Source organism: Gorilla gorilla, chromosome 13 (assembly GCF_029281585.2).
Source record: "Gorilla gorilla gorilla isolate KB3781 chromosome 13, NHGRI_mGorGor1-v2.1_pri, whole genome shotgun sequence".
Classification (NCBI taxonomy): domain Eukaryota; kingdom Metazoa; phylum Chordata; class Mammalia; order Primates; family Hominidae; genus Gorilla; species Gorilla gorilla.
In genome coordinates this window covers 24,493,144-24,564,909 of record NC_073237.2, presented here as the reverse complement: position 1 = coordinate 24,564,909, position 71,766 = coordinate 24,493,144, and the positions used below count along the sequence as shown (strand labels likewise).

At 43.4% G+C, this 71,766-nt stretch overlaps 2 protein-coding genes and 1 long non-coding RNA gene across 5 annotated transcripts in view; 2 read left to right on the top strand and 1 right to left on the bottom strand.

Moving 5' to 3' along the window:
• ALDH1B1 (aldehyde dehydrogenase 1 family member B1) overlaps positions 1–2,161 on the top strand; it is a 5,571-nt gene extending 3,410 nt beyond the window's left edge. Inside the window, exon 2 of the mRNA XM_004048053.5 lies at positions 1–2,161. This exon is cut by the window's left edge and continues 380 nt beyond it. Coding sequence (XP_004048101.4) covers positions 1–1,183 — 1,183 coding nt within the window. The 3' untranslated portion in view covers positions 1,184–2,161.
• A 9,991-nt stretch (positions 2,162–12,152) lies between these two features.
• Positions 12,153–28,452, bottom strand: IGFBPL1 (insulin like growth factor binding protein like 1). Of its 2 annotated transcripts, XM_004048054.5 has the most exons (5): positions 27,961–28,452; positions 17,980–18,089; positions 17,131–17,247; positions 15,275–15,433; positions 13,016–13,111 (listed from the first exon to the last, which is right to left on the bottom strand). In XM_004048054.5, the coding sequence occupies exons 1-4, from the start codon at positions 28,418–28,420 to the stop codon at positions 15,284–15,286; spliced, it is 837 nt and encodes a 278-aa protein (XP_004048102.4). In that variant the 5' UTR covers positions 28,421–28,452; the 3' UTR covers positions 13,016–13,111; positions 15,275–15,283. The 2 variants fall into 2 exon arrangements, with proteins under 2 accessions (XP_063552296.1, XP_004048102.4); XM_063696226.1 differs by lacking the exon at positions 15,275–15,433 and having other exon boundaries at positions 12,153–13,111.
• Positions 28,453–30,641: 2,189 nt separating this feature from the next.
• On the top strand, positions 30,642–68,588 carry LOC115935821 (uncharacterized). 2 transcript variants are annotated; one of them, XR_008668617.2, is made up of 4 exons: positions 30,642–30,751; positions 36,320–39,935; positions 41,677–41,840; positions 66,742–68,588. It is a non-coding gene; the product is annotated as an uncharacterized lncRNA (long non-coding RNA). The 2 variants fall into 2 exon arrangements; XR_010130149.1 differs by lacking the exon at positions 66,742–68,588 and adding an exon at positions 46,897–50,586.
• The last annotated feature ends 3,178 nt before the right edge of the window (positions 68,589–71,766 follow it).

The window sequence follows — 71,766 nt, the reverse complement described above, 5'->3', positions numbered from 1 at the left end:
CTTGGACAATGGGAAGCCTTTCCAAGAGTCTTACGCCTTGGACTTGGATGAGGTCATCAAGGTGTATCGGTACTTTGCTGGATGGGCTGACAAGTGGCATGGCAAGACCATCCCCATGGATGGCCAGCATTTCTGCTTCACCCGGCATGAGCCCATTGGTGTCTGTGGCCAGATCATCCCGTGGAACTTCCCCTTGGTCATGCAGGGTTGGAAACTTGCCCCGGCACTCGCCACAGGCAACACTGTGGTTATGAAGGTGGCAGAGCAGACCCCCCTCTCTGCCCTGTATTTGGCCTCCCTCATCAAGGAGGCAGGCTTTCCCCCTGGGGTGGTGAACATCATCACGGGCTATGGCCCAACAGCAGGTGCGGCCATCGCCCAGCACATGGATGTTGACAAAGTTGCCTTCACCGGTTCCACCGAGGTGGGCCACCTGATCCAGAAAGCAGCTGGCGATTCCAACCTCAAGAGAGTCACCCTGGAGCTGGGTGGTAAGAGCCCCAGCATCGTGCTGGCCGATGCTGACATGGAGCATGCCGTGGAGCAGTGCCACGAAGCCCTTTTCTTCAACATGGGCCAGTGCTGCTGTGCTGGCTCCCGGACCTTCGTGGAAGAATCCATCTACAATGAGTTTCTCGAGAGAACCGTGGAGAAAGCAAAGCAGAGGAAAGTAGGGAACCCCTTTGAGCTGGACACCCAGCAGGGGCCTCAGGTGGACAAGGAGCAGTTTGAACGAGTCCTAGGCTACATCCAGCTGGGCCAGAAGGAGGGCGCAAAACTCCTCTGTGGCGGAGAGCGTTTTGGGGAGCGTGGTTTCTTCATCAAGCCTACTGTCTTTGGTGGCGTGCAGGATGACATGAGAATTGCCAAAGAGGAGATCTTTGGGCCTGTGCAGCCCCTGTTCAAGTTCAAGAAGATTGAGGAGGTGATTGAGAGGGCCAACAACACCAGGTATGGCCTGGCTGCAGCTGTGTTCACCCGGGATCTGGACAAGGCCATGTACTTCACCCAGGCACTCCAGGCCGGGACCGTGTGGGTAAACACCTACAACATCGTCACCTGCCACACGCCATTTGGAGGGTTTAAGGAATCTGGAAATGGGAGGGAGCTGGGTGAGGATGGGCTTAAGGCCTACACAGAGGTGAAGACAGTCACCATCAAGGTTCCTCAGAAGAACTCGTAAGAGCAGCTGTCAGGGAGGCCCAGTCACAGTCCAGCAATTCCACAACCACCTTGACCAATGCTTGCCAAACTGTTTTAAAGCCAAGAACACCCTTTCTTTGTTCCAAATTAACTCTTAGAAGAAACCCCACAAATAAAGCAATTCAATCAAGGCTGTTCTATTTAAATCAGAGATGGGGACCAGGCTCAGAGTTCTACCTATCTAACCCTCAACCACAGCCCCCTTGGTGGCCCATGAGTTGCTTCCATGAAATCTTAGGAGTCTCTGGAAGACAGATTAAAAACCAGTGATCTGTAATTTGTAGCTCTTCCTGCTGATCCAAGGACTTCCCCATGGGTGCGCTTGATGGTTTAGTGGATCAACTCAACTCAGAACATAAGCTTGGAAAGTGTTAGGGGTTTTGAACTAGGTGGATACTAAATCTCGGCCCCACTCTTCATTGGCTTAACCTAAAAACCAGAGGTGCTCTTCCTTGTCTGTGTGCCAGTTGCTGGCTGTTTTAGTTGCTTGCCCTTCATTTTGCTACTGATTTTCCTTAATTTGTGGGAAGGAGTAGGCAAAGAATATGCTTACATGATTACACCTGTAAAGTAAGCCCAAACATCCCAAATGTCCATCAACTGATGAGTGGATTAATAAAATGTTTCCATGGAATATTCCTTGGATTACTCAGCCATAAAAAGGATTGAAGTACTGATACACGCTGTGACATTAGTGAACCCTGAAAACATCCTTCTCAGTGAAACAAGCCAGAGAGATGTACAAGGCTACAGACTGTATGATTCCATTTATATGAAATATATATACTAGGCAAATCCATGGAGATGGAACATAGATAAGTGGTTGCCAGGGGATAGAGGAGTAACTGTTAGTGGGCATGGGATTTGTTTTTGGGAGGTTTTGAAAATGTTCTGGAGTTGAACAATAGTAATGGTTGCACGATTTGGTAAAAATACTAAAAACTATGGAATTGTTTAATTATGGTATATGAATTAATTTCTTTTTTTCTGTTTTTTTTTTTTTTTTTTTTTTTTGACATGGAGTCTCACTCTGTCACCCAGGCTGGAGTGCAGTGGTGTGATCTCGTCTCACTGCAACCTCCGCCTCCCAGATTCAAGCGATTCTCCTGTCTCAGCCTCCTGAGTAGCTGGGATTATAGGTGCACGCCATCACACCTGGCTAATTTTTGTATTTTTGGTAGAGATGAGGTTTCACCATTTTGGCCAGGCTGATCTTGAACTCCTGACCTCAGGTGATCCACCTGCCTCGGCCTCCCAAAGTGCTGGGATTACAGGTATGAGCCACAACACCCAGCCATGAATTAACTCCATTAAAAGATAAACGTATACATTCTGTGAGCAAATCCATTTTGTCTCCATATTGTCCTGCTACTGAACATTTTATAGAGTGTGGGGGATGGAAGGGACCCAGGTGGTCTAGTCAACCCCCAGTCAGGTGCAAAAGTCCCCTCCCCAATGTTTCTGTTTTTGTTTTCTCTTGGATGGGTGACAAAGTGCAACTGTAAGACCCATAGAGAAAAACTCTGGTTCCTGCTCAGAATGGGCCCATCTTGTTGGACTCATTTCCACAGCCCCCCACCCCTTCCAAACCATACCCACCCTTCAATCCAAGCCTAGCATGGGGGCCACCTTGACATGCTGGGGATTTCCAGAGTTTCAAACCTCAGAGCTCATAATGTTTATTGTTAGTCTTGCTACATTCATTCCCCAACTGATGGGAGTGAAGGCAAATCCAAGCCAGCCAGGCCACAATACAGAAGCAGAATGCTGAGCCTCCCTCTCTTGGTCCATCTTTCTAGACCATGCTGCTTACAAGCCACCTTACGTTCAAGTCCCCCCATTCCTGTAAATGCACACCCCACTCATCTCTGCTTCCCAGGCTCAAGCAATCCTCCCACCTGAGCCTCCCAAGTAGCTGGGACTACAGGCACTCACCACCATGCCTGGCTAATTTTATTTTTTTTTTTGGTATTTTTTGTAGAGATGAGGTTTCACCATGTTTCCCAGGCTGGCCTCAAACTGCTGGTCTCAAGCAACTCTCCTGCCACGGCCTCCCAAAGTGCTGGAATTACAGGCATGAGCCACCATGCCTGGCCCCAGTCAACTCTTAAACATCCTATTGTCTTACCTAGGCAACATGATGATTTTGTTTATTATCATAACTTGGGTTTGGCTGGAAACTGCTGCTTGAGGGTTCGGAGTCTGTTTGGTTCCCTCACCTCCCTTCCTAGGATCTCCTTTCTACACCATTTGTCTACAGCTAAGGTGGCCCTGACACTCCCCCATAGTGCACCTTCTACGGACTTCTCTGGGAGGCTGTTGGCACCTCTGTTGCACAGCAGTGAAAGTTTCTCATAAACACACTGGGACGTGGAAGTGGGCGGGTGGGTGTCTCTAATGATTAATGTGCAACATCACAATATTTTAACAAATCCATTCCTTATTTAAGTTTCAATACTCCTTAACCAAAGAGGAGCTCTGTAGACAGTGTTCCAGTATGGAATGGGATTGGAAAAGACAATCTTCATGGTCCCTTGTTTTGAGCCCTGAAATTCTGAGAGTGAGGAGCCCGTAGGTTGGATTGTTAATAAGCTCAGCCATCACGGCTCCTCAACCCATTTTTAAATTCTTTTAAAATTTTATTTATTTATTTATTCATTGAGATAGGGTCTCATTCTGTTGTCCAGGGTGGGTGCAGTGACACGATCATGGTGCACTGCAGCCTCCACCTCTTGGGCTCAAGCAATCCTCACACCTCAGCCTCCTGAGTAGCTGGGACTACAGGCATATGTCGTGACGCCTAGCTGATTTGTGTATTTTTTGGAGAGACAGGGTTTTGCCTCATAGCCCAGGCTGGTCTTGAAGTCCTGAGTTCAAACGATCTGCCCACCTTGGCCTCCCAAAGTGCTGGGATTACAGGCGTGAGCCACCAAGCCCAGTCCCCTCCACTCATTTTACCACTGTGCTGAATGCACAGACTTGTGAGCAGGGAGGTTTAACTGGGTGTCCTCATTCAGGCCAGACACTGCCCACCAGACTCACACTTGGGAGATATTGCAATTGGGGGCTTCCATCCACTTAGCAAACTCTCACCAAGATCTTACTCCATAAACACTATGCCAGGCACCTTGCCATGCTATGGAAGCCTCACAACCATCCTATAAAGCAGGTAGTGGAGTAGTGGAGTTACCGCCCCACTTTTTTCAGGTGAGGGAAAGGAAGTGGAGAGGTTTAATAGGGAACTCTTCTGGAATCAGTTCCCCATGAGCATGCATGAGGGACCAGAGAGCAGGGCATACTGGCAAGCACATGGAACCAACCCTCCAAGCCTGGAGAACCCACGGCAAAGCCCAGCAAGCCCTACACACCCAAGCCAGCCACTGTGCTGGATGTATTAGAGCTGCTGCTCAGTCCCACCGGTTCTCCTCAGACCCGGGGCCATTTGGGAACTTTGATTTGGGTTGGCTCCATTCTGGGTGTGAGGCTGACCTCTGGTGGCCACCTGATTCATTAATTCACACAAGTAACTGGTTTAAGAAAAAACAAAGGGGTTAGTGGGGGCGATGGTCCTGCTCTAGGCCTATTGTTGGGGGAAAGAGAATTGAGTAAGACAGTCCCTTCCCTGCAGGAGCTCACAGCTGGGCAGGGGAGACAATTAGAGAGCCGGGTGGACAGTGCAGTGAGAAGCACAGAGGCCATGAGATCATGAGCGGAAAGCAAGCCTCTGTATCAAGCACACACGGTGGGCCACCTCCCTTCATGCTTCTTTCTTTTTTTTAATTTCGAGATGGAGTCTCGCTCTGTCTACCAGGCTGGAGTGCAGTGGCGCAATCTTGGCTCACTGTAACCTCTGCCTCCTGGGTGCCTCCTGAGTGCCTCCTGAGTAGCTGGGATTACAAGCACACACCACCACGTCCGGCTAATTTTTGTAGTTTTAGTAGAGACAGGGTTTCACTTTCTAACTGCCATCAGGGCCCTCAGTATTATTCTTCTGCACTTGATAGACATCGAGCCCGGGAGGTGTTCAGCAGTGAGTGGAGCCAGGCTCAAGCTCAGGTCCTCTGACTCTGCCAGACACCGCTGCCTCCCAGGGCTCCCAGCTCAGTTCAGGCACAGGCCCAGTGGGAGTGGGCATGGGGTCCTGCTAAATGACTAGCAGGGGACCAGAGGGATAAGGGAAGGATGCTCCTGGAGTCTGAGAAATATGGAGGGTTGGAGGAAGGGCAAGTTTTTCCATGAGGAGGAAAGAGGCAGGGAGGAAAAGCATGGGGGCAGGGGGCAGGCAGGGGCTGGACTGTGAAAGGGCTCGTGCATCCTTTCAGAAAGCTCACACTTGGTCTAGCAATGGGAGGGTGCTTTTTGGTTTTGCTTTTGTTTTTTAAACAGGGTCTCCCTCTGCCACACAGGCTGGAGCACAGTTGCTTGATCATAGCTCACTACAGCTTCAAACTCCTGGGCTCAAGCGATCCTCCCACCTGAGCCTCCCAAGTAACTGGGACTACAGGTGTGTGCCACCATGCTGGGTTAATTTTTTAACATTTTGTAGAGATGGGGGACATCTCGCTGTGTAGCCCAGGCTGGTCTTGAACTCCTGGCCTCAAGCAATCCTCCTGCCTCAGCCACCCAAAGTGCTGAGATTACAGGTGTGAGCCACCATGTCTGGCTGCCCCCGAGGGCTTTTAAAGGAAAGTGATAGGATCACATTCGGTTTCTGAAGCTGGCTCTGCTTCAATGTGGAGGATAGATTGAAGGAGTTGACCTGGAGTCAGCACCTCTCAGGACATTGTTGCTTGCGCCCAAAGTGATGCTGGCCTACCTGGGTGTGGGGTGGGGGCAGAGTCTGGACAGCCAGAAGGCAGGCTTCAGGGCATGATGACAGATGGACAACTTGGCACAAGAGAGGAGAGAAAGTTGGGTAACCTCATGTTTCTGGCTGCAGTAACCATGTGGGGGGTAGTGCCAGCCACTGTAACCACCCTGGAGGTTGCACATTTAGGGACACGGTGGGACTCTTACTTATGTATTCCTTTGTTTAACACATTTTATGGAATGTTGTCTATGTGCTAGGAACTATTCTAGGGGCAGAGGATACAGCAGGAAACTAAAAAAAAAATAAAATCCTGAACATCCTTTCTGATAGAAGAGGCAGACCATATGCAAAATAGGTGAAATCGTTAGTCTGTCAGGAGGTGAAGGGTATTATAGAGAACAATAGTGCTGGGAAGGGAATAGGGAAGTGGGTGGGATGGAGTAGACATTGTAATTTTCAGTAAGGTGCTCAGAGGTCGTCTCGCCAAAGAGATGACAAAGGAACTGAAAGAGACTGGAGCATGCCTGGAGGCTCCAGGAACACAGGAGAAGGCCAGGTGGTTGGCATGGAGCAAGCCAGGTGGGGAAATAGGACAGAGAAGTCCCAGCCTGAGGGGGGCAGAGGGCTGGTGTTTGGAGGTCACCGTGTGGATGGACTGACGGGGGCCTTTACTCTGAGGAAGGAGCCACCAGAGGCTTTTGAGCACAGCGGCAACATGATATGACTTGTTTTAAAAGGATCACTGGGGCTGCTATGTTGAGAACAGTTTGTAAGGGGAGCAAAATCATTTGACCTTAAGAATGCCAACAAGGAGTGAACAGAGAATGAGGAGGAGCAGGAGGAAGACCCAGGAGAGATGAGGCAAGAAGCCAAGGAAGGCAGGGTACTTTCCGGGGGAGGGAGCCCCCAGCAAAGCCTGAGGCTCCCAAGAGGTCAAGTAGGTGGAGCACTGAGCAATGTCCCTGGCTGCAGCCACCAGGACTCCCTGTAGACCTTGGTAAGAGCAGGTGGTGGAGTTGGGCACAGAAGCCAGAAAACCTGGGTTGAGAGTGTCACTTAATCCTCCCAAGCACCAATGATCTGTACATTAGTCCTGGAGTTAGGAAGACCCTCAAGGGAAAGCAAGAAGTCCTGGTATGAGGCCCTTTGAGAGCCTCTGGTGCATCCCACCTCACTTAGCCAGAAATGTGGACAGAGCAACTTGGACAAGTTGCTCCCAGCCAAGTGTTCTTCCCATGTGTACTGGCATAATGTTAGCCACCACAACGAATAACCCCCCAAATTTGAGGGTTCAATACGACGACTATTTAGTTTTGCTTATGTAACAGTCTAATGCAGGTACCTGGCAAATTGGTATTTTCCTTCCACATGGAGATTCAGGGACACAGGTTCCTTTTGTCTTGTGGTTCCACCATGTACTATGGTTCTTAACCTTTTTTTTTTTTTTCTTTTTTTGAGATGGAGCCTTTGTTCTGTTGCCCAGGCTGGAGTACAGTGGCGTGATCTCGGTTCACTGCAACCTCTGCTTCCTGGGTTCAAGCAATTCTCCCTGCCTCAGCCTCCCGAGGAGCTGGGATTACAGGTGCGCACCACCATGCCCGACTAATTTTTGTATTTTTAGTAGAGACACGGTTTCACCATGTGGGCCAGACTGGTCTCGAACTCCTGACCTCAGGTGATCTGCCCGCCTCGGCCTCCCAAAGTGCTGGGATTACAGGTGTAAGCCACCACACCTGGCCTGTTCTTAACCATTTTTATGTTTTGCATTCCTTTGAAAAGCTAATCAAAGCAATAGACCTTTTCACCGTGAAAAGGATGTACACACGCACATGTACACAGTTTGCACACTTTCAAGGAGTTCACAGAATCTGTGAATCTACCTATAGAATCCCAAGGGGTCCAGGGATCCAAGTGAAAACCCCTGTCTGGGGCCTCAGAGATCTCCGTTTCAGCTGGTAAATGGGGAAGAAAGTGCAGAAAAGGCACAGCGACTTTTTGAAAGCCCTGGGCTCTGCATGGAACACATCACCTCTACTCACATTTCACTAGCTGCATGACCCAGCCTAGGTGCAAGAGGAGACGGGAAGTATAGTCTGTGACAGGACAGTTCAACACAGTGGAAGACCCTCGGTTTTGCTGGCAGTTCGCCCCAGCTCTGCCGCCCATGGCACGTCCATGGAGATATGCCAACAGGAGACTGCTTCTCACAAGGATGTTTTTTGAGTTTAATGCTCTCGTGGGTCATTTGCTGCCTCCCATCCAGCCGTGCTCACACTGTTCCTTTTTCTTGGAGCCCTACTTAAGGGCCACCCCCTCCAGGACAGTTCCTCCGAACTTCTCATTTAAGCAATCTCACCCTTTGAGCTAACCTTTTGCGCTAACAGCTGTGGCAGCACATGCTCTCTTAGCCTCTGAAGAGGTCCCTGGGCACCCTTCATTTAGTCTTGTACTGAGGCAGCTCTCATTAGCTGAAACGGGTCTGATGCTTTTGTCCTGCTAGACTATGTCTCACATACTCTGAGCATGTTTGATTTCTCTCCCAGCCCTCTCCCACCGGCACACAGCCCTCCAAGGTCTGTGCAGAACAGACAGTGCATGGCCATTCACACATGGGGCTCTCAGAGCAACAGGCCAGGGCAGGGATGCCACCCTTCCTGGATTGAAGAGGAAATGGAAACTCTAAGAGTTGATGGAAGTGGCCCAGCCTTGCAGTCTCTGACAAGGCTTGACCTTAGTTCTGGGTCTTCCAACTCTAAAGCTAGTGCCCTTTCCACCCAAGCAAGAGCTGCATACACCTTCAACAGCAGAGAGACAGGGGCATGCCACCTGGCACCACAAACAGCCTTCTGTGCCGGAGCTGAGACTCCGAGGTCTGTGGGCAATTGTAGACCCTTTGCTACCTGGCGATGCCTGGTGCACTGGAAGAGCTCTGCAAATGTGTGTGATGGGTGGGTTTATGCATGGAGAAAAGAAGGGAGACTGTTCCCCCACTGCCTAGTACTCAGGATTTTTACTCTTCCCTTGAGAATCAACTGTTCCCTAATATAGGAGGGGAGATGTAGGCATGAGGAAGAGACAGCCACAGTGAAAGTCAACACAGGGAAGTCTGCCTCCTTGGACCCATGCACTTCTCACTGCTGGATGAAATCGAGGCTGAACTCGAAAGGAGCCCTGGCCGTAAAGGAGTTCAAATTCCAGGAGAGAGGTCAGCCCCAGAGAGCCAGAGCGTGGGCAAGTGTTGGTGTCCAACTCAGCCCTGGGCACTGGGCTTCCACGTTCTGAATTCATTAAACTGAGACACCAGAGCACTTGGCTTTCCCTTAATTAATTAAAATATCATGGAATAATCATTGTCTGATTTAATGTTCAAGAAGCCCTGGTAAAGGCTGGGAAGGAGGAAATTCATTAGCAGAGACTTTTACTGTCACTGGATCTGCCGTTCTTATTCATTTCTCCTGCACCATCCACCCCTGGAGGAGAGGGCAGGACAGTGTTTTTAAAGATGTTGGAATTAATTTCACCATAAAACCTGAAAGAAAAAAAAAATCCACCTTAACTAAAAACTAGCCTTATTTGTGTTTAAGGGGGAAAGCAGATACATTTGGGATTGAACATGGGCTGTGGAATTGTCTTCCTCAAGCCCAGCTGACAACAGAGACAGAGATTCAGGCTGTCCACTACTTACGGCAACAAGTTCAACCTCCTCTGTCTGCATTGAGGGGTGTTGCCCCAAACTACTACCCGCCCACCACCACAGCTCTGAGCAGCAGCAACTGGCCATTCCTCCCTGTTCACAAACTACACTGCATTTCTCTACCCTGACTCCTTTTTGCATGCTGTTTCCTTAGCCTGGAATCCCCCACACCCACTCCTGCCAGTTCAAATGCCTGCCTCCTCTTCTGGGAAGTCTTCCTTGATCTCCCTCTGCTCTAACCACAAAGCAGACACCATATGCTGCCAGGGATAGTGACCTCATCCCACCCGGGTCTCCACTGGAGTCTGAGTTCAGGACCTGATTTTACCTACTTTCATATGGGAGGAATCCAGATGATTCCAAACATATGATTTTCAGCATCTTGTACCTGTCGGGCACCTGGAGAATGCTACTCTGTGTGTGGGAGGGGACAGAACACTATCTCAGCAAGTGAATTAAGTACTAGAATGCTTACACGGCAGGACACACATAGTCAAGGGCAGTAGTGTAAGATGATTAGGGCTGGTTAAAAATTTCGGGCAAGGTGAATGGTGGGGCTGTGATCGTAGCCCAGGCGTGAGAGCTAAGGAGGGTCTAGACTAAGTAGCTGAAGTGGGCATGCAGAAGAAAGGACAGGATGCATGAAGGATGATAAAGGAATACCAGTGGGACCTGCACCCACCTATACAGCATTCCTACAACAAAGACACCACAAAGACTGTCCTTAAAAACATTTATTTTCAGGGTGCAGAGGTTGTGACATCATGACATCTACAAAAACAGTAGAAAAACCCAGGTTTGGTGCGGGGAGTGGTGGCATTGTAAGTATGTCTCCAAATGCTAACAGCTGTGGCAACGCATGCTCTCTTAGCCTCTGAAGAGGTCTCTGGGTGCTCACACTTGAAAAACCATGAGGTTGGAACAATCATGTTAATGCGCCTTTTTGGTTTTGGTGAAAATTTCAGACAGTGTGACATTAATTATTTATTTGTCTTTGCACAGAATGATGATGCTAAAGCCAGCCCCATACAGTCTTGATGCTCAGTACTTCCAGCACGGGCTCTGTCCACCCTGCTCTCTGGGTCTACATCCAGCCCTTCAGTTTTCACTAGGCAAATCTGAGGTGAGTCAACTGAGTTTGCAAAATGTGCTTATTAGCAGGTGTGGGATGTTCTACTACCTTCTTCAGAGCCACAGCATCCCTGTTCCTTCCCACATCATTTCACTAAGGGTCTGACCAAATCATCTCCCAACCATTCAAGACACAGGAGAATTAACTGCAGGCCCTCACACATGGAAGTCAGTCACAGTGCGTGGAGAAGGGAGGGGCGGGAGGTGCTGAGTGAGGAGTGGATGTGAGCAGGTCCCCTGGCAGCTCCAAACCCCAGTAGACAAGAACAGCTTCCAGTGCCATCCATTTCAATTCTCATCTTTTGTTTTCAAAGAGAGCTTCCAGTGTTTTAAAGTTTGAAAACCACTCATCTAGTTTTATTCCCTTTTTACTCAAATAAGGACACTGAGGCACAGAAAGTGAAGGAGACCTGCTCAGGGTCACACAGCGAGCCGGGGATTAATATGCAAATGGATCTCATGTTTCCAGAATCCCAGGCCAGTCTCCTTCTGCTGCATAGTACAGAAGGTGATGCCATCCCAATATTTTAGATATGGAATGGCAGGCTTACAGGCGGAAAGTTCACTTCCAACAAGGACTCCAAAATGTAATGCACAATGTGAGCGGTATGAAAGTATGCCTTAAAAGTTGGGATGAGTCTTGATAAGAGTCCCTGAAGCCTGTGGATTGGCAACATCTGCCTTTACATAGTTTTGAGATGACCCTGAGTAGCAGCACCGTGGAGTAGAGAGGGGACCAAGGAGGGCCAGGTGCCCTGAGCTCTGCTCCTCTTTCAGAGGCCTTCAGGCCTTGGGCAAGTAGCTTCTCCTCTCAGAGCCTGGTTTCTTCATCTGCTAAAGGCAGGGACATTAACACCTGTCCTGCCCCATCTCCTAGAGTTGGGATCAAGCTTTATGAACTTAAAGGACTGTGCATAGTAAGGGATCTCAATTCTTATTTTAACATTGTAATCACCTAAGGATCTATTTTTTTAAGATAAGATAGCAAATATTCTCCTTTCTTTTTTCATTAAAAAAGAAAAAAAGAGAGCCTTACTCTTGGGTGAGGTCAAAATGTTTATAGGTAAAATATATTCTACTACAATCTAATTCCACAGTCTGGAGATAACACCTGACCCCTTTTTGTACAATTTGATCGTCAGAAGCCTGGTCTCCACTGCTTCTAACCACCTGTTTAGAGAATGCTAGGCTAGGCGAAGCACAGTGGCTGATGCCTATAATCCCAGCACTTTGGGAGGCCAAGGCAGGAGGATCACTTGAGCACAGGAGTTTGAGACCAGCCTGGGTGGCAACATAGGGAGACCCTGTCTCTACAAAAAAAAAAAAAAAAAAAAAAAAATAGCTGGATGTGGTGGGGCATGCCTGTGGTCCCAGCTACTCAGGAGGCTGAGGTGGAAGGATCACTTGAGCCCAGAAAGTGGAGGTTGCAGTGAGCCGTGATCACGCCACTGCACTCCAGCCTGGGTGATAGAGCGAGACCCTGTCTCAAAATAAAATTTTAAAAAAGAGAATGCTAGGCTAACAAATGGATGCTCTGGTCTCCAAAGACCCAGCCAAGGCGCTCCTGAGTCTGGTAAAGCATCCCACCTAAAACTAAATCTCCTTAAAAGGGAAAAAGTTAGGAACAGAAGAGCTACAGCCAGCTGTCCACATGCTGGGGCAAAGCAATGGAATTTGTTTCTGAGGGAATACCATTTTAGAAAGAACACTAAGACCACACCTCCTGTAATTTTCCCAAAAGGCCATCTTACTCTAGGATGGCAGGGCTAAAAGGGACATTGATAACATGCAGTTAAAATGCCATACTCACAGATGAAGGGACCAGGGCCCAGAGAGGGGAAGGGACTTGTTCAGGTCACACAGCAAGTTACAGTCAGGCAGAGGACAGCTGGGACCCTCATCCCTCCTTCTACAACACAAAGTCACAGAGCACCACTAATAGGTCATAGACAAATGAGGTAAACACTCACAGCTGACACGAGCCCTTTAGAAATTGCAAACATGCCATTCTGTGATCTCCCTGGAAGAGAGTAATTACAAAAAGACTTCTCATGGAACAATTCATTTCAAAAGTATAAAAAAGCCACATGCAAATCCGTTTCTCACTGTTTGCCCTGCTAAAAACTACATCTGCATACAAATCTAGTTTGCATCTAATTTTTAAAAACACACAAAAGGGGTCATCTACACACACAGGTTTTCCAACTCTTCATGAAGCACAAAGATCCATTATTTGACTTTTCCATCATCCCATGATCAATGTTTCTAAGACCCTAGGAAGAAAAGGAGAAAAAGAATTAGAGAACGTAAGCCTGCTCCGTTACAATCAACTATGTGTTACATGGAAGGTGGGGGAAATGATCCTTCACTTCGAATCTCTCCGCAGCAGGAAATGGTGCCAGTGGAGAGTGAAGGGCCCTGTGGAGTCCCAAGAAGTACTTTTAAGACCAAAAGGTGGACGTTTCAGAGCAGCAGACTCCAGCTTAATAAGATCTTTTCAACCATTGGAAAATCCACAGATGGCTCTCAGTGGTAGTGAGCTCTGTATCCCTGGAGGTATGCAAGCCAGAGCTGGCAATACTCTGTGTCACAGAAGGAAATCAAGACCTGGGCAGCAGTGATGGTCTTGAAATTCCACAATTTTTCATGGTATCCTTTTGATGTATTCACAACCCAGAATCATTTCTGCCTCAAAATATACGTGTATTTGAAAATTATAGATATATATATTTAAAACTGGAAACATATCTATATAAAACAAGTCACATATCATCAGGAAGACAATTTTAAGACCCAATCTCCTAACTCTTTGTTGAATTCCTATTTCACAGTTTTACATTTTCATATTTTTCTCCCCATTTCTAGGGCCTCTAACTACTCACGTACACCCATCCTTCAACCCTCATGCCACCTCCTCGATGATTCTTCCTTCATTTTCCCCAGTTCTAAGCTGTTTTTCATGCCTTAATATCTCCTCCCATTCCCTTACATCGCACTCCTTGTATTATAATTATGTCCACTTTTTGTTTTTCTGTGATCCCCTACAGACCAGAAGTAAGGCCTTGGTGTGCAACAGTAGTGGCTAAAAGAATAATATAACTAAAACCATGGCAAAATCCCCCTGCTTCTGAGAAACTCTATCAGACTTGTTTCTAATTTTTCCTGTTCTATTAAGCACCTGTTGATCAGCCTTGGTAATGGTGCCTGTTCACCACTGCTCCCCCATTCCTGTAAGAGGATCATGCAGGCCAGGCATGGTGGCTCACGCCTGTAATCCCAGCACTTTGGGAGGCCAAGGCAGGTGGATCATGAGGTTGGGAGATCAAGACCATCCTGGCTAACACGGTGAAACCCCATCTGTACTAAAAATACAAAAAAATTAGCCAGGTGTGGTGGCGGGTGCCTGTAGTCCCAGCTACTCGGGAGGCTGAGGCAGGAGAGTGGCGTGAACCCAGGAGGCAGAGCTTGCAGTGAGCCAAGATCGCACCACTGCACTCCAGCCTGGGTGACAGAGTGAGACTCTGTCTCAAAAAAAAAAAAAAAAAAAGATTTGTCTGTAAGTGGGCGGGGCACACATCACATCCGAGCAGAAACTTTAAATGCAATGGTGTGTGCAGCTTGGCCACAGAACGGACATGTTCCACACTGGAGCTGTTCCTCCAGCTGGGTCCTGAATGAGGGGACACATGGGGTAGGGCCACAGCCAGCTTACAGCTATAACATGGAACATAAGCAAGTGATCAACGTCTGTGGCTGTGAACCAGCAAGATTTTGGGATTTTTATGAGCAAAAGCTGGTTTATAAAGTGATCGCTTTCCCAAATTCCCAGTTCACCTGTAGGCAAGGAACAGATGCAACCCCAGCTGTCACCTGTGTGACTACAGACTAGGAGGCCCTGGCCAGAGGGGATGCAGAGATTCTCTCTGCCCCTACCCACAAGGAGATGTGTTGCAAAGCAGCACACAGTGCTGAGGACAGGAAGGCAAGGCCTGAGCCCCAGGAAGGAAGCTCAGGTGTCTTGAACAAGGAAGAGCTCCAGGAACACACAAAGGAAGCTCAGGCATCTTCTTTGTGGGAATATTTTCACATGGACGCTGTCACAATGACACTGTCTGCTACCTCTCTCAGTGTTCTTTCTAGAAGAATACAGAGGAAATATTCCCTCCAGCCCCAAAACACAACTGGTCTTTTCATCTCATGGACACACATCATGTTCACAGCTCTTGTCTTTGCATGCTAAGAAGCTCAGAGGGAGATGTGTGCAGAATATACCAGGGATTCTACTGCTCATCTAAGTATGTCCCTACTCTTCTTTTGCTCTTTCCCTGGTTTCCTCCATTTACGTATTTTTCTTCTTTTTTTTACAGGTCTTATAAGCCACCTCAAATATCTCATAACATGGGTGTAAAATACTGAAAATGACTTAGAACATGTACATTTCTCCATCACATGCGGTCATCGGGAGCTGGGAAGTGGAAGCTCCTGTATTTACTCAGATCTAGAACCGTCACTGTGCTGTGGGACTCAGCCTCTCCCACCATGTTGGCTGCATGGCACTGGTACACACCCTCATCCTCCTTTCGCAGGGGGTTGATCTAGAAATACAACAGGCAAGTTTATACAGTTATATAAGGTACAGCAAAATGACTTCCTTAGTTAGTTCTTAATGATAAGTCTGCATACTTCCTCCTTTTCAGAATAAGGTAAAACTTGCTCTATTTCTCTCCTTGCCTTGGCTGCCAAGGAGCACGCAGGTAAATTTCCTTCCCAGGGACCCTCTTGAAAGGCACACTCCCTATTGTGGCTCTCATCTGAATGATTCCTCCGCATACCTGCCTTTTACTGTGAGCTACCTGGTCTTTTGTATTAAAGGTGCAAGGTATAGGTTATTTGGAAAATACCTCAAGTTAAAAGAAGAACAACAATCTACTGACCAAAGAATGATCCACAAAGTGTTCCCTATAGAGGCAGCCTCTACAAAATACCACCAGAGATAACCTCTTTTCCCTGTCTTTTCTCCTAAGAAAATAGAGGAATGTGCTTGATTTGAAAAAACCACACAGCCAATTGCATTCCCAATCTCTCAGCTGGGTGGAGAAGAGTCACCAAGCCTCCCACAGCTGTGGGTGGAATGAGGAGGTTGTCCTTAGGGAGCACCCCAAGGATGTTCACAGCCAAGTCCATAACCAGCTCGCGTCTTTTTTGCTTTCTCTTGTTACAACCAACCGCTTCCATCAATTACAAATCATCCTACGGACCACGCGCTGGTGTACGCACATCAGCTCATTTTAAACTCATGCCAGTCGTGGGGGAAGGGTGAGCATTATGGTCTTCTTTTTACAGGAGACTCACAGGTAAATCACAGACTGCCAGGGCCACAAAGGCACTCAGAGGTCTTTCAGTTTGAAGCCCTCTTTCAACAACAGTGGAAATGGAGGCTCAGAAAGGTACAGTGACGACCCAACATGGACCCCTATCTCCTCATTCCATCACTCTTACAAACATGTGGCATTCTTCATCTTGGTAAAAGTGCTGCGAGTGGCAGGAAAGAGCTCTGAAGGAGGACTCGAATGTGCCACCTTCTACCTTTACCAGTGGGTGACCTTAGGCAGGTGTACTAGTTCCTTGGGCTGCTGTAACAAATTGCCACAAGCTGAGTGCCTTACAACAAACACATTTATTATCTACAGTTTTGGAGGTCAGAAGCCCAAAGGGGGCTAAAATCAGTGGGCTAAAATCAAGGTGCCAGCAGGGCTGCATTCTTTCTGAAGGCTCTCAGGAGACTCATTTTCTTGCCTTCTCCAGTTCCTAGTGGATGCTGGCACTCCTTGGCTGTGGCCCTTTCCAACATCATCAAAGCCAGAAATGGTGAGTCAAGTCCTCCTCACATCGAATCACTTCAGTCTGCCTCTGACTCTTCTGTTTCCCTCTTCCACACTTAAAGACCCACCTTCAAACTGGCCCACCCGGATAATCCAGGATAATCTCCTTATGTTAAATCTCCTTATCTCAGCTGTTTAGCAACCACAACCTCCCTCCCACCACCTTGCCACGTAACATCACACGGTTCTGGGGGTGAGGACATGGACATCACTGTGGGGCCATCACTTTGCCCCTGGCAGAACACGTATGTTCCCAGCAGATCTGAAACCTGCCCTGCCTGCCTCAGAGTTACTGGAGGGGCCAGTGAGAAATGGGTAAGAACAGCTTTGAAACATGTAATGTGTTGTAGAAATATAAAGGATGGTTTATAATGGTCAGTCAATAATATCCAATAATCCTAAACACTCACCAAAATCCAGGCCGTGGCCTCATGGTCAGAAGGGCCCCCTCGCACTTGGACAGCTATATTGACATGGTCCCCAGGCAGCTCCTCCAGTGCTTGGGTGCCCTCAGGGGACTTCGTGACCTACAGGGAACAGGAATGCCAGGAGGGGGCTTAGAAAAAGCAATTCTGGATAAAGACCATCCCATAGGCTTCCTTGCCCTCCTCCTTCCTCCTCCTCCCACTGACTCAAAAACGGAAACCCTAGCACTGCTCATGCCTATGCAAATGACATCAGTCATTTTTTAAACCTACTTGTACATATAGACAGCACGCTCTGCCGGACAGCAAAGACCCGAATATCACCACTATGCCACAGAAAGATTCAGAATTTCAACACCTGTCTCAGGGCTGTTGACATTAAGGGGACAACATTCACTGTGATCTTTGCCGGTCTCTCAAAAACTGGTCTTTAGAAGATTTGGTTTTGGAATAGGACTGAGTCTTCTGCCACCAGCCAGGTCTGTCTGAAACACAGCCCTGAAGTGAAGCAGGATACACACACACATGGCCACCGCAGCTGAAGCAGACTGGGTAAAAGTACAGCTTTCTGGGTCCCTAAGTGGCCAAGGGTGTAAGTGGCACAGGAAGGGTTGCAATGTCCCCTTCCAAGGGGAGAGGTTTGGGGTAGAAGTTTCAAGGCAGAGGAGTGGTACAGATGATATCTTTTCTTCATCCTCTGGCCCACCTATAAAGGCATATATATATAAACACACTTAAAAGAAAAACATTTTTACCACTCACGTCTGTTTCTCCCTGTCTCTTTCACACACACACACACACACATGAGATGCATGAGTTCTTGGACAGAAATACCTTTCTCCACGTGATGACTGGGGTAGGCACAGCCCTCACTTCACAGGACAGGCCCACCTGCGCCCCGGTGACGTTGTGAACACTTCGGGGAGGAACGACAACCACAGGAGCTAGGAGGAGGAGACAAGGAGACGCAGCCTTTACCGTGCCGGGTTCCAAGCAACCCACCTCTAAATTCCCCTGCCACTGAGAGCCCGCTGTGATGTCCTGACATGAGGGGAGTGGCACGTCACGCTTGGGCAGGAATCCTAAAAGAGAGATTTCCTCAGACCTGGAAAGCTGCCGACCGATCTCCTGATCCAATGATTGTTTTACCAATGGGGAAGCAGGGGTCCAGAGGGGAAGGGCGACTTCCCAAATTCCCCCAGCACCATCTGTGGCAGGGCTTGGGCCTCAGTGCTCCCTCCCAGGGTCCGTTCCAGGCTCCGGCTGCCATCTGCTATAGCTCAACCAGGAAACACGGCAGCCGACTCCTAGAGGGGCTGGTATCACGCCACCAACGGCAGAGTATTCTAACAGATGGGCTTTTCTCCTTCCATGTGGAGGGTGTTAGGAAGAAGAATGCCAGGAAGAACAGCTGCACACACCCTGGAGCTCAACCCCTGCGGTCCATTCAAGATGCCCATTTGCATGCACAGAGTAAAGACTCTCCAGGGCTCCCCCACTCCCTCTGCCTCCCCATCCCCAGAAGCCGACCCAAGCCTGGGCAAATCAGGGAATCAGGGAAATGTGGTTCTAGACTGCCAGAACATGACGGAGAGGAGAGGGAGGGTATGGGCTCCCTGGACAGGACCCAGTGTTAGATGTTTCAAACTCCTACTCCATACTCTGCCTTCCTCCCCGTGCCTGGCATCTGCTCTGCTCACACTGGGCTGGAATAATCAAGGCCAGGCGTTTCTACCTGCTCTCACCTGCATTGGACAGCAACTCAGCCACCCTGGCATCCAGCACCACAGTGTGTTGGGCAACGTGCAGTGTAGAGGCCTGGCCAGGGAACGCTCCCACCCAGCTGTCATCTATAAGGTGGGGATCACACCCCTGCTTCCTAGGGCGGTCAAGCTGATCTAACCATGGAATGAGTGAAAAGTATAAGTTAATGTGATATGCAAGTGAGGGCCAGGAGCAAAAGGAAGACTGGATGAACAAACACATAAGAAATCAAGGAACAAACATGTTCATTTCCAGGCCATCAAACTGCAGAGTCTAGAACTCCTAGGGCTTTGCCTGGTGACTCAAAGACAGCCCTGTTGTTCTCCACAAGACTGCACCTGGATAAGGCTGCAATACAAAAGGAGAGCAAAGGGAGGAGACAGAAGGCAGGAGGAAGGAGGTGACGGACAGCGTCGCATCACACCCCAATGCACAGGAGGATCAGGGTGCAGAAAGGAGACTAGTTTGGCCCCTCCAGACAGACTGCGAAGCAGACCCTGTCAAGCCAGTGCCAAAAAAACCTCTGGAAAATCGCCTTAGAGCCACAGTCTCAAACTAGAGAGGCTCTTTAGCATCCTGATTCTCTGTGATTCTGTGCCTGACCATGTATGACATGCTCGCACAGCCTCCATTTGCATGCCTTCAGGGATGGAGAACTCACCACCTACGGAGCCAGGCCATTCTGTCTTTGGAGGGCTCCACTGGTAAGAAAGTGCATCCTCACCTAGAGCTAAAGCCTGTAACTCCCACCTGTTGATCCTGGGGCTGCCCTCTGGAGCCCCATAGCCCCTGGGTATCCCAGCAGCCCACCAGTGAGTTGAATACAGACTGCCCTCCCCATCCCAGGCTGTTTTCCTCCCCCTCTATCTGATCCGCCCACTCATTCAGCTGTACCCATCTGAGGGCCCTCTGAAGGGTGGTGCCCAACCCATGTGCCTGAATGTAGCCAAAGCCCCTGGAACCAAGATCCTAGATGTCTAACGTTGCCTGACAGTCACAGAGAGCCACAACACTGAGCTCTCTGGCAGGAGCCCCATCTGTGATGACAAAGACAGTCTAATTTATTCACATTGTCCCGCCAGCGCCTCCCCAACCACACAAGCGCTGGGATGCCGCCTCCAGGGGAGCCCAAACCAGTGCTCCAGTGGCTCGCTGTGGTGACAGTCAGAAAGACCTGGATACCAAGGGGACTCTCAATCAGCCTGGTTTACTTTTGTTCATGTAAAGTCATACATTTTAAATGTGATTTCATCAATCCCTTTCAGGCCTAAATGAGTAAACCAGTAAATCACAATTCATCTCTCTCTCCTCATGTTTCAGTCTCTCTCTCTCTTTCAACGACTACAATTAAGAAAGACTGTCTTGGAAATACTGACTTTGTAACTGATTTTGTGGCAAAAAATACAAATTCCTTTACAAAAGAAGCCCAGCTTTTAAAGGTACATCAAAGCACATTAAAGGGACATTTAAATTTGTATTTATTTATTTATTTATTTATTTATTTATTTTTAAATTTACACAAAGCACAATTCGTTCCTTCTGGTGTGCAGTTCTAGGTTTTGACAAATGGATACAGTCATGTAATTACCACTATAGCCAAGATACAGAACAGTTGTTCTGTGATCTCAAAAAATTTCATGTTGCTCATGCCATAATAATCCGGTTCTAATTTTTTTTTTTTTTTTGAGGTAGAGTCTCATGTTATCACTCAGACTGGAATGAAGTGGCACAATCATAGCTCACTGTAGTCTCGAACTCTAGGGCTCAAGCAATCCTCCTGCCTCAGCCTCTTGAGTAGCTGGGACTACAGGCATGCACTACCATGCCCAGATAATTAAAAAAAATTTTTTTTTTTGTAGAGATGGGTCTTGCTATGTTGCTCAGGCTGGTCTTAAACTCCTGGCCTCTAACAATCCTCCCATCTTGGCCTTCCAAAGCTCTGGGAATACAGGCATGAGTCACTGTATTCCCAGCCCTGTTTTTAATTTTAACATATTTTAACATATCTGATTTTAAATTTAAAATACTTTTATCCATAGTAGCTCTTTATAATCAATAATAATAAGACTGTTATTATGCTATCAGCTAGCACAGCGCTCGCTGTGTGCTAAGCACTCCTCTGCCTACAGGTATTAACTTGTTTATCTCTCCAGCAGTCTCACCAGCTGCCAGATGGTGGCGCTGCCCTGGGTTACCGAGCATTAAAGGGTGTAGTGAGGAGGCTGAGCCCAGTGATCTGTCTCCAGATCCCAAGCTCTTCTGAACCACTGTGCTAACACCATCCTGCCTTTTCCCTAGAGGACCCTTCCAGGTACACCCTTTAATCCTCACGGCAGCCCTGTGAGGTAGCTGCTTCCATCCCCATTTTACAGATGAGAAAACCAAGACTCAGAAAGGTAAAGTGCCCAGAGGAACAGGGACTCAAACCCAGGCACCATGATTCCATTCACTCCCACACTGGTTTCTAAAGTGGAACATTTGTTATCTGTGTGGTCTCCGATCCAGAATAAGAGATGAGTTGCTTAGGGATTGTGTTGGGGGATCCCCAAGACAACTCTCCGGTTCATTGATTTCCTAGGAGGACTAGGAGGACTCACAGGACTCAGCATATAGTGGTACTCAGGCTGTGATTTATTACAGTGAAAGGATTTTCCCATCTGGCAAAATCAGCCAAGGGAAAAAGTCAGGGTTGGGGAAGCAGGCCCAAGATTCCAAGAGCCCTCCCCATGGAGTCACAAGCATGTGAAATGCTGTCTACCAGAGAAGCTCAAGAGGGACTTGGCGCCCAGGGTTTTTACTGGGAGCTGGCCACAGAGGCACTCTCTGCCTAACTGAATACCCAAATTCCACACTCCGAGAAGGAAAGCAGGGGTTCAGCATAAACCACATTGTTTGTACAGTTCAGGCACAGTGAGCCAGTCTCATCAATTCTGAGAAGAGTGGAACCCCCCTGAAATCTAAGTCCCCAGATACCAGCCCAGGGCCAACCTTGCCAGCAGGCCTTTCTGAGGATACGGTCGCAGGCCTGCCGTGTTAGCTCTTTTCTATACAACAATGAAACACCCCAAACATCACCCCCAGGGAACAGCTCTTGTGAAGATAACCCATAACATGAGCAATGTGTCCTTGACACCAGCAGGACATTTCTAGTCCCTACTATCCCCAAGGGCTCATTCCAGCATGGCACTGGAGTGCTCAACGTCATGGCTGCCACCACAGGCAGGAAGGACAGCGTGGCAGGCAGGGGTGGAAGAGTCCAGGTTCAAATCCTTTCTCTGCCACGTCCCAGTCTTGGCCTCAGTGTCTTCTTCTTTAAAATGGGCACAGGAATCTATTCCCTTCCCAGCCCACTTCCCAAAGGCTGTTGTGAGGAACAATTGCAAGACCCCTTACAAACTGTAAAAGACCTCTGCAGAGGGACTTGGGGACTCAGCAGGGTGTGCTGTCCCCAGGCGTCTCCTCTAAAGCTCCTTGCATGCATGAGAGCCTCCTCTGGCCTTGGGTGAGAGGCACCAGGGACCATGACTACAGCCCGCACTCTGGGGAGCCAAGCACATACTCTTACTGTTGCCAGAGCCGCCACACTGCCAGAGGAACCAGGGCTTTCCTTTCTGCCTGCCTTTCACAAGAATGATGTGGCTTGCAGGAGGGAGGACGGCTTCTAGCTAGCCCAGTCTGTGAATGTGGAAGCTTCATCCCCCTATAGCTCTTCCTTGCTGATACTTGTTTCCTTCTGCTTGTGCCAGCAATAGCCCTAGAATTGCACAAATCCAACTATCCAAGGGCTAACCAGCAGGTAAGACAGTCACCCAGATGCACATGGTCACAGGAGGCAGTACTGTGGGGTGAGCAAAAACAGTACCAGAGGGAGACTCAAATGCCCAGGGGTCTGGCTGCCAACCACTTGAGCTTGGGCAAGTTGCTAATCATTTCCTTTTTATCTGCAAATGAAGATAATGACCGCAGCCTCGCATCCTTGGGGTGAAGGGAGAAAATGGATGTGACTGTGTTATTAACTGTGTGGATCTGTACAAGTGAAAGGGATCAATATTATTATAGTGTGTGGTGATTTGTCCCCCTACCTCGTCAATCATATCGATCATTGATGGCTGGAATGAAAAAATCTTCCCAAATCCCTCTGAGATTTCTTTAAAGTTAATGGTGCTAGGGAAAGAAAGGATATCAAGTCATCCCCCAGGACCCCATCTGCTTGTATTAAAAAGCACACAACCGAAGATTTTAATAATCAACACACTGAACAGCCCTGATAATTGATGCTAACAGTCACGTTATGATGTGGAACAAGAAACAGCTTAATCCTGCTCCCTGCAGCCTCTGCCTCAGATCTCCTCCCTCAGCATGAAAGGGTTTTGAGCACAAACCCCCTTCTTTGTCCCTCTCACGAAGTGGCATGCGCTGCCTCTCCTGGTTACCTGGTAACACACACTAGCACAGACCTAGGTTTCTAAGTGGAGCTGGAATTTCAACCAAGGTGAATTTTCTAAGATTCAGGGTCTCAGGAGCTCACCGAAGCTGCCAGGGCTCAATGCCCTGGCGGGTGCTGGCCGGGACCCTGTTCCTATCTAATTTATCATTTGAAACATGACATTAACTTGCTGTGCGTAGGACCCCAACCCTCTCCCAATGCTAACAAATAGGGTGCACACACTGAACTATCCAGGCTTTAGAGTAATGAGAGCAATAATAATCATCATAATACTAAGGCCATACCACCTTACCAGTGAGAAGCTGAACCAATAATTCAGAATGCATCGAAGACCCACGTATGAATAATTCTTACTGTTGGAAACTGCTTTTGCATCCTTCTTCTTCCTCCTCCTCCTCCCCCTCCTCCTCCTCCTCCTCCTCCCCCTCCTCCTCCTCCTCCTCCTCCCCCTCCTCCTCCTCCTCCCCCTCCCCCTCCTCCTTCTCCCCCTCCTCCTCCTCCTCCCCCTCCTCCTCCTCTTCCTCCTCCTCCTCCCACTCCTCCTCCTCCTCTTCCTCCTCCTTCTTCTTCTTCTTTTTTTTTAGACAGGGCCTCACTCTGTCTCCTAGGCGGAGTACAGTGGCATGATCATAGCTCACTGTAGCCTCGAACTCCTGGGCTCAAGAAATCCTCCTGCCTCAGCCTCCCAAGTAGCTGGGACTACAGGCACATGCCATCATGTCCAGCTAGTTTTTAGAATTTTTTGTAGAGATGGGATCTTGCTGTGTTGCCCAGGCTATCCTTGAACTCCTCGCCTCGAGCAATCCTTCTACCTCAGCCTCCCAAAGTGCAGAATGAAGCTTCCCCCTTCGGCCTTGCACCCAAGGCTTGCAATGGCCTACCCCAAACTACTCTGGGGTGTCATCTCCTTTCCCAACCATCCTACCAGGCCTTGGCCCTATGGGCCCACTTGCACACCCACCAAAGGGCTCCCACCTCTGAGCCTCAGTTCATGCTGTGCCTCCCCCTTGCTAGCATTGGGATTCTCTCCCCATCCTTCAAGGCTTCTCTCAGGAGCTATAGCCCAGTGCTAAATAGAGGGACAAGTGACAAACCTTGGGAAAAACAGGAAGGTGGACCCAGATTGAGAAACCCCCAAGATTCAAGGCTGGCGGGTGCACAGCACCTTACTGATCAGGTTGCTAGTGGCTAGCTGTGCAGCGCCCATCTGAAAATAGCGAGGCAGGTCAGGCATGGTGGCGCACGCCTGTAATCCCGGCACTTTGGGAGGCCGAGGCAGGCAGATCATGAGGTAGGAGATCGAGACTATCCTGACTAACACAGTGAAACCCCGTCTCTACTAAAAATACAAAAAACAAAATTAGCCGGGCGTGGTGGCGGGCGCCTGTAGTCCCAGCTACTCAGGAGGCTGAGGCAGGAGAATGGCGTGAACCCAGGAGGTGGAGCTTGCAGTGAACCGAGATCGTGCCACTGCACTCCAGCCTGGGTGACAGAGCGAGACTCTGTCTCAAAACAAAACAAAACAAAACAGCCAGGCAAACCTACACTGGAGCCCTTTCACAGCTGGGACCAGCCAGGTGGCTCCAGGGAATTTCTTTCCATGTGCCTCAGCTTTCCCTTCTATCAAATGGGAAGGAGACCTCCCCAGGACACTTGTAAAAATCATGTAAAAAGATGGGTGCAGCCCAGGGATGGTATCTCATGTCTGTAATTTCAGCACTTTGGGAGGCTGAGGTGGGAGGAGTGTTTGAGGCCAGGAGTTCAAGAACAGCCTGGGAAACACAGTAAGATCCTGTCTCTACAAAAAATTCTAAAAATTAGCTGGGCATGATGGCATGTGCCTATAGTCCCAGCTACTTGGGAGGCTGAGGCAGGAGGATTCCTTGAGCCCAGGATCACAGTGGGCTGTGATCAAGCCATTGTATTCCACCTGGGAGATACAGTGAGACCCTGTCTCAAAAAAAAAAAAAAGGATACAAAAGCAATTTCCAACAGTAAGAATTATTCATATGTGAGTCTTCCATACATGTGTGCGGATCAAAGGATCACTCTCATTATGTGGCAGTTTGGGGCGTTTCAGGGCATAGGAGGAAAGGGCAGAATTTAAGCCTGAAAACTGCTTCCCCAGGCTCCTCAGAGGCATGTAAAAGGGCCCTTCACACACGGTGAACAACATAATAAATACTTCCCGAGGCCTCATTCCATGAAATCTAGGTGCTTGGGTACCCAAGGAGTCAGGAGGGGTGATTTTATCATGAATATTGAAGCAGAACAGCCCTGCTCTGACTCACAGTCTGTTTTCCTTCAACCGGGATCCCCAGAGGCATTGTTAAAAAACGCTCCCGCTGTGTCTTGTGAATAAAAGATGGCTTTAGGGCAGCACAGAATGAGCTGCTGCCTGGGCTAGGAAACATCCCCCGTCCAAACCTTCATGCTTTATCTGGACACAAGGGCAGAGGCCACACTAGCACTTCAGGACAGAGAGTGACAGGCAAACAGTGCCCGGTTCTGTGGTGGATGACACAAAGGCTGGTGCGGAAGAAGGGCTGAACCCCGGGGAGGCCTGACGCCTGTCAGTAATGAGATCATGAAAACCAGTTCTGAGTTGCTTCCGTGTGGCCCCACGAACATCTTTATTCCCTGGGTCTGTGCCTGGGGTGGGCCTCAGATCCCATAGATCAGAGTGAAGGGGCTGTCACATTTACTTGTCATTTGGTAATTTTCAGTGAATTAGGGGTATGGAGTTTCCATCTGCCATCTGGCCTCACTCTGGTAACCATGGTAACCACCATCTGCCTGACTTAATACTATCAAGTCCTGTGCCGAAAGAGCACTGGACAGGGTGTTGGGACCAGGGAGCTGGTCATCCTTTACTGGTCACCCTGGACAAGGGCTCTGACCTTGCTGGGTCTCAGTCTCTTTCTCTGTATAACAGCAGATTTGGTCTGAATGTCTTTAAGGTGCCTTTCTCTTAGGAAGAGAATGCCACTCTGGGGAGAAATTATCTGAGATCATCAGCACCATTTATAGTCTGAGGACCTGGTCAGCATTTCTTATGTCTCCTGCATGTGGAGTTAAAAGTGTTACCTGTCTGGAGACAAAGAGAATTGCCTGTGAATTAACTGCTGAGGAAAGCAGTTATAAAAACGAGTGATAGGAACTAGCAAAAGGAAAGAGACAGGACTGTTTAAGTGCCACAGGGCGGAAACTAACTGTTCCGAGTGAAAGGGACCTCAACAATGACTCCACTGGGGCTGATATGGCCAGAGATGGGAAGGGGCCCGTCCAGGGCCACTCAGGGAGCCAGCGGCAGCACAGATGCACCCCCAGCCAGCTCTGTCCTCCATGGGGAGCTTCAGCTAGGAACAGCCAATGGTGACTTTCCTGTGCTCAACTGGCCACACACTGGTTTTACATTTCCCAGGACAGGAGGCTTCCTGCCCCATCTCCAACAACCCACTGCGTCTCCTGGACTTGGGTACATCTACCTGAACTACTTGAGAGGAAAGACTACTAGATACTTCTTAAGGCTTGGAAAGGTCTCACCCCACCCCAAGCTTCTTTCTTGAAGCTAAGTCATTACACTGACTTAGGCACTAAAGTCTGGACTTGGTCTCTGGGCTCAGGCCAGAATTATTTCCCAGAAGCCTGAACCCCAGGCCGAAACCCAGGCTCCTTGGGACTCACTGGCCACCTTCTCACTCACCCTAAACTCAGCACTGCCCACTCCAGGCAGAGTATACAGCGGCACTTCAAAACCTAGTGGGTGGGATACACTCATGCTTAGGAAGCCAGTAAAGCAGTGCTAACGTTTTGGTTTCTTTTTGTTTGGTTTTCAAAAGGTACATAAAAAGGGTGGGCAACTATAGCACTCAGAGATTATTTTACTGTGATGTTAATGAAGCTTAAGTTTCTAAGTCCCTAGCATTTCATAATAAGTTTCTAAGTCCCCAGCAGTTCTATTCCTTTACTTAAGGCAGGACTCTCCAAATTATATATGTTTTAGAAGCACGAAACCTGGGTCTGCCCCTAATAGCACCACAATCTTTTCAGACCTTACGTCTCCAAAGGTCTTACTTTTCCTGGATGGAGCTCCCTCAGCATCCCAGCTCAGCCCCTTCCCACACCGGGGACCCTGGTGCTCTGGTGCTATGGCCTGGTGACTACTGATTCCCCAGTCTGGAACTCATCCTCCTCCCGTATCCTCAACTTCCCTTCCTCCCCTATCCTCTACTTCCCTTCCTCCCCATTCAAACAATCCACCTAGCGCTGGATACCTGGGAACTCGGATCCCCCTCCTTAACTCCCAGTCTCCTGCTGGGCAAACATACCATGCCTACAAATAAGTGACCGCATCAGCAGGTACTTAAGTACCAAAAGGGGTAGCAGGCTCACCAAAAATTCGACTAGCACAGAGTGGCGTCTCCAAGGATTCTCGCCCCAGTCTCTCTGAGCACGAGGAGAGATAAGAAATACTGCTTCCTAAGGGGAAACTGAGTGCCAGGCAGCGCCGTCCACCACTGGGCAGGGGGATCCTTCGCTCCACACCCCAGAGGGTTGGAATCCCTCCTTCTCTACCCACCCAATCCCCGACCCGGACTCACCGAACTCACAAGGGCCGTCGCGCGCCTTGTGCAGGTGACCGGGGTGCGCGTGGGGCGTGTGCCGAGCGCGCAGGCGCAGCGCGCAGACGCTGGGGTACGAGCGACCGTCGGAGCCGCAGACGGTGCCGCGCTGCGCGCACACGCAGAGCCCGGTGCCCTCGGGCGCTGCCCCAGCGGCCTGGCTCGCGCATACCAGGCCGGGGCCACAGCGCCCGCCGGCGCGGCCCCCGCAGCTCGCGCGCTCGGCTCCCAGGCAGCGAGCGCAGCAGCCGCACTCGTCGAGCGCCGAGATCCCGGGCGCCGGGCAGGGCGCAGGCGCCGGGCAGCCCTCTGGCCGGCACGGACCACACTCGGGGCGCCGGCCGCCCACGTCGCGGATCCCGAGGCTCGCGGACAGCGGCGGCAGCAGCGGCAGCAGCAGCAGAAGCAGCAGCGGCAAGAGCAGAGACAAGCGCGGCATGGCTTGCCCCGGGACAGCGGCGGCGCCTCTGCTTCGCGCTCCGCTCCGCGCCCGCCGAGCAGTCACCGCTCCCGCCCCGCGGCCGCTGATTGGCCGGGCCTGCACCGCGGGGCGCCCGCAGACCGCTGCTCCAGCCCGGGACCCGCGCGGAGCCCGCGGCCCGGGGCTCCGAGCTGGAGGGACGCCCCGAGAGCAGCTCTCCGACCTCCGATTGGACTCTTGAGGGAACCGAGACCCAGTCGGGGCGACAACTTGCCCGAGGTCGCTATGGCAGAGTCAGGATTGGATAACCGTACGGTCTCCGGATCCAAGGCTGGCTCCAGATAGTATGCCCGTAAATCCTCCCAGAACGATGCGCTATTTTATTTAATTTTATTTTGCAGTCAGTAGTTTTCAAAGTTTTATAAAGAGAATATATGGTTTAAAATGTAGATTTTACATATACATCTAAGGATGAAAAGAGGGTTACCCTACCACCTTGTATCCCCATCCTCCAACTCGGCTTCCAGAGGCCACTCTTGCTATCGGGTTTTTGTATATCTTTTCAGAAATTTTCTCTATGCCTATAAAAGTACATGTGCCTAAAAAAGCCCCTTCCTTTAAAACACACTCTGTTTCTCTCTCACACACACAGAGTAGCGTGCCATACACAATAGTCTGCACTTGGTTTTTGCACTTACAGTGTTTCACAGTTTCCCCACCTCTTGTCATCTGTGAAACTGGGTTTCTTATACAATCAATGGGAGCATAGTTCATTGGCTCTGTGAGTGTGTTTCTTAATGCTGCATAAAGTCATGGTGCATCTCCGTCCACAGTGACTTTGTTGTGATGAGATATGGTGATATATTTTGGAGTTCATACAGAGTGGCCTTTCCACAGGGTTTAGTTGCAGTTATTTAACCACTTGTTTTCCATCCTTTGGTTAATACGAATAATGCTTTGATGAAGTCTTGGTGCACAAGGGTCAGTGTACCTGTGGCTTACTGGGGAATGCATGTTGGAAAGATGCAGTTTCTTGTAGTCAGTTATTCATGCCGCCGTTGTGCCTTCTCTGGGCCAGGCTCTGTGCACACCATCCTGCCTGAGTTCTGGCAGGGCACCCAGACGAGAAACCTAAGAGAGTCTTGGCTGCTGGGATTTGATGTGTTGCTGGGTAAATGCACTGGATGGAGGGAGGGACTCGCTGAGCAGGTTTTATAGGAGACTTTTCCTGCCTTTACTGGCCACCCCTCATTTGTCTTGTGCTCTATTGTTTTTTCTTTGCTGAACTCCTGGAGATGGAGAAAACCTCTTGCAGCCTGGGAAGACCAGCAACACCATTCTTGGGTGGGGTTCATTTTGCTTTTCAAGCCCAGTTCCTTCCCAGTTTGCAGTCTTCTTATCCCCAGAAAGGAGCCTCTTCTGAGGCCACTTTATGTGATAGTCAGAGGAGGGCCATCTGCCTGGTCCACGCCGGGCCTTACCTTACATTCAGCCACACAGAGCAGGGGCGGCTAGGCACCATGAAGGGGTGGTGGTAAGGAATAAATATAACAATGTTGGTAATGCACTCAGCGCAGCTCTCAGAACGTATCAACAGTGACTTTCAACCTGGTGGCTGCTGTCTTTACCAGGAGTGGCCTCTTAAAGTGCTCTCACCCCTTGACCACTCTGTGGTCTTCTAGGAATCTCTCCTAAAAAAATGATCACTATGTGTGAAGATTTCATCCTGGAGTTGGTTACTATAGCAAAAAATAAATAAATAAATAAAATAAAAATAAAAAAAGTTAACGACCTAAATGCCCACTGAGAGGCAATCATTAAATAAATTATGGTACATCTAACAATAGAGGATTATGCAGGCATTAACAATTAGAAAGAAAATATGGGTTAATAGAAATGAAAACATGTTTATAATACATTGTTTAGTAAAATAGCAGTTAAAAAGTGCACATCTAATGTAATGGCATATTTGTAAATATGTGAATGTGTAAACATGCAAAAATTTAAGATTTTTTTAATGATGTGAAGGAAACCCTTTTAAAAAAAAAAAAAAAAAAAAGAGATGGTACCTTATTCTGCTGCCCAGGTTGGAGTGCAATGTCATGATCATAGCTCACTGCAGCCTCAAACTCCTGAGCCTCAAGCCATCCTCCCCCGCTCAGCCTCCTGAGTAGCTAGGACTACAGGTGAGCACCACCACGCCTGGCTAATTTAAACATTTTTTTTTTTTTTCAGAGATGGGGTCTCACTATGAGAAGGAAACACTTATAATGTTAAATGAACAAAGCAGGATTTGCCAACAAAAGAGATAAGCGAACTCCATGCTGCTTTTCAGGGACAACTTTGCTGGTAAGTTCAAACTTTCTAATGGTTCATAGTTGTCCAAAGAGAGATCAGGCTGCTCCAGAGATAGTGAGGTCCTTGTCAAAGAAGGAGTTTAAGAATGAGTCTTGGCAAGGAGCATGGAGGGGGTCAGAAGTAGGGGTCAGGGGAGTTCACGTTTGGTTACCTCAAACTGAGCCACCATTCCTGTAGTACAGTGCCCGACCCTGAGACCTGTACTGGACAAAACATGGTCATGATTGAGAAATAAATGTGTACAGAAATGATTTTCCTGCTTTTTATGCAGACATTAAAGGAGGAGTAAGTGAACGGTGTCATAATGAAATTAATGTGTGCTTAATGCAGGTTAGGATACACAATCTCACAGAGGCACATTTACATATGATCTACATTCCTTTTAAATGGTAGGGAGAGTATTATGTATACATAATGACTCCTTGAGAATTAAATCAGAAGACTCATTTTCCAACACTGAGCCTGTGGCATCAAAGCCCCTGTATCTGGGTGGAGAAAACATTCTCAAGCTTTGAAGGTGATCAGCTATGTCTATTTCCTTTTAAAATTGCCCGCAAGCCCATAGCCCAGCAGAGGCATTTGTGTTCTTTCATGTCTCTGGTTCCCAGAGTACCAGTTAACACTGTGGGCCACACCTGTGGGCCCCCTAAGATGATAGGAAAAAGTAGGGACAAATTCTCCCAGTCGGGAAGGGGGGTTGAGGTGCCTCTGTTGTCTGGCAGGTGGAGAGATCCCATGCACCCGGGTACGTAATTAGGCAACAAGAATGGGTGTGATTTTCTTCCTCTTCAGCTTCCAGCCTGAACACAAACACAACACAGGGGAGACTAGCCAATCCCCCATTCAGAGCAGATGTGTGCCCACCCGGCAGCTGCTGAAGTGGGTATGAATGTCCCATCCATTAATTCCTCCCTTGAACGTAGAGATAAATGGCAGATGTTCTCTGTCCTTGGGGAGCTTCCAGCACAGAGGAAGAGAACAGAAGCTCAGTTGAGCAAAGGCCACTCCATAAATAGGCCATGGATTTGAACCTCAAGCTTTAACAGTCAGGGCAATCATAGATAGTCTTCTCCAAGCTAAAGGAAGGTGAAAGCCCTTTCTCCAGACCTCTGGTGGGCGATTACAGAGCAGAAGGCAAGGTGAATTTCTAGAGGGAAGTTCCATAAATGACAGATGGGATTTTTAGGGAGACAGATTTCACTTCAATATTGCACGCAAGGGGATGTAGCAAGATGTAGAACTCTGCAAAGATGGGAATTCAGATACTGAGCAGACAGAAAAGAATGATAGAGGATTTGCTGTTCTGCTGTAAACCACTATATAACTTGGACAAATTAAAGAAAACAGCTATGGACAGGCACTGGACAGTGTTCTAATACAGAGCTGTGATCCTTGAGAGCGTCAGGGGGTACACAATGTGAGCCCCACATCTACCCAAGCTTTCTCCCTGGGGACTCTTTCCAGGCCACTCTGCAGGGAGGTGGAGGCCAAGTGGTCTCACTGGACAGAAGAGGTAGACATCAGAATTCAGGACTAAGGCAGAGATTTGGGGATCTAGGACAGAAAATGAGGAACCACAGAGAGGGAATCCCACAAGTCTTAGACCTTTGGCTGACCCTGTACTGCACAAGTACAGGGCAAGACTTGAGGGAGGCTGCTGGGAGGTGAGAGCTGAGCAGAGATTTGGGGCTCACACAGTGCTGATAAGATTTTAGAGTTCAGGCCCACCCAGAATGAACTGCCCCAGCCCCCCTGGGGTTCTTTCTCCAAGCTCAGTGACACTAGCGTCAGCCTAGTGGCACACCCTGCAGAGGTCTGAGTTTGAGCTCCAAGGATCCCTCTTATATGCGTCTAAGTTTTAGTCATTCCAACCATTTCCATTGTTCTCTTAGCCCTAATGGTGGTAGCTGCTTCACAGTTGCTACCTCCAAGTTACCTAGTTAATAATTCTTCTTCTTCTTCTTTTTTTTTTTTTTTTGAGACAGGGTCTGGCTCTGCTGCCCAGGCTGGAATGCAGTAGCACGATCTTGGTTTACTGCAACTTCTGCCTCGTGTACTCAAACCATCCTCCTGCCTCAGCCTCCTGAGTAGCTGGGACTACAGGCATTTGCCACTATGCCTGGCTAATTTTTGTATTTTTTTGTAGAGACAGGGTTTTGCCATGTTGTCAAGCCCAGTCTTGAACTCCTGAACTCAAGTGATCCACCCAGCTCAGCCTCCCAAAGTGCTCAGATTACAGGCATGAGCCACTGTGCCCAGCCAATAATTCTTTTTTTTTTTAATTATTATTTTTTGAGACGGAGTCTCGCTCTGTCACCCAGGATGGAGTGCAGTGGCATTATCTTGGCTCACTGCAACCTCCACCTCCTGAGTTCAAGCGATTCTCCTGCCTCAGCCTCTCGAGTAGCTGGGACTACAGGTGCGTGCCATGACGCCCGGCTAATTTTTGTATTTTTAGTAGAGACAGGGTTTCGCCATGTTGGTCAGGCTGGTCTCGAACTCCTGACCTCAGGTGATCCACGCGCCTCGGCCTCCCAAAGTGCTGGGATTAGAGGCGTGAGCCACCACGCCTGGCCCAATAATTCTTTATATTACATTCCATTTGTAGGCTTGGCACAGTGGCTCATGCCTGTAATCCCTGTACCTCCCAAGGTTTGTGGGGAGGATTGTGCCAGGACTTCAACAGCCTGGGAAACATAGTGAGACCTCTTTTCTACTAGCAAAAACATGTAAAGTTTGCTGGGCATGGTGGTACACGCCTCCAGCTACCCAGGAGGCTGAGGTGGGGGGATCACTTGAGCCTTGAAGTTCAAGACTGCAGTGAGCTGTGATCAGGCCACTGCACTCCAGCCTGGGGAACAGAGCTGTTGCATGCCTGAAAAAGAAAAAAAGAGAAATGAATTCTATTTGTCATCTGACTAGGCCTGAGTGATCTAGCTAATAGAACCAGGAGTGGTCCCAGGAAACAACTGTCAAAGATGGGTCACAATCAGAGAACTAGAAAGCTTAACTATAAATATGCTTCAATAATCATACAAATTATTTATTTAAATGATAAATAAGAATACATTTCATGTAGCTACAGGGTCAGTATTGCTGAAAATGACACAAAAAATGTAATTGTGTGTGTTGCATAATTATAAGTTGAATTCACAGGCTTTCCAGTCTCTTATGTGAAAGTTAGGGAATGAGAACCTGAGACTTGGAATGGAGAAATCTGGGTGGACTCAGATGAAGCTGAGAATCCTGAACGCTTGAATCATTCTGAGCTTCCTTTGCCAATGGAAGCAGCTTGCCTGTCATGTCTGAGAAGACTCTCTTTCCCTTGCTTAAGGACCCTGTGTTAAGATCACCCAAGGCAGTTGCCTTGCAAGGGATACCTTTTCTCCTCAAAACCTAGGGCTTGTGGCCACTAGACTCTCAACTGACATCAGAACTCTATGTACTTGAGTAGGGCACATACAAGGTTTACCTTGGGAAGATTTAGCTTCTACACCAAAAAAATGGCAAGATTTTGATACATTACATTGTAGAAACCTGGAGAATATGTGCGTGAATAGATTCTTAGGGTGTTAGACCAAGGAAAGCAGAATAGAACTTAGCATCAAGTCAAATTTATTGATACAAGCACACTGATCAGAGATTCTGGATTCAGTGTGTTGATTTGTGCAGGGGGAAGGGGCTCTATAGTTTACTTAGGTGTATGAGTGGAACTGGGACTCAATGGTGACCTATATTTAAAGACATTGAGGTGCCAGAACATCCTTGGTGTGTTGTAGGGGATGGGATAAAAAGGCTTAGGGAGATGTTGGAATAGATTTGTTATAGACAACTCGCACACTCACCCACCCAACCACTACATTCTCCAAGGGGGCCCAGAGGACATTCCCTTCACTATGACATTGGGAAATTCGTTAGCGAGGGGACCACTACTATCCTTGAAGACTTGGTGGTGGCTCTCCTCTATTGGCCACATATGAAGATAAGAGATGACACCACTGTGATGGGCTCCTTAATCCACTGGGAATCATGGGGTCCCAGAATAGCAGAGGCCAAGTGGTAGCATCCAACTGCCAAGGGCAGAGCAGGGCACATACACTGTAATGGGCAGTAAAATGGAGTAAAATGGTGGACATCACTGTGTCTTGACTCACAGGAATCTTGTCATTGGCCAGTTGTCACAGTGTCCCTAGGACTGAAAGAGATGGGCATCTTACTAAAATGCTGTGTGCTCTATGTAACAGGGAAAACTCCATATCTGGTGTCTAGAAGCTGATTTCAGTCACCACAGTGGACAGCCAGAATTTCTTGTCCATTTTCAGACCTAGTATTAACCCAGAGCCTCTTCTTTGAAAGGACAGCTGGGTCCCCTTAAAGAAGGACTCTTTACAAATGTGTCCTATAAACCATCCTGTAAGCCCTCCCCAGAGGGACCTCTGACCGTTTACGAGAGTGAATCACAATAGCCCACAGTCAAAGTCGGGGAATACAGCACTCAGGGTCCAAGTTCAGATCACAGAGCACACATCCTGTGGTTACTTTCCCACTTCCTAAATAGAATAGATGCACTTGGCAACCAGCAAAATCCCAGCATCAGCTCTGTGACACAAAGTGGAAGGCCCTGGAACTTCCTTTCTGACCAGGAGGGTAAAATATCTGCTGCCAGTTTCCTCACAAATAATTGAAAGAGAATTCATCTTGCCAATGGGAGAATTCACTTTCTTAGAAGGCAGCACAGCCTAGTCTCATAGGAGGAAAGCACCTGCCCCCTTTTTCATGTCTTTGGCCTTTTTCCTTTCAAAATAATAATGTACCATTATTGTGCTAAGAGCACTTGATTGCTTTCTGATCCAGATCAACAAAAAATTACACAGCAAGTCCTTCTTTAACACCATGGATAGGTTCTTGGAAACTGACTTTAAGTGAGACAACGTATAACAAAACCAATTTTACGTAGGCTCATTGATACAGACAAGAGGTTAAGTTCCTATGGCATATTTCTGGTTATAAAAACATTACCAAACTTCTAAATAAAAACCCCAAATACTTCTAATCATAAACATTAAAATGAATGTGAACTATAGGTACATTTAAGAAAAATTAATAAGAAAAAGATAAGTATTACTTAGGGTTGCGAGAGCTGAACCCTATCTGAGCAGCTCAGAGCACAAGGCAGGAACTGACCCTGACCATCGCAGGGCACGCTCACATACACCCACAGTCACTCACACTGGGACCATGCAGACACGCCAGTTCCCCTCAGTGGTGCACATCTTCAGGCATCTCCTGGAGAAAACCCACACAGACATGAGGATAATGTGCAAACTCCACACAGACAGTGGTCCTGGCTGGAGGTGGTTTCCTTTTTTCTCATCAATGTTGTAAAAAAATCACGTTGAATGTGACAACTTTTTTCAAGGACCTGCTGTAGCTTCTTCCCCCACTTATTCTCAAATTTCTCCCATACTGGGGAGGGGTACAGGTCTCAGTTCATCTTGCCACATCACATTCCTAATCTGTAGATTCACTGATGCATTGACTCATTTGTTCTTTATCCAGCAAGCTCTCAGAAGGCTCGCTGTACACCTGGCCTGTGCTGGACACTGGGGAGTAGCTGAGGAAGCCATGCTCTGTGTGCTCAAGAAGGTGGCCCAGGTAGGATGGATAGGGAAGCAATTTCAGTGCAATGAATGTTACTGCTGAAGAGTATTTGGAGAAAAGGGACTCAAGGAAAGCTCCTGGACAGAGCACTTCCTAAATTAAATCTCAGAGAGCCAGTAGGTGTTGGCCTGGAGGGATGATAGAGAAGGGGAATCCACATGGAGGGAACAGTGTATGGGAAGGCATGAGGACCAGAGAGAGGAAAGCACAGTCAAGAGCAGGAGCAAGCTCAGCACAGCTGCAGTGCTGTGTGGGGTGTGGAGACATAGGAGGGGAAGCCTGAGAGGTCAGTAAGAGCCAGACCACCAGTCTTTCCTGGCCAGCTGAGAAGCTTGGAAATAGTGCAACCTAGGCTTGGCCACAGTAGAGCAGGCCTGTATTGCTTTCTGACAGACGGACACTTCACAAGTGGAGGGGAAGGGGACAGCACGTACCCACCAGGGGCCAGAGGATGAGCCTTTTGGAAAGTCCTTCTGGTTCTCCTTTCCTCTGTCTCACAGGCTGGAGTGCAGTGGTGCAATCATGGCTCACTGGAGCCTTGAACTTCTGGACTCAAGCAGTCCTCCTGCCTTGGCCTCCCAAAGTGTTGGGATTACAGGCATGAGCCACTGCACCTGGCTCTTCCTGGGGCTTCTATCCAAATGTAAGGTTTGTGCTGGGACCACGTGTAGGAAATTGCCACCTTGTGGGTAATGCTGGAATTACAGATCTAGAAATGATGATGTTTCTTATTTCTGAATTCAATATGTATTTCCTAATAATTACAAGCCACAGTGCTGGAATAAGGAGCCGTCTATCAGGTGGAGAGAACAGAAATGCATACAGAAGTCAGTGAATGTTCAGAGGTTTGCCTGAAGCAATAGGTTGGTGAGGGAGGTCATGGAAAGCTTCAGAGATGACACCTGCACTGAGTCAGGTAAAAAGGGGTCTTTGGGGGCCATATTCACTTTCCATCCTGCAGCACAGAATAGGAAAGGACTCATTCAAAGTCACACAGCTCTTCAGGGCAGAGCTGGGGCAAGCACCCAAGTTTCTGGGTATGTCAGCCCAGAGCTCTTTCTTATACATGGTTGGCCTTCAGTTTAAATGGGTCCCACTCCTGGTGCTCTAAAAATGGCCTTTGCAGAATCTGATCTTCTGCTCCTGCCTGTTCCCAGGCCCCATCATGGTAATTGGTCACAGCCAGCTTTCTGATGCAGTAATCTCTTCCTTTGTGATCTGAATTCTGTCTGTGTGAAATTGCAAAACACTAAAACTCTCCCTAGGGTGAATACTGTGCTGAAGCCAGGATCTTGTCCTCCCTGGGAAGAAGAAACAAGGTGTGTCCCAAGAGCATTTATCCTCAGGGACTAGCATAGTCCTTGGTACATAAGTACTTTGTAAATATTTGTGATGTGAATGAATGAGTGAAGACAGGGGAGGTGGATAGGCCTGAGAGGTTAGTCCCAGCTCTCCTGTGGGCTTATCCAGAGTTGAGTTTTCTCTAGAATAGTCTGGAAAGATTAGTTGGGGATAGATTACAAAGGTCGCTGAATGCCCAGCTAAAAAGATTGTCTTTCTTCTACTAGCAGAGGGAAAGCAAACCTGTTAGAGAACAGGGAAGGAGCAGGATCAGAATATAGGTTGCTTTCATTCCTTGTCAAAGAGAGAAAAATAGTCCCAAGTCAAAACTCTATCTGTCCCAGAAAGCCATTGATATTACTTTGTGAACCCAAAAATATCGGAGACAGGTTTTAGTCAGTTTAGAAAGTTTATTTTGCCAGGGTTAAGGACACACTTGTGATACAGCCTGAGGAGGTGCTGATGACATGTGCCCAAGGTGGTCAGGGCACAGCTTGGTTTTATACATTTTAGGGAGAGATGAGACATCAATCAATATGTGTAAGAAGTACATTGGTTCTGTCTGGTGTGGTGGGACAAGCCAAAGTGGGGGCTTCTCGGTCATAGGTAGATAAGAGACAAATGGTTGCATTCTTTTGAGTGTCTGATTAGCCTTTCCCCGAATACACAGTTTACATGTGAGAGGAGGGTAGAGGAATAGTCACTTATCCCTTAGTCTGGCTCAGTGAATCTGCACTTTTACATAAATAGGGTAGAGGAAGCAATCAGATATGCATTTGTCTGGGGTGAACAAAGGGATAACTTTAGGTTCTGTCTGTCCTTTGTACTGCACGTGTGAAGATAAGCCATCAATTTACATAGCCAAGGTGAAATTCAACAGAACTGTTTTAGGGTAAAGACCCTGAGGCCCACAGAGAATTTCCTTGTGGGTAAATTATGAGAAAGGTATGTAGCTTTTTTTTTAATTGACGCTTTGTAGCTATCTTATTTAGAAATAAAATGGGAAGTAGATTTGCCTGACTTAGTTCCCAGCTTGACTTTTCCCTTTAGCTTAGTGAGGGTCCGAGATAGATTTTCCTTTCATAACTTCATGAAGAAATTGCATTAGGTCTTCTAGATATCTGAGTTTTTTTGTTTCTAAAGTTAGTAATTAAACCATATCTCTAGAGAATAACTAGAAGCTGGCCTGTGATAAGCTTACAACACTCAGGAAACAAGCACAACCTTTGTGATACAGTGTTGAATTTCCTTCTGTGACATCACCCAGGCTGTGAACCCTGCTACATACAGGGCCCCAGTACAGTAACTCTTCCTAACCTGGGTCTGGTGCAGTCAGTAATCTCTTTCCTCACTCTCTGCCAACTGCAGCACCATTGCATTAACTCCTGGAAAAAAGTCTGTAGTGGAGTGCTACAGGGCTCTGTTGTGGTCACTGTTTTTATCGGTAACCTAGATGAACTCAGAGTATTCAAATGCCCCCAAAGAAATTAATATACGTTGGATAGGAAAAGCAATGTTCAAAAAGGCTTGCATAGCTTAGCATGGTGAAGAGAAATCAAATGTTGAAATGTCCTGGAGATACATGTCAAGTTCTATGTTTGAGTTCAACACAAAAATGAGAAAGCCCAAGAGAAGGGAAATGAAATCTATCATGCTGGTTTCAAAAGGGTCCAAGCCTGGAGCATGACAGCCCGTCAGAAGTAAATCTTTACTACTATGAACCAAATTTTCCAGAATTTAAGCATTTTAAAACCAATGTCCAGAATTTAAGCATTTTAAAGCCAATGTCTTAGCTTTTTATTTTCCCCCACTTTAAGATGGCTGCCTTCCCAATGTCCCCAGAGTGGTTAGTGACAACTCAGTAATGACTCTTCCTTAATGGTATGAAGAGAGGAATTGTAAGATTATGAGGAAACTTGCCACAATCATCCAAGAATTTAAAATATCCATTTGAAGTCTGGGAAGTGGAGCCAGGAAGCACGTTGTGGATGGGCACTCCTGGAAGAGATAGCATCTCCGTGTGCCTAGAAGGAGAAGAGCTTTGCAATTCTTTTCTATGAACCATGTGACGAAGATGTACCAAGAACTGCTTCTATCAGTGAAGGAGACAGCCTGGTTTCAGAGGAAATGCATTTTACAGTGATTCTTTGCTTTTAGACATTCAGCAAAAGAGGTATGTTGTACTCAATCTTTGTATTTCTCATCCTCTTTTTTCTTTCATCATTTTCATTTTGAGAATAACTATGTATGGGGCCTCCCCTGTATCCCAGATATCATGCTGAATCAGATCTAGCTGTGGCTTCCAAGCCACTCTGGCCTAGAAGGGGGCTGTGACTTTGTGACTGTGTGCTCAGTACCTGGCACATAGTTGGCTCCCAATGATAGCCAATGTTCACTGAGTGCTTACTGTCTGTCAGGTACCCTGCCAAGTATTTTATATCTACTAGCTCATTTCAGCCCCACTGTCCATAAGGTGGTCATAGCTTATCTTAGATAAAACTGAGGCTCAGGGAGGTTAACAATGAAACTTGCTTGAAGTTACACAGCTGGTAAATGATGGAGTTGGCCCTCAAGTCCACACTTGGAACCACTGCACCTGACTATTTCTCCATAAGTATGTGTTAAATGAACAAATAAACTTATGACATAAAAGGATGTAGGCCAAGTCCAGACAGAATATTGCATCACAGTGATCAGAAGATACTTCATGCAGATTCTGCTTGAGGCAGGATTTAATGAACAAGAGTGAGGCCGATCAGTAGAGGTGGGAGGAGCCACTCCAGGCAGGAGTGAAGAGGTCAGGGTTGGCAAACACAAATGGCCTGGGTTTGTCAGTTATGGTGTCTATTTACTGCCTCCATGACTGTCTCCTACTCCGCCATGGCTGATTCAATCAGGGGTGTTATGGACTGAACTGTATCTCCCTCCTGAATTCCTGTGTTGAAGCCCTAACTCTCAGTACCTTAGAATGTAACTGTATTTGGAGATAGGACATTTAAAGAGGTAATTACATCAAAATGAAGCTTTATCCTTAAAATAAAGGATGGACCACATGGTGCTTGCAAGTCCTCTACATTCTGTGCTGTGTCGGCTGTGGTAACACCAGCTGCTAGAACAAATAAGCCCCACTCTTCACCCGCTTATTACAATAGAACTTTGCTTCTTGCTCATGCACTAGTCTGTGAGAGGACAGCCTGTGTAGAGGACAGTTTTGTCTGCATGGTGATTCATGGACCCAGATGCCTTCCATCCTGTGATTCTATATCCTTCAGAGCCTTAGAGTCCAACCAACAGATGGGGAAGGAGAAGGTGGGAAAGACACGCTTCTTCCTTGGCCTTCTTGGCCTAGAAGTGACACACATCACTTTGGCTCACACTCCATGGGTGAGACCTAGTCCATGTCTGTCCCTAGATGCTGGGGTGGCTGGGAAGTATGGCCTGGGATGAAAAGATCCTTACTTTACGGAAAGGGAGCAGGAACACCTGGTGGACAGCTAGCGTGTCCTGCCATGTGGTTGGAATTCAGTTCTGAACTTGTCTCTGGCCTGTTCTCCTCGCGAATGGGCTGCTTTGTTTCCAAGAGAATCTGGAAGCCCATGGTCCTAGTGTGTTGCCTTAAGGCGGAGTCCTAGTTTATTTCCTGTAATAATTTTTACAGCTAACCAAAGGGTCCATGGCTGCTGGGCGAAACTCTGACAGCTCAGGGGGATGGTGCCCACAGCAGGAGCTTGAAAGGGCCAGCAAGAGCCCAGGAGAGAGGAAATAGGAGTGTAAGTCCTACATTTGCAGCATGAGAAGGGGAGGAAGAGCTGAATAGTGAGCAGTGTTCTGGAATGAGGAAATGGGCTGCCTGCTTGCTTTCATTTCTTAGGTAAATATTTGCTGGAAGTTTGCCTTTTCTCTGAGTTTTTCAGTGCTGTGACGAGAACTGGGCAGAACATCAGCTCATCAGAAGCAGTGACATCCAAGAGCCCGGAGGAGCCTGAAGAACAATTGAGAGAAGCCTCCTTTGCCAACGCATTGCCCACCAGGGCTGCACGTGGTACCCCTGCTCCAAGATGCTTCCCAAAAACACCAGGTAAGCTTTAAGAGGCAGATCTGAGACAAGTCATGCTGGATAGCGGCATGTTCCTAGCAACTGTCTTCTTTGATGCTGGTGATTAATGAAAACCAGGAGAAAGGCATGTTTTAGCTAATTTGTAGACAGGCTGGCATGGAGGAAATAACATAGATAGGTTACTTGGTCAGCGAATAGATTTCCTTTCATCTTCAGTTCAGAGACAGAGTGGAGTGGGCAGAGCCCAGATGTGTTGTTAGGGGGCCTGGGTTCAAATCCTGGAGTTTCCTCATCTCTGAATCAGGTGTGATACCCCCTGCCTTACCTAAACCACAGCTTTGTGAAGATCATATGAGAACAAGAATGTGAAAGGATTTGAGATCTGTAAAGTCTTGCCCGGATGGCAGGAATTAAGAATTCTTATTCTAACCTTCAAATATTTTAGATCCAAGAACTGAAAGCCTACTCCAAAATATAACAAAAAATCCAACCATCACTTCTGGCGTCACAATATCTGTTTAGAACTGTGGGGGATCAAAGAGGGAAATGAGCCAAGAAAACACCAACAGGGGTGGGACTGTAAACTAGTTCAACCATTGTGGAAGTCAGTGTGGCGATTCCTCAGGGATCTAGAACTAGAAATACCATTTGACCCAGCCATCCCATTACTGGGTATATACCCAAAGGACTATAAATCATGCTGCTATAAAGACACACACACATGTATGTTTATTGCAGCGCTATTCACAATAGCAAAGACTTGGAACCAACCTAAATGTCCAACAATGATAGACTGGATTAAGAAAATATGGCACATATACACCATGGAATACTGTGCAGCCATAAAAAATGATGAGTTCATGTCCTTTGTAGGGACATGGATGAAACTGGAAACCATCATTCTCAGCAAACTATCGCAAGGACAAAAAACCAAACACCGCATGTTCTCACTCATAGGTGGGAATTGAACAATGAGAACACATGGACACAGGAAGGGGAACATCACACACCGGGGACTGTTGTGGGGTGCGGGGAGAGGGGAGGGAGAGCATTAGGAGATACCTAATGCTAAATGACGAGTTAATGGGTGCAGCACACCAACATGGCACATGTATACATATGTAACAAACCTGCATGTTGTGCACATGTACCCTAAAACTTAAAGTATAATAGTAATAAAATAAAAAAAAAGAGGACCAAGGGAGTCATTTGCCCCTTCTGCCATGTGAGGACACTGTGAAAAGAAGGCTATCTATGAACCAGGAAGGGGGCCCTCACCAGATTGTGTATCTGCGGGTGACTTGATCCTGGAATTGCCTTTCCGTACTGTGAGAAATAAATTCATGCTGCTTATAAGCTATGCCATTTGTGGTATTTTGTTATAGCAGCCTGAATGAAATAAGACAACTCTTTTTCTATATTACAAATAATTCTGCAATGAACTTCTATATCCATAATTATCTCCTAATTTATTCCTCTAGTTTTCTTTCCTTTCCCTCTTTTTTCCTTCTCTATCTTCACTCACTCTATCACTCTCTCACATTTATCTAAACAAAACCTTTGTGCACATTTGTATTTCTGTAGAATGGATCCTGGAAGTGGAATTGCTAGAACAATTTAAATATTGATATGTATTCCTGAATTTCCCTTCCAAAAACTCTGTACCAGCTTACACTTCCATCAAAGTTTGGTCGGGTTTATTTCATCATTAATAATGGATATCTTTGCATATTCGATGGGAAAAAATGATAAATAGTATTTAAATCTTTTTGTTGTTTTTCCTAAAATGGTGAATTTGAATTTGAACATCTTTTCACATGTATTTTGGCCCAGTGAATTTCCTTAATTTTTCTTGTTGATTTTTGTACTAAATTATTTTAAAAATGATTTTTAGAACATCTTTATTCAGTTTGGCTATTATAATTTTTTTCTGCTGTATGTTTTGCAAATATGTCCTTTAAGAAATGTTTATTTTCTATATTTTTCTTTTGTGATAGAGAAATTTTTAATTTTGATCTAGTCAAATCTGTCATTTTTTTCCTTAATTTTTTCTGTATTATTTCTTTTATGTCTCTTGCCTAAGAAGGACTTTTTCAGATCAAGATTATAAAAATATTCTTAAATTTTTTTTGTATTTTCATAGGTTTTTTTTACTTTAGGTTTTAATTCACATGTAATTTAATTTTAATTTGTATGTAACATAGGGTATGGCTGAGATCTAGGTAATCACCACATCTATCTCATTTTCTTTGTATGTACATAGTTAGATTTTATTTCCCAGTCTTCTGTGCAGTTGAGTGAGGCCCTGTGACTAAACTGTACCATGGAATGAGAATAGAAGTAATGTATACCACTTCCAGTCTTGGCTCATAAAAATCTTTCAAGAGAGATCCTCTGTGTCTATCCTCTTCCCAAATGGTCTTGGAGGCCAGGTGTTGAAGATGATAGAGTCAAATTTGAAAGAGTTTAGATCCCAGAATTACCACTTAGAGAAGAGTCATACACCAATCAGGAACATCCATTTTTGACTCTATGTGAGCAAGAGAGAAACTTCTTTCAATAGCTTTAAGCCACTGAGATTTTAGGGTTTATCTTTCATAGCAGTTACATAATCAATACACAGAGTAAGATTGTGACTTAACTTTTTCCAACTGTCAGGTCAATTGTCCTAACACACTTTATTTAATAGCTTGCCATATACTCTGTAATTTGAAATTCTACTTTTAGCATATTCTATATTTCCATAATTTTAGGAGTGATTCTAGATTCTGTTTTGTTTTATTGAGCTACTCATTTATTCCTGCAACAATGCCATGATATTTTAACTACTACGGCTTTGTAATTTTTCCTGGTATCTGGTAGCAGAATTAGCTTTTAAAATTGAGGTCTGTCTTGTTACTTTAAAGTCTTTCTGTGACTCTTAGAATACAATAGAAAATCTCTAACATCATCTCTAAAGCCCTGCATGATTTAGCCACTGTCTGTCTTTCTAGATGTATCCCTCCTCCTCTGCTTCTCAGCTGCTTTAATTTTCTGAAAATGTAAAGTATCTTAGGACCTCTGGACCTTCACAAATGGAAGTTTCACAAATATTTTTCCATTTGCCTGAAAGAGTTGAGTGTATCCAGATAAACTCTTGCTCCCATATGACTTTGATCTGTTACGTAAAGAGAGAGAAGTCATTACTGATTCCATGCAGTCATGAAGACATTCTTAAGGACATGTGAGGTCACATGGAAAGGAAGAACTTGACTTGGAGAATTTTGAATTTTTTTCCACCTCTGACCCATAGATGAATCAGTTCTCCACTGACATCAAATGTTTCTCATCATGTAAATAAAAAGTGATGAATATCAAAGTTTTCTTTAGTAACCCTGGAGACATTGATTGTACACTATGTTGTGTGTGGTGTAAGTATGAAATTTAATGGAACTTTTAAGTGTATGGCTTACAAATAATTAACAAATAATTTTGATGTCTAATCTTATTGCATTAACTATAGGCCTGTTCAAGAGCAAAAATAACACTGTATGCAAGTTTTACATAAAATTATAGACCTTTTCCACCTAGGGGTACCGTCTGTCTCAAGCTCCTATATATTGCTGTATAAGTGAAGGTTCTGGCAGCAAATAGCACCTCAAATAGTGTAACTGAAGAGTGTTTTATAGGAGATGACAGACAATGGTGTGGGGAGGGGAAAAAGAAATGAATAAGAGATGGTGCAGTGCTCCAGAGTTGGTACTGATGGGGTCCTGTTACCAGCCCCAAACCTGAGAGAATCGGGAGAGAGAGAAGTTACTGGAAGTTGAAGGCCAGGCCACCTGACAGGGACCATCACTTTCGTATAGGAGCTTAACTAACCTGCGGTGACATGGCAGAGAAAGCCATAGGAATCAATCCTTGCTCCTGTTCTCTTTCTACTCTATGGTCTTCTGCTGGAGTCTTCTGTTGGTCAAACCCACTGGAAGCTAAAGGGGAATGTAGCCGCATTAATAAGGGCTGTTAAGCTCTTGAGGTTCAAAGCTGGGTAACTAAGGATAGAGAAAATTTGGAGGGAGAAAAGAAAATATCCTGCACACTCTGATGTATCTTGAATTTATGTTTTTAGGATTCATATAGGATGAAGATTAATTTCACATATTTCCAAGTTCCAAACCAATACTTACAACACTATCTGTTGAGCTTGACTTTCCATATTACTTTCTGAACCCCTTCTAAATTATTATGCATAATAGAGTATGTTCTGGAGTATGTGGTCTGGGATATGTTTTTCACTGTTTTGTAGTAGTTTTATAAAATGCTTATTTGATTGGATAAGACTTTCCTATATTTTTTTCCTGATTTAAGAGTTTCTTTTAGCATTTAGTATAGATCTAGATGATTAAGTGTTTTCAAACTATATGAAAAAAATAACTTGTTTCTCTACTGTGTGTTATACTTTTACAAATATGTGGAGCATTGTATCTAGTGTGTTATAGGCATAGGTAAACAGTAAAGTATGGCTGAATAAATGAATATACATTTATTTAAGAATATATTGAAGTATATATGTTCAAAAATAGTAGAATAAAGCAATGTATACTACAGTTAAGATTGGAAGACATTACATGACATTTACTTAAATAAAGACAGATTTATACATGGAAATAACAGGATGAATGGTTCTCATATAAATAGGAAAGACCAAACAAAGTGTTTACTGATACACTTGATATTATTAAATACATCATATAAAAGATTCTTACCAGAATGTAAAGGGGGACACATGTAAATTGGATTTCATATCCAGATACAAGGGTTCCTCAAGGTGTCTGGGCACTTCCGCCAGTATCAGCTCCAGAGAGGATTCAGGTACTAGGTGTCTAGTATAGGGCTGCTCCAAGATGCAGAAGGGATTCTAAACTTCTCAGGGGAAGGGGGTTGCCTTCAAAGCTTCTGTTTTATCTATCTAGGTCATTTTTATTACTCCCCTCAACTCCTTATCTTATTGAATTATGTCTCTTATCCATCGTTAAAAATTTAGCTTATGTTTATACCACTTAATCTTTTCTTTTACAAATTCTTTCTCAATCTGCAGTCTATGTCCTCAATGTTCCTATAAATTCTTGGGCTGGTGGCATCACCATATCATCATCCTCCTCATCATCATCACAGTTGTGATCACCATCAGAGGCTGATATTTATTCAAATTACTATGTACCAGGTATTTGGCTAAATAATTTATATGTTATTTAATTTTTACAATGAAGTAGATATTATAAGTATTCCTGATTTAGAGATACACATTGCATACTGTTTATAATCTGTTCGACTCATCTTCCTCTCTCAACAGTAAGTTCATTGAGGCCTTCAGTACATCCTTTATCTTGTATCTTTATATCCCTGGCCTTAAGAATAGTGATCAGTACATGTAGTTATACTCCAAATATTTGAATGAATGTTGGTTTAGTCTATTTTGATTTAATTTCTAGACATAGATTTTATATGAGCATTTAAAAATAGAGTGACACTTTGATTCCTATGCAAAGCCACAACATTTCTGGAACAATAATTTATTTTATTAAATCCACTAAAATATTTGTCAAATTAAAATAAAATCCCTCTTGGGTTTTAGTTCTCTGTTCTCTATGTGTATTTAATTCAAATTGGATGAAAGACTGATAATCATGGATTTCTGCTATTGAAGAAAATGGAATAAAAGACTTCTTGGCAAAATAGTCAGTTTTTTAACTTGCAAATTAAATTATAGTGTAGATTTGCTATCTTGCCCCCATTAACTTCTTGCCCTCTTTGGCTATCTGAGTCCCGTGGGGATCAGATTTCCCGTAGCCCAGTATAACATGCTATTGATCACCCCTTCTGCTTTGCCACTTTCACCTTCCAGTACAAATTGGCCTGTGTCAAGTGGAGGAGGAACGTGGAGGGGGAAGATAATTAATTTACCCTCACATTGAAATTAGATGCATTCTAAAAGGAGGCAATCATCTGGGCATGGATCCCTGAGGATCTACCAATTTTGGGTTGTAAATTCCTCAGCTAACTTATTCTAAAGTATCAGGAGCATAAGTAAATACATTTTTCATACATCTGTGTGTACTGGGGTGAAAAGGATTGGGTGGTACCCTAAAGTAGAACCTAGCAGTGACCTTTTCAAAGTTTTTACACAGTTTTAGTCACATGGTGTCTTGAAGTTGAAATTATGTACTCTCAAAATATTGGAAACTTCTTTGAAACCGTGGAAACAGCATGTGAGATGGGGGATGACTGGACAGCAGAATAAGACCTTCCTATTATGACTATTGTTCTTTCACTGTGGATATCTAAAAGTGTATCTTCATTAAGTCACTTTCTTCTAGTTATAGCTTTGAGAACATCAGTGCTTTTAGAATCAAAGATATTGTCACAAAAGGAAGCGCAAGCCATGGAACTGTTTATAATATGATTATAAACAATTCTTTCTCTAATACTTACACTTCTGCTTTCATGCTAAATAATGTATTTGAAGATTTGAGTCAGTAATCTTCCTAAGCAGAGTGACAGGAGCCTCCAAGGCATATATACAAGGCTGTTTCACTATTCTGCAGCATTTCAGAGTGCCTGTTATTTAATGCAATACAGATAAATTAACATGCAATAAAGCTTCCAGTAGTGATACTAATTTACAACAATGGTAGAACAAAAATGTTGTTAATAATTGTAATTCTTCCAGAGGGTTTACTTCTCACTTCATTCTATTATGGCAGTGAAAATGTGGTTAGGGAGTAATGGAGTACCGTTCTCCAGAACCCAGTAGCAGTCCTCTTAGCGTTATACTTGTGGTGAATCCCTAAATTTTAAAATACTCCCTGAACTTTTCTTTTTCTTTCTTTTTTTTTTTTTGTTGTTGTTGTTGCTGTTGTTGTTGTTGTTGTGTCTCTGCCAAGTTTTGGAATCAAGATGATGCTGGCCTCATAGAATGAGTTAGGGAGGAGTTTCTCCTGAATTTTTTGCAGTGGTTTCAGTAGGAATGGTATTAGCTTTTCTTTATACAGATGATAAAATTAAGTTCTGAATCCATCTGGTCCCAGGCTTTTTTTTGTTTGGCAGGCTTTTTATTACTGATTCAATTTCAGTACTCATTATTGGCCAGTTCAGGGATTCCATTGCTTCCTGGTTCAGTCTTGGGAGGTTATATGTGTCCAGGAATTAATCAATTCTTCAAGGTTTCTAGCTTGTGTCCATAGTGGTGTTCATAGTAGTTTCTGAGGGTTTTTTTTTTTTTCCTGTGGGGTCAGTGGTAACATCCCGTTTGTCATTTTTGATTGCATTTATTTTGGATCTTCTGTTTTCTTTATTAGTATAGATAGTGGTCTATCTATCTTAATAAATTTTTTCAGAAAACAAACTCCAGGATTTGCTGATCTTTTATATGGTTTTCACTTCTCAATTTCCTTCAGTTCAGCTTTGATTTTGGTTACTTCTTGTCTTCTGCTAGCTTTGGGCTTGGTTTGCTCTTGTTTCTCTAATTCCTGTCGTTGTGATGTTAGGGTGGTAATTTGAGATCTTTCTAATTATTTGATGTGGGGGTTTAGTGTTATAAACTTCCCTCTTAACACTGCCTTAGCTGTAGGACTGGGCAAAAATTTCATGACAAAGACAAAAACAAAACTTGACAAATGGGACCTAATTAAACTAAGGGACTTCTGCACAGCGAAAGAAACTATCAACAGAGTAAACAGTCTACCAAATGGGAGAAAATATTTGCAAATTATGCATACCACAAACGTCTAATATCCAGAATCTATAAGGAATTTAAACAAATTCACAAGCAAAACATAAACAACCCAATTAAAAACTGGGCAAATGACATGAGCAGACACTTTTCAGAAGAAGACATACACATGGTCAATAAGCATATGCAATAATGCTCAACATCACTAAGCATTAGATAAATGCAAACCAAAACCACAGTGAGATATCATCTCACACCAGTCAAAACGGCTATTACTGAAAAGTCAGAAAATAGCAGATGCTGGTGCAGTTACAGAGAAAATGGAATGCTTATACGCTGCTGGTAGGAATATAAGTTAGTTCAGCCCTTGTGGAAAGCAGTTTGGCAATTTTTGAAAGAACTTAAAACAGAATTACCATTTGGTCCAGTTATCCCATGACTCAGTATATACCCAAAGAAATATAAAACGTTCTACCTTAAAGACACATGCATGCATGTGTTCACTGCAGCACTATCCACAATAGCAAAGACATGGATCAACTTAAATGCCCATACTTGATAGACTGGATAAAGAAAATACGGTACACATACATCATGGAACACTATGCAGCCATAAAAAATGAACAAGATCATGTTCTTTGCAGGAATGTGGATGGAGCTTGAAGTCATTATCCTAAGTGAACTAACATTGAAAAAGAAAACCAACTATTGCATGTCCTCACTTGTATGTGGGAGCTAAACATTGAATACATATGCATGCAAAGAAGGGAACAAGAGACATCAAGGCCTACCTGGTGGTGGAGGGTGGGAGGAGGATGAGGACGGAAAAACTGCCTTATCAGTTACTGGGTTTATTACCTGGGTGATGAAATAATCTTTACCTCAAACCCCTGCGACATGCAACTTACCTGTGTAACAAACCTGCACATGTATCCCTGAAGCTAAAATAAAAGTTAAAGATAAAAAATTAAAAAAAAGAAAATACTCCTTGAGAATGATGTGGGCAGTAGGGAAAAAATTTGGGTTCATTATTGAAAAGCAATAATTTATGCATAAGGAGACCCCAATTGTTTTGATCTTGTATCTAAGTTATGTTTATCTCAGTGAATTCTTGGCCTAATGACCTTTCTATTCCTCAATTAACACGTTTAGTAAGGATTATAGTGTTGGTCAACCTCTCCATTTGGAAGAAAGTGGAATGCATAGATGAACTTGTCTTAGATGAGCAGCTTATTAATTTAGAGTAAAAGATATGTCACAACCAATTCTAGGACTAGGACATTTTCATTGCTGTCACTCATAGGTTATTTAGAAGGTGCTAAAAAACATTAAAAAATGAAGCAACTTGTATTAAAATCTGAATTAGTTCAGGTGACCTTCAGAAACCAATCACTTTAAATCACATTTCTACCTTGCTGTGATAAAAAAATCTGCATGTAATGGGAAAATTTAATCACTAATAACAGATATTTTTAGCTATATAAATCAGTTCAAAGAGCAATAATTGAGCATTGCTGTGTACCAGGCATATTGAAGGTAATCAAAATAAACAAAACTTGGTGTCTGATCTTAGGCATTATTATTTAAGTAAACAAGCTGGATAAATCTTACTTCAAGGAGAGGACTCTAGGAAAGCCTTTTTTTTTTTCAAATAAATGGAGTATGACTGGCTTTCTGGCTGCCAGAGAGGAGGATAGTAAATGGAGATTTTGCTCAGTGTTCCTATGATAGGTTAGTTGGGTTTGTGTGGGCTAACATATACCTCCAAAATACTGGGGAGCACATTCTGATCAGTCCAATAGTTAGCAATGTTACACAGAGAGGTCCTTCAGCTTGATGTGATGATTTCATCTTTTTCAAACCATTGTCAACTTTTCTCTGGGGCCAACATAGCCTGGCGACAGGAAACAGCATACTAAATCCTGCCACTGTGACTGAACGTGGAGATAGAGAAATTCTTCGTAGGAAACCCAGATGCAAAGGTGTTTGCTTTCACAATTTCTAGAGGAAGAAGTTGACTGATCAACTGAAACTACCCAATTTGCTTAATCTTTTGAATTTTGTTCTTCTTATGCTTTCGATGACTACATTAAACAAGGTTAAACATCTCTAACCACCTGAGTATGAAAATGAGAAGGGGCTGGGCGCGGTGGCTAACGCCTATAATCCAGCACTTTGGGAGGCCTAGGCAGGTGGATCTCCTAAGGTCAGGAGTTCGAGACCAGCCTAGCCAACATGGTGAAACCTCATCTCTACTAAAAATACAAAAATTAGACGGGCATGGTGGCAGGTGCCTGTAATCCCAGCTTCTCAGGAGGCTGAGGCAGGAGAATTGCTTGATTCTGGGAGGTGGAGGTTGCGGTGAGCCAAGATTGCACCACTGCACTCCAGCCTGGGCACCAGAGTGATACTCTGTTTCAAAAAAAAAAAAAAAAAAAAGGAAAGAAAATGAGAAGGATGGGAACTTTGTCATATCTCTCTTTATCTCCAGTGTTTGGCAAAGTGCCTGGCCCATAGCAGTGCTCAGTAAATGTATGATAAAAGTATGAAAGAAAGAATAAATGAATGAATGAATGAAGCCTGATTTGATCTAAGCCCCTTTAAATTCCATATATAAATAAGATTAGCTTTTTTTACCCCCTTCAGCAGAAAAGACCAATGAATACAATCACTAATTGAAGTTCTGTTTGCCAACTTTTTAATTAATTGAAATTAGTATGACTCCTTGTCCTCTCAGTATCTTGAACAATTGTTGGCATATAATAGTGCTAATTGCTTGCATAAATAAATGAATGCTCTGGTGAAAGTAGACACTTTCATCATTTCCAATCCCTGTACTCTAAATCCTGACCTATTATTTATATTTAAGTCCCTTATTTTCTATGAAGGCTCACCTCATCTCATTCTTTAACACAGTGGTTCTCCTTCCCTTGGACCTTGGTGTAAACTATCTTTTTTATATTTTTTATTGGCATCTAGAAATGACAGTGATTTACCTTTTCTGTTTCTGGGAATTTATCATTAAGGCAAATTTTAAAATACTGGACAAGTTCTTTTGAAAGATGTTTATTGCATTGTTATTTTTAAGAGTGAAGCTGCTATACCTTGCTTCAATAGCTTAAGAGTACAAAGTAAGATAAAATCTTTTAACTTCACATCCAATGCATCTTAGCTGCTATCCTGCTTTCTCTTCCCAGAGTTCCTCTTCCAAGTTAGGACAAGGTGTCCAGGCATATTTATTGAGCCCATAAAAGTTGTTATTATAACTTCATGGAAAAAGATCTGTAAAATCTATTCACTTCATCAAAAGACTTGTTCTCTGTAGCTGTTAGTGTTGTCACCATGATATGGAATTACTTCTGAAAAAAGGAAGTTCAAAATTAAGGCCTTGACCATTGCTGGAATAACCATGGTAAACAAGGAACCCAGCTGTTACCAACTTGGCAATTGTTTCTTTGTGTGCAGGGCCAGAAGATACTTTTCCTTCCCAGGTGACATTATTGTATGCTTGCTTCATACCAAAATATACATGGGCTCCCAAATGTTACAATTGTTAGTGACTAGCTCATTCAGTGCATGCACCTGGCTCTTTTTCCCAAGGCACACCATAGTGGCTGCATACTGAGGGGCTTCAGCCTCAGCCAAATGTTGCATAAACAGCTCTTTCTTACAAAATTCTAGAGCTCGAGGTTGGTCCAAAGTTTACATATTTTTTCAAATGAGTTTTCTCTTAGGGGCACGTGTTTCTTTCCCATGATCTGGCTTCACATAGATTCTGATAGAGTTAAGCATCCTAAGGAAAAGGCTCTTCTTCTTTTAGAAATTTCCTTGACTGTATATAACTTTTTAGGGCAGCTGGCTTTGTGGGAGAGGAGTGTTGCTTAATTCCATCAACTACATGTATTTTAGGTCCTAGACACTTATATATTTAAAAAAATCTGCAATAGTCTTAGATAGATGCATGCTGCTTTATGTTGTAAACTGAAGCATCATTCATTTTACCCTCTCCAAACCAACGTTCTTTCCAAGGTAACTGATATCTTTACCAGGAAACTACTAACAACTTTTACACAATATTTTCCTCACTGAAATGTTATAGGTAGCCTCACTTGGGACATTGCTACACTAGTATACAAAATGGAAACAATTCAAAGGTCCAAAAATAGGATCTTAAGCATGTAAAGTGGTTGGTACACTTATTCAATTTGATATTATGCAGGCATTAAAATTAAAGTTATGAAGACTTTATAATGATATTAAAAATGCTATGAGTTACTAAGTGATAGAAGCAGAGGTTAAGTCACAAATCTGTATACATTTCACTATCTATTCCAAGATACATAGTGTAACCACTTTGACGTATTTTTAATTTTTGGAAGTCCATTACTAGAAAGTCCTGGATTGATCAAATGCACACACAAAATCTAGAGAATGACATAATACAGTTCCTGGCTTTTCACCTCAAATCACTTTTAGGTCCATTATGAGTCCGTTTGGATGGAGATCAAGAAGTCTTTTCTGTCTTGGGCTGCTCTGTTTTCCTGTTCCCTTAATGTCCCATTATCTTCACTCTTTGGCTATTCAGGGTTAAACTTCTTGTTCCTCTTGGCTCACTTAAGTGCTGTTTAGTTTGCCATTTTTCTAAAAGCTGGTGCGTGTGTGTGTGTGTGTGTGTGTGTGTGTGTGTATCTCAAAGACACATCTCACTCCTGCCTTATGGACAAGCATCCATAATACAAACACACTTTTAAATACTAAGATAATCAACTTCTTAGAATGTCATTGTTCTCTTTGTTTTGCTTCTATTTTGCTAAAGTGGTTGGGGTCTTTATGGACACTTGCATTTCTACAAAAACTAACGAGATAAGAAGGAAGCCCCATCTTCCCATATTTAGTAGGGGTGGGATCAGAAAGGAATCTTACCAGAATATTTATAGTACCTTTATTAGATAGCAAATTGCATTTCATTTTTCCATTTTTCCCTAATTTCCAAAGTGTATTTATGTTTTATATTACTTTCACATCAAAGAAAAACATGCAATAGGAAATTATGGAAACTTAGAGAATGAAAAAACTTTTTTTTTTTATTGATAAGGAAGTTGAATTCCAGGTCAATTAAATGAGGTATCCAAGGTAAGTGTTGATGACAAAACCTAAATTCTTAAAACAGCTCCATCATTTTCTAGCTTTATTACATAGAGAACTCTTTTTTCCTTTCCACACCTCAGTTTTCTCATTTACAAAATGAGGCTAACTGGTTAGGTTGTGGTTTCTGTGCAGTTTACTCATGATATGGCACATGTAAAGTGTTTAGCACCAATTCTGTCACATAATGGGTAATGGATACATGCTATTTCCCTTCCCTCCTGGTTGTATAAATTCCTGGTGCAGAGCCTTACCAGCATACCAGCAAGAATCCCCTCTTGAGTCACTGTAATTACTCTGCTTTATTAAACTTATATACAGTGTCTTCTGTTATGGGCTAAATTGTATCCACCCAAAATTTATATATTCAAGCCCTAACTCCCAGTACCTCAGAATGTGACATTGGAGGTAAGGCCTTTAAAAGGTAATGAGGGGCCTGACATGGTGGCTCATGCCTGTAATCCCTGCACTTTGGGAGGCCGAGGTGGGCGGATCTCTGGAAACAAGAGTTCAAGACCAGCCTTGCCAACGTGGTGTAGTCCTGTTGAGAGGTGACAGCCTGCTGGCAGTCCTCACAGCCCTCGCTCGCTCTCGGCACCTCCTCTGCCTGGGCTCCCACTTTGGCGGCACTTTAGGAGCCCTTCAGCCCACCACTGCACTGTGGGAGCCCCTTTCTGGGCTGGCCAAGGCCGAAGCCGGCTCCCTCAGCTTGCAGGGAGGTGTGGAGGGGGAGGCGCGAGCAGGAACCGGGGCTGCGCGCAGCGCTTGCGGGCCAGCTGGAGTTCCGGGTGGGCATGGGCTTGGCGGGCCCGCACTCAGAGCAGCGGGCCGCAACGAGGGCCTTAGCACCTGGGCCACCGGCTGCGGAGGATGTACTGGGTCCCCCAGCAGTGCCGGCCCACCGGTGCTGCGCTCGATTTCTCACCGGGCCTTAGCTGCCTTCCCGCGGGTAGGGCTCGGGACCTGCAGCCCGCCATGCTTGAGCCTCCCACCCCCTCTATGCGCTGTGTGTGGCCCGAGCCTCCACGATGAGCACCGCCCTCTGCTCCACGGCGCCCAGTCCCATCGACCACCCAGGGGCTGAGGGGTATGGGCGCATGGCACGGGACTGGCAGGCAGCTCCACCTGCAGCCCCTGTGCAGGACCCACTGGGTGAAGCCAGCTGGACTCCTGAGTCTGGTGGGGACGTGGAGGACCTTTATGTATAGCTCAGGGATTGTAAATACACTAGTCGGCACTCTGTATCTAGCTCAAGGTTTGTAAACACACCAGTCAGAACCCTGTGTCTAGCTCAGGGTTTGTGAATGCACCAATCCACACGCTGTATCTAGCTACTCTGGTGGGGCCTTGGAGAACCTTTGTGTGGACACTCTGTATCTAGCTAATCTGGTGGGGAGGTGGAGAACCTTTGTGTTTAGCTGAGGGATTGTAAACGCACCAATCAGCGCCCTGTCAAAACAGACCTCTCCGCTCTACCAATCAGCAGGATGTGGGTGGGGCCAGATAAGAGAATAAAAGCAGGCTGCCTGAGCCAGCAGTGGCAACCCGCTTGGGTCCCCTTCCGGACTGTGGAAGGTTTGTTCTTTCTCTCTTTGCAATAAATCTTGCTGCTGCTCACTCTTTGGGTCCACACTGCCTTTATGAGCTGTAACACTCACTGGGAAAGTCTGCAGCTTCACTCCTGAAGCCAGGGAGACCAGGAGCCCACAGGGAGGAACGAACAGCTCCAGACGCGCCACCTTAAGAGCTGTAACACTCACCGCGAAGGTCTGCACCTTCACTCGTGAGCCAGCAAGACCATGAACCCACCAGAAGGAAGAAACTCTGAACGCATCTGAACATTAGGAGGAACAAACTCCGGACATGCCGTCTTCAAGAACTGTAACACTCACCGCGAGGGGCCGCGGCTTCATTCTTGAAGTCAGTGAGACCAAGAACCCACCAATTCCGGGCACACTGTCTCTACTAAAAATATGGAATTAGCCAGGCATGGTGGTGCACCTCTGTAGTCCCAGCTACTCGGGAGGCTGAGGCACAAGAATCCCTTGAAGTGGGGAGGCGGAGGTTGCGGTGAACCGAGATTGCACCACTGCGCTCCAGAGTGAGACTCCATCTCAAAAATAAAATAAAGTAAAATATTAAAAAATAAAATGAAAGGTGATTAGGTTAAAATGAAGGCATTAGGGTGGACACTAATACATTCTGACTGGTGCCCTTATAAAAAGAGAAAATTTGGTCACAGGGAGAGATACCAGGTAGTATGCACAGAGCAGAGACTATAGGAGAACACAGTGAGAAGGGGTCCAAAAAGAGATTTCTCAGGAGAAACTAGACCTACTGACACCCTTATCTTGGACTTCCAGCCTTCAGAGCTGAAAAATAAAGTTTTGGTGTTTAAGCCACCCAGTTCATGGTATTTTTGTAATGGCAGCCCAGGCAAACTAATACACCTTTCATCTTTAAATAAAAGTTAGACTGCTTAAAGGAAAATACTGCTTTATACTCATTTGTAATGATAGAAAATGATCAATAATTTCCTGAAAAAACTGTGATTTTTATTAAGTGTGGAAACTTTGTTTTATATTTCTTTGAGTTCTCCCATGGAGACCTAGCTATTGAGGTTATTGGCAGCTATAATGTGATAATGAGGATTATCAGTAATTTTTTTTTCCTTTTGCAAAAAGTGAGCAGAGTTGTGCTTTTTATGAAGTCATAGGAGTAAATTCATTTAGAGCTGAAAAGATTATTCCTTATTGCCTGTACAGACATAGGTAGAGATAATTAAATCTGTAAATGTAATTTCTAAAATTAAGATTAATGACCAGGAATGTATGATTCCCTCATATGCTGATGACCTCATGTTGTCTGAGACTAAATGTTAGGGCTTCTCAATATCTTTGTATTAATGACTATGATTGAGTTATTTTAAATGTAGTCAGGATACAAGATTAACTTGTCTATGTTGGAAGTTTGTCTTGTATTTTTCAGAGGATCAAAAATAGGCAATCATAAAAAGACAAAGTCAAAGGATTTTTTTACTGAGCTTTAAAAATTGCATTTGATTCTCATTTTTTGAATTGTGGGAAATGTGGGAAAAACTGAGTTATCTTAATTAATTTATGGAAGGGACATCAAGAGATGAAAAAATTTTGCAAGGTTTTCAACATTTGCCAAGCCTAAAGCTCAAAGGCAAAGTTAGCATAAATGAGAAATGCTCTGAACAGTAGGTTATTAAGTTTATTAATGAGAAAAATGCAGAAAATAGTGCTTAAATAAGTGAGAAGTCTACTTCTTTCTGAGCAGAAATGTTGTTTGTATATCCTTTCAACAATGCAGGTACATATATATGCATATATACAAGGAATATTTTTCTAATGTCTCATTATCTTAACTTGCTGAATAACCTTTGAATGTTAATTAAAACCTCAGAATCTCATTCACACATCTGTAAATAAAAGATATTAAATAATCTTCAACATACCTTCTAACTCTAGTATTTTATAGTTTTATTGTATCCAGGGTTATGAATAAAAGAGGACAGCAGATGCAATGTCACTTAGGGAGGCTACTTGTCACACAGATTCTGCTAGCCCCTTAATGACAATCTCTGCAGAAGGGGCAGTGACTAACATGAGTTTGAACACCAAACCCATCCTTCAAATGGTGGGAATTCTATTTCCTGCTGAATCTTCAGGACTAGAAGAGTACTTGCAACATGGAAGACATCCAATACATTTGTTGGATAAAGGAACAGATTAATATTTCCAGTGCTTTTTGGATTGTTGTGATCTATTGTGGTGTAATGTCCCATATTTTTAAGGGTCGTGTTTACATATGTCTAGTCAACTATATTTCGCTAGAGAGCTAGAGAATTAGAGAAACATGATCACTTGTTGCTGGTAAACTAAACTAAATGATCTGAAACATCAGCAACATTTTAAAGAATCTTTTGTGGTGTTCCTCTCATATAGAAAACCAGAAAACTTTGTCTTGTCTTTCAATTTCTTCCTTCATATCTTCTATTTTCTTCTCTTATTTTTACCCAACTCTACTGTCGCTAGGGCAAGTATGTATTCTCTGAATGTAAACTCTATGAAGGCAGAGGCACTGGCTGTCTTTTGAATACACCTAGGACATTGCCTAGCAATAATGATACTAAAAGATATTTGTTTAATGAATGAATGGTAACATTTATAACCACAGAAAGATAAAATAATGTCTGGCTCACTTTTTACTAGTAATGGGGAAGGGTAGCCTGGAAGGAAGGGAGTGATGTATGTATGTACATTTATAATACATCAAGAGAGATATACTGTAATTTCCATTTTTTTTTCAAAAAACAAGAACTCTTTGTGTCTTATTATTTTCTTGGTCAAGTTATAGTGAGAATGTTTATGAGAAAAAAAGGCCAACATTTAAAATGCTCAAATTTCTAGCCATTCTTTTAAAAAGCTTGATTTCAAAAGGGTATATTGTAAATTTTAGCCATATGGAAAATAAGAATTGAAGACAACAGAATTATCCTCAGTATGAGTTGCCTCAGACATGGTTCTTCTAGAGGGTAGCTTAGCAATGGCCTTCCCCTCAGGTAATTATCACAACATTTCTGTGCATGTCTGAGTTTGGTGCACGCTTTCTGTAACTTAGGAGCCTGAGATAGCTGAAAAGCTATGCAAGTACAATAATCAGAATGGGAACCAGCCGGGCATTCTGACTCAAGAGGGATAAAAAGGAAATCAGCTGCCTAATGAGGCTCTTTCTTTGCCCCCTGCCCTTGTGAAAAGTAGAGGCTACAGTATTTCATTATGAATCTGTGTGCTTCGTTTCTCACCCTACCTGTGTTTGGGAATCAAAGGACATTTCTGTTAGGTCTCACCCTTGGAGCTCTTGTCCTTACTCATGCCTTGAACTATTATTACCTCTATGCAGGTATCTTCCCAAATCTGTGTGTCAAGTCACATCTTCCTCAGCCCTTGTCATCACTATCCTGCATTCCAACTAAACAATTTTTATTTTTATATATTGCCTATTTTGACGTATAGGTGCAGACTTTAAAAGAGTCAAAATTATATACAATATTTCATTTTTTTCTCAAAAAGTAAATTATTAAACTTTATGAACTGGACTTTTATATTTTTCTTCTTAGCAGATGTGTTGCAAAAGATCAAACTTTTTTTGTTTTTTTAGAAGTAGGGAATGTCAGAGCAACTTGCTGGCTTTCTTTTTTTATTTCCTAAATAAAAGCACTGAGTAAGTGTAGCATGTACATCACTTTAATGTTGAGACTGCAGAGTCATATTGGAGAGATTTATTCTCTCCTTGAATTCAACTCTGAAAATAGCTTGTACTGACATCAGGAACTTTGCATCCTCATCTTCGTAATCATATGGTTCCTACAGTCAGATTTAAGACAGAGAGTTTATTGCAACTGAAAAAATTATTTTAAAATGTGAAAGACTAGTTGTTTACTAAGACTTTTCCATAATACACTTGAAGTTTATATCCAAGAAGCATGTTTTTGATCAAGTATATCTAGGCATTATTTATATGTTTCAGAAATTCTTAAATATTTATGTATATATGTCTCAGAAATTCTTAACTTTTATAAACTGCAACTTAGTCATTCTGGTCTTATATCAAGTCTTGCTGAGATATTTCCTTTACCTGCCCAAATTCTAGATTTGAAATGAGTTTGAAATATATATATTTAATTTACACCCATCTATGTTATAAAAATATTTGAAAGCTATATGATCCATGGTGTTGAAACTTTACTTCTGCAGGGAATAATGTCCTTCTGGGGGGCCTTTCTCACTTACAAGGTGATTTTCTCCACCACGGCTATCAATCCTTTCTTACCATGGTAGTAATGGTGGCAAAGGGAGGAGCTGAGTTTGTCTTTTTAGCCTTAGATTATCTAGATGTGCATTTCTTCTTCTACAGCTATAGAAAGGAGATCATCTCCATTGCCATTTCTATACTGTAAGCATTCAAGACTCTGGACTTATTTTGGCCTAATTACATGGTTCCTCTCTACCTCAGTGTGGTTGATTATGTATTCTATTTCCTTATGTAGTGTGTCACACTGGCATCTCTCCATGAGGTATTTGCTTTTCATCTACATAAAATGAGTCCCTTTTGCCATGGAGTTTCACCAGAAACTGACAACACTTGCCTATGGTTTAGCTGAACAACGTATATATTTTTATCATAACAGATATCTTTTAAAAGTACTATATATTGAAATAGGAATCATTAAAATTTATTAAAAGAGATTTTAGAAGAGTTCCATGAAGATATTTGACAAGAATGTTTGACAGTATACTTTGGGAGAGACCGAAGTAAAGAATTACTCTACATTAGTTTCTTGGGAACCTGAGGTTTTCTCTCCTGTGCTATATTTAGATGTGTGGCATGTCTAATTTTCTGCTTCCATGCCTCACTGTTCTTCTAGTGCTTATCGTAATCCAGCTAAAGTGTCAGGTCCAAGTGTGGAGAAAACATTCTGTCCTGAGTAAGCCAACTTGCAGCTGTATGAGGACCCTCTGTGCCAGTCACCGTCATCCTACCATTCACCCATGCATTCCTGACATTGTAAACAGAAGTCGATAAATGTTTTCTCAGTAAAGTAATTCTGAAAACTTAATTCTAAGTGTTGTATTAACTTAGCAAGACTTGAAGTGCCTGGAATGCTGGCCATGTAACTTGGTTGATCAGAGGGTACCAGCTGCCAGTTAAATTTAAATAAATGCAGTTCAGTTCAAGTCAGGCCAATTTGGTTCAATTAAACTCAATTCAGTACACACCTATTGAGCACCTACATGGCCAAATACTGTGTTATGTTCTCAGTATATGGAGACAAATAAAATACATTTGATGTCTGCAATCTAACAAGCAGCGTAAGCAGACAAACAAAATAAACTGAATGTGGTTTAATAAGTAGAATAATAGAATTATCTACACAATGCTGAAGTAACCAGTGTATGAAGTAATTAATTTTTTTAACGGGGAAAAATGCCACGGTGGACCTCTATTAACTTCAGTAGGGATGACACCAGGTTCAAGAGGCTGAAGAAGAGACCCAGAGCCAGCAAATGGGACATAGAGTTGAAGTGAAATTACATACAGCGTGGTAACCAGTGATGGCAGGCTAGACAGAAGAAATGCATTGCATCCAGAAATGGTCCAGTGGCAGGGGCTGGGCAGGAGAACCACAGCTGCTTGCAAAAGGCATGCGGTTTATACAGCGTTTTCACTTAGCATCCTCCTCCTAACAACCTCCATTTAGCAACCTTCATTTAACCCAAAACAAAAGGCGTCACTCTCCTGTACAGCCTGTGTTCCATGGGATGGTTCAGGGGTTCAGGTGTTGCTCATAGATAAGGAATGGGTTTTGGGTTGGCCACTCCTGAACTCCTTAGCTAGGAACTCTGAACACACATTCAGGTATATCTCCCATACAGGGTCATTCTCAGGGTATGCTTAAATTTAGTTATTGCTATCAGGTGTGTCTACCATACAGGGCACTATGGTGAAGGGCATCTCAACAAATGTTTCCTGAAAGAAATTAGAAATTATACACAAATACGATTTTGAAAGATGACCAAAAATGTGCTGAGTTTTAGGGTGTGGTCAAGTTTAGACAAAGGGAAGAACATTGAATACACTCCTCCATGGTGATGGATAGACTCGTATGCACATGATACTAATCTTGGCTATTTTAATACAGTTACTTATTCACTGATTATTTTCAGGTGCACACATTGTTTCATCCATACCGTGGCAAACACGTACTAGATCAAGCGAAGTAGAGAAATGGGTTAAGGTATCACATAGCCAAGATACTTGATATTTGATGTAGCGGTGTATTTTTTTCAAAGAGAAGTCATTTAAAAATCTCATGTTTTAGCCTCAGCTGCTTTTCTCTCTTTCATGACCTTTCAATTCTGCCTAATTATTAGCACTGACACAGTGCTACCTGACTAGTCAGCACACTTGCTGATAAAGGTGCATTTCTTACACATTTTTTTTTTTTTTGCATTTCACTTCACAGCCCAAGATTTATTAACCAGGGTCTTTAGGGAGGAGTCTCATATGAAGACTTCAATGCTTTTATAGGACATACTGTACTACATTTATAAAAAAAGTACTATAAATAATATTACAAGAGGCAGTACAGCTCAGGTGGCTCTAAAATAAGCTGAGTGCAGAGTGTGTATGATCTAAGATATATGTCGCTCCACCACACTCAGTACATCCTAGGGGTTTTTTGCCTTTGTTTCATTCTCTTTATCCATCATTTCAGGGTCAGTTTCACAAAAGCTTAAAATCCTTCACTTTTTAGTAAAAGATACAAGAAAGGGCACCTCTGGCTGGCATGGGGAAGGACCTTTCCATTTTATTTGATGACATATGATTATTACTTTATTAAGGGATTGTTAGAAATGATGATACAGATGTCTGATTGATATCCTAGGAAGATTGGGAAATTAAAAATTGGACAGATACAGATTTAAAGCTCAGCTCGTCACTCAATAGCTGTGACTTTGGGTGATAAGGTTACTTTCTCTGGGCCTGGCACAGTGGCTCATGCGTGTAATCCCAGCACTTTGGGAGGCTGAGGCGGGCGGATCACAAGGTCAGGAGATTGAGACCATCCTGGCGAACATGGTGAAACCCCATCTCTACTAAAAATACAAAAATTAGCCGGGCCTGGTGGTGGGTACCTGTAGTCCCAGCTACTAGGGAGGCTGAGGCAGGAGAATGGTGTGAACCTGGGAGGTGGAGCTTGCAGTGAGCTGAGATCATGCCACTGCACTCCAGCCTGGGCAACAGAGGGAGACTCCGTCTCAAAAAAAAAAAAAAAAGAAAAAAAGATTACTTTCTCTGATACTTGGTTTTCCCATCTATAAGATGAGACTAATAATAACCCCAGGGCAGGATGTTGTGAAGATACATTGAAATAATATGTGTGTGTAAACAGCTGAACAATATCTGTTGCATAAAATAGGTGCTCATTAAATGGAGGCTATCATAAAAATAAAAAAGTGGGAGCAAAATGTCACACACAAAGTTCCAGTCACATCAGTGAATGTTCTGTTTCCCAAGCAAATGAATGTAGCATACTTTCTGGGGAGTCAAATTCTCATTTCCAAATGGGTGGCATTTCAACTCTCAATCCTGTGTGTTAAATTGACAGTAAAAGTAGAGCAAAACTTGACTTTTTTAGAAAAAATATCTGTGAAAGGATTTTTTTTCCAGTAAAACAGAACGTGGCAAAAGTTTTTGGTTGTTATATGAAAGGTAACTACTAAGAGAAGACAGGAAGATTTATAAGACATAAGTAACAGTCTTTCAGAACAGTAATAGTATGTTACAAACACAAATAAGAGAAGCCATTACAAAAATGGAAAAGGATGTTACTTTTCATGTCTGGGGCGTGTTTTTAGGGGAACATGTTGGTATGAGTGTTCAGCATGAATATCTGTGATTATATGAGTATGCTGTGATTACCTGAGTGACAGTAAGCCTGCTAATGCAGTTGACGGAAGTGGAGAGTGCTGGTGTGGAGAGGTGGGGGGTGAAATTGCAGCCTCCGAGACAATATGTTTTTATCCTGCTGTACATTTCCACAAAGTCAAATAACTGGTGATATTGGACTCCGGAAAAAGAACCAGTGACTTTCTAAGCCAACAATCCCAACTTCAGGCTTACAAAATTGTATGTAGTCCTTGGAACAGCCGTCAAAGTCATTCCATGAATAAAAGGGGCTCCCATTGCCAATAAGTTTGGAAATGCTGAATATTATGTCTCAACACACTACATGTTGGCATATTAAACACTCTGAGAAGTCCCGCCATAGAAAGGAACTAATTAGCGAATAGTTTTTCATTTTTTTTCTTCTGAGACAGGGTCTAGCTCTGTTGCCCTGGCTGGTGTATAATGGCATGATCGTGGCTCACTGCAGCCTTGACCTCCCAGTCTAAAGTAATCCTCCCACCTCAGCCTCCTGAGTAGTCAAGATTACAGGTGCACACCACCATACATGGATAATTTTTTATTTGTAGAGATGGGGATCTTACCATATTGCCCAGGTTGGCTGGTCTTGAATTCCTGGCCTCGAGCAATCCTTCCACCTTAGCCTCCCAAAATGCTGGTATTACAAGTGTGAGCCACTGGGCCTGGCCTTTAACAAATAGTTTGATGATTTCCTAATTGTAACACTGTATCCCTTTATCAAGAAAGTTTTACAAACATCCTTTTGAGCTAGTGACCTAGAAAGCACACTTTGAAAAATCCTGAATTTGGCAACCAGGAAAAAATATAGAATTATACATATGGTAATATACAGTGAGCTGTTTTGGGGAGATGAACATTTATAATTTTATATCTCCTAAAATGTACACCTTATGCTGTGAAGGATGTAGTGGAATCTTTTGGTTCTAGCTTACGACTAGCTGAAAAAAATTTTTGTACTATCACATTAAGCAAGAACCAGTTATTTCATAGTTTTATTTTGCACATTAAGGCACAGGAGATAAATCTTACTGTCTGACGAAATCCTTTTCAAGTTTTGTTCTACAGTTTCCAAGTCCTGATGCAGCTTTCTTCTTAAGTAAAACTATTTTCTTAATTTGAGCAATTCGCCAGGTTGAAGAAAACTTGTAAGCACTGTCAGTACTTGTCAGGAGTAAATGGGACTCTAGAGAGTTCTTTGAAATAGGAAACAGTTGAACAGAATATCATCTTGCTTTCAGCTGTTTGTATAGATGCAATTTCTGCAATTCTATACCTCACAGCTCTAATTTTTCTTCATCTGTGTCTCAGGCTTCCATCAATAATCCTTCCGCTGAAACACACTTGACAAGAGAGGTAGAGTAGACGCCCTTGCAATATCTTCTGAATGTCACTCAGCAGTGATTTGTAAGCGGGTTTATATATTTTAAGGAGAAAAATGTAAAACTAAATAGAAGATTCAATCCATATGAATCCAGATTGGACAAGGGTACTCTTAGTAAAATTTTATAAAATCACCTTTTGATTAGACAGTGGAAATTTTGTAAAACAGAAAAAAAAATCAGTGATTTTGGATTCCTATTGTGGATCTATATCTACAAAATAAAATCGTCTGGTAATACACCTTATTGTATGAATGAATGGGCTGTTTTGAGGACCAGTTACATCCACCTTGTACTGTGATTTTTAATACATGTTTCTAAGCTAGAACCTCTATAATACAGTTGTTACCTTGTCTCGTAACATCAGTATTAGAATAAAGGTCCTAGTCTGTGTGTATACTTTAAGTAAGCAACAAGATTCCTCCTGCTGCTCTTCTGAAATTCAGGGATATCTGGACTAGAGCCTAAAGTCCTTTGTTATTTGAAAATTAAGTTTGAAAACCCAATAAAAATATTCTTTCTGGACAGCAAAAATATTACATTAATTTCATTTGATTTGGATCTTTCTGTTTACTTAGTGGAAGCTCTTAAAAGCCTATTCTGATTATTTTGGAACAGAATTTTAAAAAATTAAGTACGTTTTTAAAGTGATGCCATATAGTTCTCTCTCAGTTTATACAGGAACTATATACTCATATTAAGTTTTCATCATTTGTTTATGGAATAGCATTAGAACTTTCTGGGAAAAAATATATATCCTGGACCGTGTATCTCAATTTCAATATATTTATGTGTCCTGTGTGTGTTTAGTCACACAATGAAAGAATAGCCTATGTAAAGCATTGTCTGGAAGAAGGAGTGATGAGTTTATAATAATAGCCTTTGACTAAATATAAGGATTAGATGAGTTTGGTATGTGACCATAGGCTATCGTTCTACTTTCTCTGGAGCAAATTGCACTGTTTGAGGAATTCCTGTAAGCTCATAATTATAGTGGATAAGCATTTTACAATTTCACATGAAGATCTAAATTGACTAATTGAAAGAGGTTACTTTAAAAGTGGTGAAAGTGATGAGACCTATACGCCCATTTAACATGAACTCTAATTTCCCTCTGTTGAATTTGCGAATTTACAGTCATTCTTCTCCCTTTCATTCAACTCTTCAGGGATCAAAGATTTCTACCCTGTTGGAAGAAGCCACTGTTGAAGTGTGAAAGGCTTCTCTGCTTTCTGCATCCATTTAACCTTTGGACTGCCCTAAAGAGCCAGCCAAGTGTCAATCAGGGCTGATTGGGCACCTGTGCCTGGAAACAAGACAGAGAAATTTAGCTCTTCCAGGTCATCAAACCATCTCCAGATGGCAAAGAACTTCTGAAGTTATGAACCTAACTTGCTTGTGACGCAAATTAGTGATCTAGGGTGAGATGCTTCATTAATGTTTGCTCCTGTGAGCCTCCAAGGTGTCCGAAGTTGGACTGCTTACTCTCACATTTTTTTTTTGCTCTGTAATGTGCATTAAAATAATTTATATTCATAGAGATGGTCCAATAAATTGCATATGGCCAGTTAATAAGCTGCTAAAGCAGAGAAGAAAATTAGATTTCATTTAGAAGAAAACAATATTTGGCTTTCCCCATGGAAATATGTGAAAAAGCTTTAGAAAATTCTGTTAACATTGAGGTCTCAGAAGAGACTGTGATTAAAAATAATAAAAAGAAAAAATATGAATTTCTATCCAGATCACTATTTTTTTATCCAAGTGTTGAGAAAAATTATGCAAACCCATTCATTTGCCCTGAGTTATGATTGTATTATATTAACCTCAGCTGACAATATCCTATGCTAGCTTTGGCTTACTTAAAATTCTGCCTCTTGGGTATAAACACACATCTAAAATTGACTCAGCTCATTTCTTTCTTGCTGGGGTCACTTTACTGGTTACTCCCAACTACTGAACTTATTTTATATGTTTTCTTTTTTACAATATTACATTCTAAAATTTTTGTCACCTAAGAATTTCTCTCTGATGATTTTATTACTCAATTCAAGATCTATAATTACGACCAAATCTCACAGATAACAAGATGCTAAGATGGGCTAATAAGGTTTTGCTTCTTTTACTTTATTCATGGTAAAGTACTGGTTAGAGTGAACATTGCCCAGTCATTTGCAAGTAATGCTGGGACTATCAGGAGTGGCTTGTATTTTCCCATAAACTATCCTAGTGCAGTAGAAATGCCTGACAGTACTTGATGGCTGGTATCTTTGGATCTGAGTAGTTCAGATAAAAAAAGCAATGATCTTAGCAATGTCTGAGAAAGATGTTTTTGAAATTTCATTACTAAAAATAACAGGTGCTAATAATAAATATAAAACAGTAAATATTTGAGTATCTACTTTGTGTTCAATGCCATGTGGATCATTTTTTCAGTAGTATTGCTTTTCAGCAAAACACATTAGGTCATTTAGTACCAGAGTGTGTAACCATGGAGTCTATTTTCTATAAAATATGAGAAAGCTTACTCTCTGCTCAAATTGACTGAAAAGCTACTGCCAGTGGATATTTGAGTCTTGTAGAATTATTCTTTATAGTGCATCAGGTGGACAAAAAAGAAAGGATTCACAGAGAAAAGGTAAGAATTATTACATGAGTTTTAGTGCAGTATAAATGTTGGATGATTCTTTATTCTAGCTATGGGTAGTGCTTTGAAAGATTAAGACTAGTCCTCTCCAGAAGTTCATGATAGTAGAAGATTAGGCTAGAGTGTATAAATAAATTTTTTATATAATTATAAAAATTAACATTTATACTTTAGAAATTATAAAAATAATTTAATTTGAATCCATGAGTGAATTCAATATGTTATCAGATACATGTTTCTTTTCATTTTTCCTGATATAATAATTATAAGTAGGGTATTCTCTAATTGTTATGACTGAAATATCTGATTATGATGCTGATGCAATTTCTACATTAATGTAATCAAATAGATGTACCAAACTAAGTGGAACTCTCGGTATACTGGAATGCTTATTCTATTGTCAGACATTTTGGTATTAAACCATTTTTTATCTATGATGAAATACTACTTGGCCATGGTGCTATTCTCTCAAGTTCGTTCTCACTTATTTGTCATGCTTTCCTTCATGTCCTTCAATAATATGAGCTACGTGAGAGGGCATCCCGTGTAGTCACATTACTTTATGTAATTGCCTCACCTTTTTCTTCAGATTACAACAAAGCATTTGCCGTGGTTTATCGCTAAAGTCGTAATTATTTTCCATGTCATAGATCTTTATTATTCTCAAAAGTCCACTTTTTCTGTTTTGAATGAAACCAAATCTTTCCAAAAATTTATGCTTATAGAAATTCCTCAGAATGTATATTCTGTAATTTGATTTAAAGTATACAAAAATTCAGATTATCTATATATTTAATTCAAACTTTTAAAATTCTGATTGTCTCTCTGCTTCCAGTAAAAGTGTTTCTTCAGCTGTCATAATCCAGAAATATGGCAATGTTCACCAATCTATAGAGAAATTAAAAGTATCTGAGCATTCATTGTTGTTTTAATTTTCATTTTCCTGATGACATATGATGTGGAGCATCCTTTTATATGCTTAGTTGTTATCTGTATATCTTACTTTAGTGAGGTGTCTCCTAAGGTTTTTGGCACATTTTAAAATCAGGTTATTTGTGTCCTTATTGTTGAGTGTTATTTGTATATTTTGGATAACAATCCTTTGTTTGATAAGTGTTTTGCAAATATTTCTCCCAGTCAGTGGCTTATCTTTCCATTCCCTTGACAGTGTCTTTCACAAATTTATACTTTAATGAAGTTCAGCTTATCAGGTTTTTTTTTTTCATAGATCATGCCTTTAGTGTTGCAACTAAACAATCAATGCCAAACCCAAGGTCATCTACATTTTCTCCTGTGTTCTGGAAGTTTTATAGTTTTTCAGTTTACATGTAGGTAGAGGATCTATTTTGACTTAATTTCTGTGAAAGGTGTAAAGTTTCTGTCTAGTTTTATTGTTTTTACATGTGGATGTCCTGTCCAGCACCATTTGTTGAAAAGATAATCCATTGTATTGCCTTTCCTACTTTGTCAAAGATCATTTGACTATGTTTATGTGGATTTATTTCTGGACTCTCTATAATGTTCTGTGGATCTATTTATCTATTCTTTTGCCATTGCCATACTTTTTTGATTACTGAAACTTTCTAGTACATCTCAAAGTCAGGTAGTGTTAGTCTTTCAACTTGGTTATTTTCCTTCAACATTGTATTGGCTATTCTGGGCATTTTGTCTTTCCATAGAAACTATAGAACCAGTCTGTCAATATACAAAAATGACTTTCTGTGATTTTTATTTGAATTGTATTGAATCTGTAGATAAGATTGAGTTGATATCTTCACAATATTGAATCTGTCAATGGACATGGAATATCTCTTCATTTATTTAATTCTTTGATTTCTTTAATGAGAATTTGTGGTTTTCCTCATATAGATCTTATAAATATTTTGTTGATTTATTCCTAAGTATTTTATTTTCTGGGATGATAGTGTAAGTAGTATTCAGTTTTTTATTTCAAATTCCACTTGCTCATTGCTAGTATATAGAAAAATGCTTGGCCTTTAGGTATTAACCTGTTTATCCTGCAATCTTGTTATAGTCACTTTATCAGTTCCAGTATTTTTTGTCTGGATTCTTTCAATTTTTCTACATAGATGGTTATGTTATCTATGAACAAAGACAGTTTTATTTCTTTTTTTCAATCTGTGTACCTTTTTTTCCTTTTCCTGTCTTATTGCATTAGATAGGACTTCTAGTACCCTGCTGAAAAGTGGTGATGAGAGGGGAAATCCTTGCCTTATCTCTGATATTAGTGAGAAAGGAGTTTCTCACTGTTAAATGTGATGTTAGTGTGTAATGTAGAAATAGGTGTCAGATGCTTTTTCTGTATCTATTAATTTGATCAGGTGATTTTTCTTTTTTAACCTGTTGATATGACAGATTATATTAATTGATTTCCAAATGTAAGCAGTCTTGAATACCTGCAAAGTGGTGGTAGTGTGTAATTATTTTTGTACATTGTTGGATTATATTTGGTAATATTTTGTTGAGAATTTTTGCATCTTTTTTCATGAAAGATCTTGGTCTGTAGTTTTCTTGTACTGTCCTTATCTGCTATTAGGGTAATATTGGCTTAATGGAATGAGTTAGAAAGTATTCTCTCTGGTTATAGCTTCTGAAAGAGATTGTAGAGAACTGACATAATTTTTTCCTTAAATGCTTGGCTGAATTCACCGTGAACCCATCTGGGTCGGGGGCTATCTATTGGAAGGATATTAATTATTGATTTAATTTCTTTCTTTCTTTTTCTTTCGTTTTTTTTTTTTTTTTTTTTTTTTGAGCTGGAGTTTCACTCTTGTAGCCCAGGCTGGAGTGCAATGGTGCAATCTCTGCTCACCTCAACTTCCACCTCCCGGGTTTAAGCGATTGTCCTGCCTTAGCCTTCAGAGTAGCTGGGACTACAGGTGCCCACCACCATGCCTGGCTAATTTTTGTAATTTTTTTTGGTAGAGATGGGGTTTCACCATGTTGACCAGGCTGGTCTAGAACTCCTGGCCTCAAGTGATCTGCCTGCCTCGGTCTCTCAAAGTGCTGGGATTACAAGTGTGAGCCGCTGTGCCTGGCTGAGTTTTCTTTATAAAGATAGACCTATTCAGATTGCCTATCTCTTCTTGTGGGAGTTTTGGCAGATTGTCTCTTTCAAGAAATTGATTCATTTCTTCTAGGTTATCAAATTTGTGGGTGTAGAATTTTTCATAGTATTCCGTTATTATCCTTTTGGTGTCCATGGGATGTGTAATGATGTCTCTTCTTTCATTTCTGACATTATTATAATAGTAATTTTTGTCCTCTCTTTTTCTTTTGTTAGTTAGCCTAGGTAGAGGCTTATCCATTTTACTGATTTTTTAAAAAGACCAAACTTTTTGAGTTTTGTTGATTTTTTTGATTTTCTGTTTTTAATTATATTTATTTCTGTTCTAATTTTCATTATTTCTCTTATTCCGTTTGCTTTGGATTTAATTTGCTCTTCTTTTTCTAGTTTCTAAAGTGGGAGCTCAGATGACTGGTTTTATATTCTTCCTATTATATGCATTTGGTGCTATACGTTTCTCT

Excerpts from the sequence above, each read along its gene's own strand:
- IGFBPL1 (XM_004048054.5), bottom strand. The coding sequence starts at position 28,420 with ATGCCGCGCTTGTCTCTGCTCTTGCCGCTGCTGCTTCTGCTGCTGCTG. Across the intron at positions 17,248-17,979 it reads CAGTCATCACGTGGAGAAAG|GTCACGAAGTCCCCTGAGGG; the intron begins GTATTTCTGTCC and ends TGTTCCCTGTAG. Across the intron at positions 15,434-17,130 it reads AGGCCACGGCCTGGATTTTG|ATCAACCCCCTGCGAAAGGA; the intron begins GTGAGTGTTTAG and ends TTGTATTTCTAG.